This window comes from Oncorhynchus keta, chromosome 35 (genome assembly GCF_023373465.1).
Source record: "Oncorhynchus keta strain PuntledgeMale-10-30-2019 chromosome 35, Oket_V2, whole genome shotgun sequence".
Taxonomy (NCBI): domain Eukaryota; kingdom Metazoa; phylum Chordata; class Actinopteri; order Salmoniformes; family Salmonidae; genus Oncorhynchus; species Oncorhynchus keta.
Genome location: NC_068455.1, coordinates 33339169 through 33411257, shown reverse-complemented (window position 1 = coordinate 33411257; position 72089 = coordinate 33339169). Strand labels below are relative to the sequence as shown.

Genomic DNA, 72089 nt, shown 5'->3' with positions numbered 1-72089 from the left:
GAGACAAATAGAGATAAAACTCTTTCACAGCAGTAGGCCAGTGGGCGGGGACTAAAGCATGCATGAGTGGAGGGTCAGAACAAAGAGGGTAGAGCATAGAGCGCGCACACACACACACACACACATAAACCGATCCCTGAGGGTAGAAGCCAAATGATCTTAACCCTAATCAACCCTCAAAATAACTGCCCAAGTCTGTCTATTCATCCATTCTCTTTGTTCTAGCTAGTATCTAGACAGGATAATTAGTCTACACCTCTTGCTCCTCCCCAATACAGTGCGGCAGGTAGTTTAGTGGTTAGAGCCTTGGGCCAGTAACCGAAAGCTTGCTAGATTGAACAATTAACCCACTGTTCCTAGGCCGTCATTGTAAATAAGAATTTGTTATTAACTGACTTGCCTAGTTAAAATACACCCACATATATACATACGCACACCTTTTCCTTGCTTAGGCATGTTACATGTTACAACACCTCACTCAGACTCAAAAAGTATTGAAAATTCACTTTCTGAGAGAGGACATTCTAGTCGAGAGATACCACCACAGTCAGCAGAGAGAGACTACAGTCCAGACGTTCCCTATCACTTCCTGCCTCCGAGGGGCCCTATACAAAAACAGGAAGCGTGAACTGCCTCTGTGTTTCCACTTCCAAGGGCTAAAACCACAATTCTACAGCACTACACACATGCAGCCGCTGTCAGAGGTGGCACCACAGGTCCCAGAGTGGTCTGGCAACTAAAATAGTTCAGGTTTAATCTGGGCTATGATGGGACCAGAGTTTTTCTAATCAAGTCGCATGTTTGTTTTTTTTTTAAACTCCTGGCCTTTGGTATTTAGTATTTTATTAGGATCCCCAATTAGCCACTGCTAAGGCAGCGGCTACTCTTCCTAGGATCCAAACAGGAAACAAAACACAACAAATGAAACAGCATTTACATTTTTTTTTTTTTACCTTTATTTAACCAGGCAAGTCAGTTAAGAACACATTCTTATTTTCAATGACGGCCTGGGAACAGTGGGTTAACTGCCTGTTCAGGGGCAGAGCGACAGATTTGTACCTTGTCAGCTAGGGGGTTTGAACTCACAACCTTGCAGTTACTAGTCCAACGCTCTAACCACTAGGCTACACTGCCACCCCATATGCATAACACTACATAATACAATACATGATACACTACATAATACAATACATGATACACTACATAATACAATACATGATACACTACATAATACAATACATGATACACTACATAATACAATACATGATACACTACATAATACAATACATGATACACTACATAATACAATACATGATACACTACATAATACAATACATGATACACTACATAATACAATACATGATACACTACATAATACAATACAAAATATTTTTTAAATGTCTGTGCCGTAAGGTGTTCTTTTATCTGTTTTTATCTGCTTGAGTCCGAGTCCAAGTCCGAGTCACCAAAGGTCAAGTCACGAGTCACCAAAGGTCAAGTCACGAGTCCCTATGGCTGAAGTCCGAGTCCTGGTCCGAATGCTCAAGTTTGAGTCACTGGATACACATTAACTCAAAGTTATTTACCCAGTCAGATATAGCATAATGGCAAGAGGAATTTAGTCAATAAATTGTTTGCTATCCTTTTTCTGTGCCACCAAATGTTTGCGAAAAGGCTACTAGTAATATAACCATGGCCACATTCTTGAACGTTGCAGATAGAAACCCTATGAATAGAGCCCCATGAATATAATGTTATTCCTTATTCAGCATGCCAGAAAGGTATGCATATTTCTATTTTAACATTCTAAAATCATGTGTCCTGCTGAACGTACCCCACGTTGTTAGCTATAGTTAGCTAATGAGGTAACATGACTGAACAAGGTGTTGCCTAAACAAATGGTGAACGATCTGGTCCACAAGTCTGCGATATGCTTTACAAATGTAAAATACACCCTGCCAATGCACGTACGGGCCATGTCTTTGAACGGTAGCCTAATGTCTAGAATCAAGCCGTTTTCTTTGAGGAAAAGAGGGAGATTTGGCTACTTGCCTACAGATCTGCTAGACAGGTAGCCTAGTGGTTAACAGCATTTGGGTCAGTAACCGAAAGGTAGCTGGGTCCACCAGCAAGGTGGAAAAATCTATAGCTCTACCCTTGAGGAAGGCAATTAACAACAAATGCTCCATGTGGGTGCCTATAATGTCATTTAAGGCAGCCCCCCACACATCTCTGATTCTGATGTATTCAGTTGTGCAACTGACTAGGTATCATCCATTCCTTATGAAATGCAGTGGGAAACGTGGGGGGGTTGAGCAAGTCTACAAGTTCAAAGATAGCCTACGCATGGGAGAGAAAAACATAGCTAGACTGTTCTTCTATTGTTTTTAATTTTGTAAAGCAACTTGTATTTCTTTACCAGGCAAAGGGTAGCTAACTAGAAGCCTGGCGGTGAAGCAAAAGAGTCGCCTGTGCGATGTGTCGGTTATAATCAGAGGCGGAGCCAGAGCCTGCCTGCCCACTCTCCTCGTTTGCTCCCCCGCAGCTCACCAGCTGATGTAGGCTGTGTTTGCCAGGTGTGGCTGTCCTTCCCACTGCTGAACAGAACTGCGTTGTGTATCTGTGCTGCTAATATTAATTGTGCTTATCAGTGAAAAGCTCTCAATCTCTCCAAAAACTCTTGTCCAGTCCACCTATTAGTCAGATTTTAGTCACAAACATACTTTTTTCTTGTCTCATTTCAGTCAACTGAAAGAAAAAAATTATTTAAGTTTAGTTAAAATTTTTCTGGGTCTATTTATTCAGTTATCGTCTCAGCAATAGAGAGCGTGTCTTCAGCTTTTTGCGTTGTGCCCAGCCTGCACGACCTGCGTGTCACGAGTTCCACCGAAGGTGGCTCCTCTCCCTGTTCGGGCGGTCGTCGTGCACGGCCTACTAGCTGCCAACGATCCATTTTTCCTTTTCATTTGTGTCTGTCTTATTGTTTATACCTGTGTCTTATTAGTTGATTTCGGTGGGTATATTTACCTCCGCTGCCTGCTAGTCTTTGTGCGGGATTGTTTTCTGTGGTTATGTTGTTAGGGGTGTGTGTCTGCACCACAGGGTTTTCTTTTCTCACGGCAGTTGTGCCATTTGGTATGAGTTTAGGAGTAGAGGTTTCTCCTCCGTGTGTAGCGTTTATTTCTCTGTGTGTGTTTGGGCGTGTTTCAGTCCCATGTTCTAGTCGAGTTGGGACTGCTCAATAAACTATTGTGCCACTGGGACTTTCTTGCTCTCCTGCTCCTGATTCCTGATTCCTGCACCTCACTCCTTTATGACGCACGTAACACTGCGATTTCCATGAATCTGATTGGTCAAGACATGCACACAGCCTATAGCAGCACTCCAACGTGAAGAAAAGAGAAATTGTGAGACAAATCATGAGACAAATTGGTTTTAAAAAACTGCACTTTCCCTCGCTTTTAAAATTTTTGCAGCGATATATTTTTTTTATTATACCAAATCAAAAGTAGCGTGGTGCTGCCACAACTGACTGAAAAGTGCTGGGGAAAATGCCGCCCCACCACACGTTTTCCAGTAGCCCTGGCTGCTGATGGGAAAAAAGAGTTGTGACTGTTGTGCACTGAGGCAGGACAAACAGAGACTGGGAATGGTGGTCAGAGGAGAGCACAACAGTCTACAGGCTTTACTTTCATATCTGGTATCTGACATGAGCTCACTCACTTGTTATCTCTCTCTCTCTGTTCTCCCACTTCTTTATCTAGTCTGTCAGTCTATCCCTTTCTTCCCCCCCTTCTCTCTCTTTCTCTATCAGTGTGGAATTAGCTATTACAGTGTATGCTGGTGGTGGGGGGAGAGAGAGAATGATTAGTTTGGGTCTGGTTGTTGCTTCATTAGGGACAAAGAACAGGGGGGCCAAAAAGAGCCTATGTTTTTTTATTTTTTATTTCACCTTTATTTAACCAGGTAGGCTAGTTGAGAACAAGTTCTCATTTGCAACTGCGACCTGGCCAAGATAAAGCATAGCAGTGTGAACAGACAACACAGAGTTACACAACTAAGGGGTATGCAGGGGGTTAAATGGGGTGGGGGAGGGGTTCATTCCCCTCTGAGGAGCTCCGAGGGTGTAGAGGGGGGAGGAAGATCTTCAATGGGATGAAATTCAAAAGATGCATCAAGTTTCCTACTCCTGACTACAACTGAAGCAATTTTATTCTGTGAAGCGTTGCGGAGCTGAACAAAGAAACATCTGCTTACTGACAAAGCATTCAGACACATCAACGGCTCTCCGCTGAGATGCTTCAGATTGGTTTAAAAACTAGCAACAGGTTAAAGTGGCACTCCAGTCTCATTTTCACCTCATTTATCACATGCTTTACTTAAATGTTTAATCAGAACTTAATCTCAATAGATGGTCCAGGTATGACATGAAAATGACATGGCCCAAGTGGGGGGGATGTGCCTTTTCCTCTTTTGTCCTCTATTGCTCCTCTATTGTTCTTGCAAGGAAGGGGGGTGCCTAATGACATCACATCAGTCCAACTCTATGAACGGCCTAATCCTTGAAGTTTGCAGTTGTGTCTAAAAAAAATACATTTTGCTCCAAACATATTTTTGTGTACATCACTGTAGGTACAGTATAGTTGGGGTATTATTTTTCAACAAAAAAATTAAATAAAAAATAGCTGGAGTACATCTTTAACAATTAAGGAAATATATAGAATAAAACATGAGTTAGGTCAGATTTATGGTAGACATTGTAGGAGAAAAAAAACCTATTTCATCGTTGTCACTTAGCAAAAAAATAAACTCTCTTTTTTCAGGACCCTGTATTTCAAAGATAATTCGTAAAAATCCAAATAACTTCACAGATCTTCATCCCATGCTTGTTCAATGAACCATAAACAATTAATGAAGATGCACCTGTGGAACGGTCATTAAGACACTAACAGCTTATAGATGGTAGGCAATTAAGGGTACAGTTATGAAAACTTAGGACACTAAAGAGGGCTTTCTACTCACTCTGAAAAACACCAAAAGAAAGATGCCCAGGGTCCCTGCTCATCTGCGTGAACATGCCTTAGGCATGCTGCAAGGAGGCATGAGGACTGCAGATGTGGCTAGGGCAATAAATTGCAATGTCCGTAATGTGAGACGCCTAAGACAGTGCTACAGGGTGACAGGACGGACAGCTGATCGTCCTCGCAGTGGCAGACCACGTGTAACAACACCTGCACAGGATCGGTACATCCGAACATCACACCTGCGGGACAGGTACAGGATGGCAACAACAAGGAACGCACAATCCCTCCATCAGTGCTCAGACTGTCCCCAATAGGCTGAGAGAGGCTGGACTGAGGGCTTGTAGGCCTGTTTCAAGGCAGGTCCTCACCAGACATCACCAGCAACAACATTGCCTATGGGCACAAGCCCACCGTCGCTGGACCAGACAGGACTGTCAAAAAGTGCTCTTTACTGACGTGTCGCAGTTTTGTCTCACCAGGGGTGATGGTTGGATTCCCGTTTATCGTCAAAGGAATGAGCATTACACTGAGGCCTGTACTCTGGAGCGGGATCGATTTGGAGGTGGAGGGTCCGTCATGGTCTGGGACGGTGTATCACAGCATCATCAGACTGAGCTTGTTGTCATTGCAGGCAATCTCAACGCTATGCGTTACAGGGAAGACATCTTCCTCCCTCATGTGGTACTCTTCCTGCAGGCTCATCCTGACATGACCCTCCAGCATGACAATACCACCAGCCGTACTGCTCGCTCTGTGCGTGATTTTCTGCAAGACAGAAATGTCAGTGTTCTGCCATGGCCAGCGAAGAGCCCGGATCTCAATCCCATTGAGCACATCTGGGACCTGTTGGATCAGAGGGTGAGAGCTCGGGCCATTCCCCCCAGAAATGTCCGGGAACTTGCAAGTTCCTTGGTGGAAGAGTGGAGTAACATCTCACAGCAAGAACTGGCAAATCTGGTGCAGTCCATGAGGAGGAGATGCACTGCAGTACTTAATGCAGCTGGTGGCCACACCAGATATTGACAGTTACTTTTGATTTTGACCCCCCCTTTGTTCACGGACACATTTAATTTCTGTTAGTTACATGTCTGTGGAACTTGTTCAGTTTATGTCTCAGTTGTTGAATCTTGTTATGTTCATACAAATTTTACATTTACATTTAAGTCATTTACACATGTTAAGTTAGCTGAAAATAAACGCAGTTGACAGTGAGAGGACGTTTCTTTTTTTGCTGAGTTCATGTACAAAGGTGCTTGTTCAAAAATCAAGAGGTTTAAACTCTATTTTGCATGTTTTGTTCCAATAAGTGATATGGGAGTACAAGGTTTCTTTCGGTTTCAAAACAAAAACCACAGCCCTCGAGATCAATCTTAGTATTCATAGTTCCCTCACACATGCACAAGAACACACTACACACCCTCTCACACATTCTGTATGCAACGTTGCCAGGGTGAGGGTAATAGACCAGCTGTCCAAGCTGAGGCCCCGTTCCCCCTCTTGTAGCCCTGATCAACCATTCAGCTCCATGGCTAGCCTACATCACAAGTGCTAAACCTACTCTCACGTCACTGCTAGGACAACCTACAGTAGGCCTACTCCTCTGACTCCTGCATGCTTCCAACAACACTACTGACTATCATATTGTTTTTACATTCATCTACATTTTTCCCAATATCACACCTTGCCCTTTGAATATGGAACTGGGATGAAATGTGAACCCTGTGGCCCTGTCTTGACTACAACTTTCTGGTAACCCTCTGATTGGTTCAGAGTGGATCTGTGTTCTACCAGTCCCTGGCTAGGCAGTGGTACACTCGTTGTCCAGGTCTGGGAACCTTTTGACAGGATCTTTATTCTCAGCACTGTCTGGGCACAGATGGCTATGTTGTTGGGATTATCTCCAGATTAAACAAACAAGCTGAGAGGACAGACATGCCACTTCATAGTATCAACTCCTTCCTAATATTGAGTTACACCCTCTTTTGTCCTTAGAACAGCCTTAATTCGTCAGGGCATGGAATCCACAAGGTGTAGAAAGTGTTCCACAGGTATGCTGGCCCATGTTGACTCCAATGCTTCCCACAGTTATGTCAAATTGGCTGGATGTCCTTTGGGTGGTGTACCAAGCATCAGCTGTCAGAGCAGTTTACCGATCACTGTACCTCATTCCCAAATTGTAATTTTTTTCACCTATATGGCCTATTTATTGCCTTACCTCCCTAATCTTGCTACATTTGCACACACTGTACATGGATATTTCTATTGTGTTATTGACTGTACGTTTGTTTATCCCATCTGTGTTGTTGTTTTTGTCGCACTGCTTTGCTTTATCTTGGCCAGGTCGCAGTTGTAAATGAGAACTTGTTCTCAACTGGCCTACCTGGTTAAATAAAGGTGAAATAAAAATACATTAATAAAACCAACAATCAAATAAAATACAATTTTATTGGTCACATACACATGGTTAGCAGATGTTATTGCAAGTGTAGCGAAATACTTGTGCTTCTAGTTCCGTCACTGCAGCAATATCTAACAAGTAATTTAACAATTCTACAACAACTACCTAATACACACAAATCTAAGTAAAGGGATGGAATAAGAATATGTACATATAAATATATGGATGGGTCATGACCAACCGGCATAGACGAGATGCAATAAATGGTATAAAATACAGTATATACATCAAATCAAATCAAATCAAATTTTATTTGTCACATACATCTGGGATAAGTAGTGCAAGATAGTAGTGCGAGATATGTAAACATCATTATTAATGTGGCATTTTTGATACACACGGGAAACTGTTGAGTGTTGCAGTTCTTGACACACTTAAAACAAATCAAATATGACGACCAGGTCAATCCAGCTATGATCCCTTATTGATGTCACCTGTTAAATCCACAGCAGCATTGCAGTTCTTGACACACTCAAACCGGTGTCGCCTGGTACCAACTACATACCCCGTTCAAAGGCACCTCAATATTTTGTCTATTCATCCTCTGAATGGCACACATACACAATATCATGTCTCAAGGCTTAAAAATCATTATTTAAACTTTCTCCTCCCCTTCATCTAAAACTCATTGAAGTGGATTAAACAGGTGACATCAATAAGGGATCATAGCTTTCACCTGGATTCACCTGGTCTGTCTGTGTCATGGAAAGAGCAGGTGTCCTTGATGTTTTGTACACTCAATGTATATCAGAGAGGACTTGAGTAACAGAAATATGGACCAGAGGGAATAGCTGGAGATTAGGACGAACCTGTTTTTGAGAGAAAGATAGGCACTGGAGACAGGGAGATGGTGTGTGTGTGTGTGTGTGTGTGTGTGTGTGTGTGTGTGTGTGTGTGTGTGTGTGTGTGTGTGTGTGTGTGTGTGTGTGTGTGTGTGTGTGTGTGTGTGTGTGTGTGTGTGTGTGTGTGTGTGTGTGTGTGTGTGTGTGTGTGTGTGTGTGTGTCTGTGTGTGTTTCTGTGTGTGTACCACTGCAGCCCCATGGCCTCGTTAGGATCAGATGGACAGTGACTGCCAGGGGCCAGACAGAGTTCCAGTGACACAACCAGGATGGAATGTTGTTCAGTGGGCAGAGAGAGAGAGAGAAATGGAGGACTGCAATCAGGAAGTTTGTTTGTGTGTGCATGCATGCGCGAGTGAGTGCAGCCATGTAAAACAGGCACAATCTCCTCTCCTCTCTCCCTTGACTGCTATCTCAGGCACTTTAAAATAGAATAAGGGAAGGTTGTGTGCTGAAAATGTTTGATGTTGAGTAATTCAGAAATGAACATAGGTTCACCCAGCGATATTCTCTGCATCCTTCAGCTGAAATTCTGCTATTGTTGAAGCTATTTTACTGGAAAGGAAAGTCCCAAAAGACGTCCAGTCTTACACTCAAAGTAGACATAAGATAAAGTATAAGGGACAGGAAGTCAAATTGATAATTGCAGCACCATAATCTAATTAAGGGAAACAGAAACTAAAAATACCAAGACAGCAGCATGTTTTACAACATCTACAGTGCCTTCAGAAAGTATTCATTCTTGACTTATTCCATATTTTGTTGTGTTACAGCCTGAATTCAAAATAGACTATCCATCTACACAACCCATACTGACAAAGTGAAAACATGTTTTTAGACATTTTTTTTAAATGTATTGAAAATGAAAGACAGAAATATCTCATTTACATAAGTATTCACACCCCTGAGTTAGAAGCACCTTTGGCAGAGATTACAGCTGTGGATTTTTCAGGGTAAGTCTCTTAAGAGCTTTCCACACCTGGATCTGCCCATTATTCTTTTCAAAATTCTTCCAGCTCTATCAAGTTGGTTGTTTATCATTGCTAGAAAACCATTTTCAGGCCTTGTCATAGATTTTCAAGTAGATTTAAGTCCAAACTGTAACTCAGCCACTCAGGAACATCAACCTTGTCTCAGAGCATTTCGTATTATTCTCTATGTAAATTTGAGATAATCCATTTAGTATATGTATGGTATGATTTAATATGTGATTGTCCATCAACCATTTCAAATTATATGTTTCAAATGATAATTTGTATTATATTTTACGAATTTGCATTTACAAATTTGTTCCAAATTTGCAAAACATATGATATGCTACGAATTCTAGCTTGGTGGCAAACAATTAGCTAGCTAATGTTAGCAAGGCTGGGGGTTAGGGTTAAGTTTAGGAGCCAGGTTAAAGGTTTAAGGTTAGGGTTAGCTAAAAGGGTTAAGGTTAGGGTTAGGGGAAAGGTTAGCTAACATGCTAAGTGGTTGCAAAGTATCTAAAAAAGTCGTAAGTAGTTTTTTGAAAAGTATCTAATTAGCTCAAATTAAAAAGTTGTCTGTGATGAGATTCAAACTCGCAAACTTTGGGTTGCTAAACGTTTGCGTCATACACCTACCCTCTACCCTGACCAATCACCCTACTTTCATTTTTTGCCTTAAGTAACCATCTGTCTTATGTAACCATACCAAACGTAACATATCATAATAATTAGATTGTCCCGGATTTATATTTACTATGTGACATCTAGTCTATGAGACCAGGCTGGGAACATTTACTGTCTTCTTGGTAAGGAATGTCTGTGTAGATTTGGCCTTGCATTTTAAATTATTGTCCTGCTGACTGAACCAGGTTTTCCTCTAGGAGTTTGCCTGTGCTTAGCTCCAATACATTTATTTTTTATCCTGAAAAACTCCCCAGTCCTTAACGATTACAAGTATACCCATAACATGATGCAGCCACCACTATGCTTGAAAATATGGAGAGTGGTACTCAGTAATGTGTTTTGTCCCAAACATAACAGTTTGTATTCAGGACAAAAAGTTAGTTGCTTTGCCATATTTTTTGCAGTATTACTTTTTTTTGCAGTATTACTTTAGTGCCTTGTTACAAACAGGATGCATGTTTTTTCAATTAGGTTAGTATTGTGGAGTAATTACAAAGTTGTTGATCCATTCTCATGTTTTCCTTATCACAGCCATTAAACTCTGTAACCATGTGGCTCAGTGTGACTCAGTTGGTAGAGCATGCTGATTTCAATGCCAGGGTAGTGGGTTTGTTTCCCATGGGTATGGAAAATAAGTATGAAAATGTATGCACTCACTACTGTCAGTCGCTCTAGATAAGAGCGTCTGCTAAAATGTTTTATGGTCACTATTGGCCTCATGGTGAAGTCCCTGAATGGATTCCTTCCTCTCTGGCAACTGAGTTAGGAAGGACGCCTGTATCTTTGTAGCGACTGGGTGTCTTGAAACACCATCCAAAGTGTAATTATTAACTTCACCATGCTGAAATGGATATTCATTGTCTGCTTTTTTTTAAACCCATTTTCCAATAGGTGCCCTTCTTTGTGATGCATTGGAAAACCACTCTGGTCATTGTGGTTGAATCTGTGCTTGAAATTCACTGCTCGACTGAGGGACCTTACAGATAATAGTATGTGTGGGGTACAGAGATGAGGAAGTCATTAAAAAACATGTTAAACATTATTATTGCACACAGAGTGAGTCCATGCTACTTATTATGTTAAGCACATAGTTACTCCTGAACTTATTTAGGCATGCCATAACAAAGGGGTTGAATACTTGACTAAAGACATTTCAGCTTTCATTTTGTATTAATTTATTGTTTTAAATCGAAAAACATAATTCCACTTTGACATTATGGTGTATTGTGTGTCGGCCAGTGACCAAACAAATCTAAATGTAATCCGTTGTAAATTCAGGCTATAACATAACAAATGTGGGAAAAGTAATGGGGTATAAATACTTTCTGAAGGTACTGTAGGTACAGTTTCAACCAGACTTAAGTCATAAACCTGTGCTATTGTGTGTTTATGGTCGTCTTCCTTTCGGAGTCACTATGTAAACACACTTTGTATACCCTGCATAACCAGGCCAGTGAGAAGAATACTGGGGAACATAGCTGAAATAACATGGTCCAATATCTGTCTGTCTTAAAGTGCAGAGGTATGAGATTCCTCACCATGACAGCTGAAGGAGGGTATGTTATGAAACTTTCATTGACAAAAAATGGAGATGCATCAGTTGGGGTGATTAATGGGGACTGATGTAGAGCGGTGCTTGTGGGACAAGGGCGGATCCTGAAGGGGCCGTTATTTCTTTTGACAGAAACGTCTGTTGAGCTTTAAACCTATTTATGAAAAGCGGAGACTCTCACAAATACACACATGTACCGTGTTTTGTTCTATGACGCTCAAAAGCTACACAAGAGTCGTTAGAACGTAAGGGGTTCCTCTACTTAGAAGTTCCAAGGAAATCCTGGGATACAATGTCTATAAAAATGTAATAAGCCTCCATAATTGGCGAACCTTCTTTTTTTTATTGACATTTGTCAATAAAACTCACGAATGCCACTGTGTATTTATTCCTTGTGTCACTATTTCCATTTTGCATTATTTATTTTCTATCTTATCTTTAACTCTGCATTGTTGGAAAAGCACCTGTAAGTAAGCATGTCACTGTTCGTCTACCCCTGTTGTCTGCGATGCATGAAACAAATGTGATTTGATTTGTTTATGTCAAATTGTTTTGTGTTCTACTTGTAGCCCTGGTTGTCCTGAAAACAACTATCATTGACGCTAAATATAAGGACTGAACATGCGGATAAATGAATGTCAGATAATTGAAAAGCCGATTTTTGCTGTGGTCTGGGGACTGATAGGGTTAAAGCCTAATATGTTACTGAAGTGTGTTGCAATTGTCACACCGGCTTTTCCGGCTCCAGAAGTGCTTTATATTATTTGCGTTACACACAGAGGGTAGCGTGTAGAACTATATTGTATATCATATAGGATTGTCTACTTCCCCAGAAAGCTATCCTGCAGTGTAGCGTACACACACTAATCTGGCTGTTCTGAGGACGTCGGTGCTACTCTCTCTGAGCTGGGATACTTTTGACCTACTGACAAAATAGCAGACACTCAGAGAAGCTTCATACAAGGTGACTCTGTTCTCCAACTGATCTCAGCCCTGATCCTCCTATTGAGCACAATTAATCAAAATGATCCAATTAACCACAATTATCCAATTAACCACACATAGCCAATTAACCACAGCCAATCAACCATTTAGCATCGCTAAGTCAGCCCTCCACTCATAGATTCCCTATTGTATTGTATGTGTGCCGCTTTGCTGAACTCTATTCTTGATTTAAGGCAACGTCAGAACAAGGTCCATGTGTTTGTGTACACTGGAATGAATGATTAGATGGTGCTGACTAACAGTGTATTGGCAGGAGAGGTGAAGGAGAATCTATCTGTAATAGTGACATATGAGGGTCACGTATTTAAGACATAGAGAATTAGTGAATAAAAGTCTGGGGGGGGCTTGTGGTAATGGATGGAGCAGAATGAGTGGAATCTTCTCAAATACATCCCATTCCTTCCATTCTGGCCATTATTAGGAGCCTCAGCAGCTTCCTGGGGTGGAAATAGACAATAGAGAGTGTACTGAGGGGAGGACCTATAAATCAGGAAGAAGACAGTTCCCTGTCAGCTAGCCGACAAAATCATAAATTCTCCTTCTGCCCCACCCTGATCAGACATACACACGGGGGTCTGACCACCACTAGAGCTCACATACACACTGATTCAGGATACAGGGGGCCTCCATGACACACACATGATATGCCCAAACAGACATACAGTATCAATGCCTTCACACCAGACACACGCAAGTGAACTGACACACATGCAGTTGGTAATGATAAAAAGAGTTGGGTTGTAATGGGGATGACCGTAGAACACAGATGTGTGAGAATGAAACACATGTGAGTGTTAAGAAACCACACCTCCAGAACATCTGTGTGGAAGAGATCACACATCCAGACATTTCTTAACAGACAGTGTTTCACATGCATTTTCCCTCATTATCGTTACTACTGTCACTGGGAAGTGCAGTACCATTTGGAAACTGATTTCAGTGACTGTTAATAAAGACAAACACACAGTGGGCTGTGTAGTTTGCATATTAGTTGCTTGATGCATAACCGCAATTGCATAACCACTAAAGCAACACACAACTGTGTTGTCAGAAACAACAGTGTGGTTTCTGTAGTAAAATATATTGCTTTCCCATAAAGTTTTGTAAGGATGACATAAGGATGAATGAGAGTATCCAACGTGTATAGACGGCACTGTTTTCACACGCTTGCAGTGCATTTCTCTGGATGCACAGCCGACTGAACAGAAAACACACAGAGCAGGTTGCTCCTATCTGATCCAAGACCATGCTATCTGATCTCAGGATGCCTTGACTTGAGAACTATACACCCACATTACCACACACAACCTGCTGTTGATCACTATCACCGCAGTATCTCATAGTTTACTGTTAAGTAATGACCCTTTCTTATGGTAAAGCACTATAACCTGTACAATCCAAACATGTAAGCCAGTTATTAACACACCACAGGAAGAGACACAATCTACTACTGGCATGGTCACAGATCTGTGTGTGCTTTATTCTGTGTGGCATGACATTTATAGTCAGGGGAGTTGGCTAAAGACTCACAACCATATGAAATAGAGAATTGCAGCAGCTCTATGCAATGCATTTCTAACTGAAATGCTCTCAAACATTCTAACGTGTTGAGCAAGCTTTTAGAGAAAACATCCACAGCTGAATAGGGACAGAGACAGGATGCCCCTAGGGCTCGGATAGGGCTCAGTGAATGCAGGTTAACTACCAACCGTCAACAGTGGGACAAAGGGATGTGAGGTGCGACGGTTAAGGCTGACTGGTCTATCAACTGATAATCAAATCATCTTAATTCTCTAAATTCAGACATTCACCGAGCTCCTGTTCAGACAGGTTACTGATCTCACCAATGGCAGCCTGGGGTACTTCCTTCTCAACACTTTAGGGTCAATTATTGCTTCAGAATTATTTATGTGGACCATAGCTATAGGCTAAATCAAGAATCAAAGCAACCGGCACCAGTGCAGAAGACTGTTCCACCTTCTTATGCTAACGAGATCTAGGTGCCAATTGGCCTTGGATGCATAGCTAAGTGCTTCTCAAGCACACGAGAACAGTACCAGCTGTGTAGGATGGCACGCGACAGCTAGCTACACTTTATGGGTGTAAGAACAAAGGACCAACTGGGTCTTCACAAAACATACAAAAGATGATGGGCCTTAAAGGTCCAATGCAGCCATTTTCATCTCAATATCAAATCATTTCTGGGTAACCATTAAGTACCTTACTGTGATTTGTTGTCAATTAAAATAGCCAAAAATAAAAACCAAAATAGCTTCATAGCAAAGACCAATTTCTCAAGCAAGAATTATGCTAGGACTGTCTGAGAGTGGAAAACTAGATGTTATTGGCACGGAGGTTCGGAACACTCTTTATTATTGGTCAATTTTCCACCTGGTGACATCATCAGGCAGGCCAAAACTCCATCCCACCAAAACAAGCTGAAATGTCAGGCAGTCTTTTCAAACAGCTCTAACACTAAAGGGGCATTCTCATCATTTTAACAGTATTATTCCAAACTCATAGTGTAGAAATATGCAGTGTACAAAACATTAGGAACAACTTCCTAATATTGAGTTGCACCTCCTTTTGTCCCAAGAAACCTCAATTCATCAGGGCATGGATCCTACAAAGTGGCGAAAGCGTTCCACAGGGATACTGGCCCATGTTAACGCCAATGCTTCGCACATTCTTAATACACACGGGAAACTATTGCACGTGAAAACCCCAGCAGCATTGCAGTTGACATTCAAACCGGTGCACCTGGCACTTACTACCATACCTAGTTCAAAGGCACCTTTGTCTTGCCCATTCACCCTGAGTGGCACACACACAATCCATGTCTCAAGATGTAAAAATCCTTCTTTAGCGTATCTCCTCCCCTTCATCTACACTGATTGACATGAATTTAACAAGTGACATCAATAAGGGACCATAGATGTCACCTGGATTGTCTGTCATGGAAAGAGGTGTCCCTAATGATTTGTACACTCAGTGTATAGACAACGCAGGAGAGCTCCTTTCTTACACCAGCTTCTCTACTTGACCATTCACAGCACCTCTCCCCTTTGCAGTCAATGTTCAAACCACTCTCCACCATGCATGCAGGGGAAGCGAGAGCAAGGGCTCAGTCACTACATGACTGCTTATAATAGGACGACTGAACCCAGCCCAGAGTAGCAGCTCACACACAGACCCTCTCTCCATACCCCAGGGAATGTTCTAAAGATACCGTGTGTGTGTGTGTGTAACCTAGTTGAGAGCACATCAGTTGCCCTGCATGCAGCAGCAACTGCAGAGGGGAGGATCCTCTGAGGTATCACACATTTCAAGGACACATCAATGACACACTCCCTCTAAATGGAGACCAAGCGACAGCATGCTTCAATCTGGCAAGAGCATGACAGTTAAGCATGGGACAAACTAAAACAAATACTACCTTCAGAGTGAATACAACAAGCCTTTTGTAAAATCTTTATGCATTCATGATTTAGACAGTGTGTCATGCGGTCTCTTTTAAAAAAATCAGTCGGGTCCTGTTTAAAAAGTCATTTTAGCTAGGAAATAACATGCTAGTGAATTTAAGCAGTGTAACTATGCTGTTGAAATAGAATCTGAAAGACCCAAGAAAAGAAGAAAATCACAATTCTTGGAATCTGGTATCAACATTTTATGCATCTGGTCATGTGTACACAAATCAAATTCAACCCAAGAGGAAGAAGCAGTAAAAATAGCATCGCAAAGTGACATGTGTAATTATAAAGTATAGCAGTTCTATTTTGTTAAAATGACAAAAGTAGAAGCTCTAACGCCGGTTTTAGAGAATAGCAATATTCATGTCTCCTTAACAGAGCAATATGCTATTATTTACAGAACAATTTGTACATCAAAATAAATCACAGTCATGAAAACAAAAAGATTAGTCCCTCCCAGTGTACACATTACAGCATTTCATCAATAAACTTCAATCCAAGTGTGCATGGACTATTCATCACAGAAATAAACAGACAATGCTATCAAGGAACTTAACTGGCAAACAAGAGACATGACATTTGGAAGTAAGTTTCATTCTGGTGTAATTACAGCATCATCTACCAATATCACCAGGAACAAACATGTTTCTGTCTCATCTAGTCCACTACCACCTTGTCATCACTCAATGTGCAAAGAGAGACAACATAAATAAAAAACACAAAGGCCCTTAGCGCCAGCCTCTCCCACCATGGGTTTACAGACTAAGAGATCCACCTAGTTTTAAAAGAAGTCCATAGCACAACATTCAGTTTTTTTTTTAAGTTTGCTTATAGAGAATAGGCATTTGGCTTCTGAGAATGAGGCAGTTTATTTGTTAAGAGTCTGTTACATAGATATTTCTATCCTCAGGAGCGTTTAAGGTCGGCTAGCCTCCGGAGGAGTTTCTGCTGGCGGGCTTTGAGACGTTTCCTCTCCTGAGCTTGGTGCTTCTCTCTGCTGTGCAGCTGGAGAAGGTACTCTGTGGCCTGGGTCAGGATGGCCACCTTGGGGGCCTTGGCCGACTCCACCAGGCCCGGGATCACATCCCGCAGTGCCAAGAAGCGAGAGCGAAGGTCGTTCCGCCTCTTCCGCTCCAGGAAGTTGTGGTTCTTCCGGCGGTCAGTGTCCTCGGCGTCAGAGCTCTGGGGGCTGTCTGCAGAGGAAGCTGTGGGGGAGATGGTGGTGGGGGAGTCTGGCTGCTGGTGGAGGCTGGAGTCTGGACAGGACTGTTTACTCTGTGGTTCCTCATCATCCTCAGGGTCGCTATCAGGGGAAGGGGCTGCGTAGTTGTGCTGCTGCCGGTGCACAGACATGTGGAAACGCTTTGGGCAGGGGTCAGCTCGGACAGTGATGGACACAGGCTTACGGCCCAGTCGGGCTCGGCTCTGCTTGCTCTCCACAGTCACCACGTCAATCACCTCATCGTCGTCTGTTACATCAAAAGAAACAACCACACATCATTGCACAGAGGAATTTAAGCAATAGGAAATAGTTTACATAAACGGTCTGACGCCATGTACCCCATCTCCTACCCATACCACATTTCAATTGTCATGCAATTGCAGGACAGAAACCCCCCAAAGTGTGTGTGTGTGTGTGGGGTTAAAACTAGGCCTGCACCTGGGACCAAAGCATTTGCAGCAACCGTTTACAAATATTGACTGTGGAAAAGTGACATTCCTTTGAGAGTGAGAAACAGAGGTAATGGTTTGTGATCGAGATACAGGCTTAAGTACAGCTGAATACGTTGATTCAGCAAAATGCTACATCCAGCCTAGTGTGAGAGTTTCCCTGGCTGCCTCCACTTGACGCATTGAGTGGGCAACATCTAGCAGAGGTGAATTGGTTTACTGCATGGTCAGTTTCTTACCAGAGGAATCGGAGCGAGACTCAGAGCCCGATGACACCGGTTTCCTACAGCTGATGGTTGGGAAGGTGAGCACAGCCGCTGGATCAACGCATTCTGTTGCCATAGTGCTGGGCAGTGGAGAGTCAGGTGGGGTCAGCGGGGTGCACTGCGCTTTGCTGGCACTCATAGTCACATTGTTCTGGGGTGCTGGTGGGGAGAGACGAGCCTGGGCTGCAGCTGACATGCGCTCACTGACTTTCTCCAAGTGCTGACTGGCTGAGAAACTACTCCACATGCAGTCCTGGATAATAATGGAACTCATGTTCCCAAAAAGCTCCTCGGTGTCAGGTCCCTCGTACTCCTCGTCCTGGCCCAAGACCTTGGACAGCCAGCCGAGCTGGTCTCCAGGGGTAAAGTACAAGGTACCACTGCTGATTGTCCTGTTAGGAGACATGGGAGGGGTGGGCAATAGTGCAAACTTCTTCCATATGTCCTCACTTGGTGCGGTTGACTTGTAGAAATCCTCCTCTTTGTCAAGGTCATCTAAGAAATAGTGCTGATAGCAGTCGTACTCCATCTCCCAGCTGTCACAATGCAATGCTCTTGAGTTTATTCCAAGCATTGATAATCACCAACTGATCTTTGAGAAAATCTTTACACGACCTGAAGAAACAATTCAGAAGTAGTGCATTAGTCCTATTCTTTAGAAAAGTAGTTTAACCCACATCTTAATCTAGATAATCTTTGGATTCACAAGAATCTTTACACAAGGATCATCAATTTCCCTTCCAAGACTGCCTTTAAACATGGCTCTGCTTAAACATTGCAGTCTAATCCATAGGCATGTAATATTCAGAACCAATTGATTTCCCCCCTTCAAATAATTTATTTTAAAATGTTTTTAATCGTTAAATGACCTGGTATGACGGATAGGTGAAAAATCTACCGATGTGCCCTTGAGCAAGGCACTTTACCCTAATTGCTACTGTGCATAGCTCTGGATAAGAGAATCTGCTAAATGACTATAAAATGACTAATGCTAAATTAACTGTCTACTGTTTACAGATTCCTATGAAATATGACCTGTAATTATGTTAAAAGCAGCTGTTTTGGGTTGTAATGGTGTGGGCGTTTACCAACAACAGAATGGTGTGGGCGTATACAGGTCATAAAATATTCATACTAGTCCTCCTCAATGAGGAAATAGCAAGCATGTTTGAAATGGTCTTTGTATGAGGGTTTTTCTTCCCAATTCATGCTTTGGCCACGAGTATAGAATGGTCAACACTATTTGGATATGTGTTAATAGAATACGAACTGAGATTCACTGAACAGTTACTTTAAAACTGAAAAATGGTGACATGGAGGGGGGTGTTATTGTACCTTATAGTAGGCGCAATAAATAATGGCAAACGCTGGGACCCCATCTCCCTCACGATTTCACCCATGTTCTAATCTTAGCCTGATGCCGTCTACAAATGGGACTACATTAATAATTTATTTCATCTTGTGGGTGCTTTGCAATGAGACTGTCCAGGCATGGCAAGGTTATTAGCTACGTAGTTTTATGCACCAGTGTAACCTTCGACAATGCAAGCAATTGAGAAAAATATATATAATTTTGCTGAATTCCTTAAAGGTAATTTCATAATTGGCCATTGCGCATAGACGTCAAATGTTCTGTAGATGCGCTGCCGGGTGACACATTAATTGCTGAAAGCGCCATCTCGGGCAGCCGTGCATTAGGACAAGACAAAGTAGCCTAGGCTGCTTCACTAAAGTTGGCTATATTAGCCTTGTGTGGATGCTAAAAGGGAATGGGTAGCAGCCACTTATTCTTAGAGAAATAAAGTTCAATTTTCTCTTCATTAGGCTAAGTAGCTAGATTAGTTATCTAAAACACTCACCGGTTTATTTAGGATCCCAATCCACAATTTCCGGCATGGGAGTCGACTTCGTATCAGTTGGTACGCTAGCTAGTAGTTGGAACTCCTCATCAGAGAAAATAAGTAAAACCGTAAAAGAGGTTACCCCCAACGAAATGTATGAAAACAAAGTTGAAGTTCGGTATTTCTTTCAGCGGGGTAGTGTAGAAAAAGTGGTGCAATTGATTCCGCCTACAGTCTGGTAAATAGAAGCCACACAGAGCGTTTTTTTGCGCCAGTGTGAAGATGATAAAGTAGGGAGTAAATATCTGCAGCGCCTTATCCGAGTAAACCCCGAGGTTCATTAGCATACACGGGCACGCCCAGTTAAAGCTACATGCGAAGCCACTACAATTGATAGGTCTTTTAGAGATGCAAATCCGTATGAATTGCATTTTCTGTGGTTTTGAGTATATGTAACCTCTATTGACGTACCCATAGAACAATTACAGAGTGGATGAGAAGATGCCTGCTTCTCGATCATGTAAATTATATTTAGGCTATACTGTACTGCAATGGTCATTAACTTGCTTTTGAAAAACATAAACCTTTTCTTTGCATCCATAATTTAAGCTTGTGGGTTGTGGGATGTGTTGTGGGATGTGTTCTAAATCATATTGCAGAACAGCTTGGTTCAGTCCCAGATGGAGAGTTCTGAGTGAAGGGTGGCGTGTGTCTTTGCAGGGCAGATGTCCCTGTGTGCCTCTTGCTTTAGCGATGCATATAATCTCTATGATCAATAACCAATATTGGTTATCCAGAAGTGAGGATGGGCATGTGCTAACCCTGATGCAAAACGTTGGTTACTTGGTCCTGCCCTCCACATCCCATCTGCCAGTGTGACCCCAACCATCTACACCCTGCAGAGGCACAGAGAGGTTTCTGGTATAGTATAGAAGTGAAAACCCCACAGTCACTGGAAGTCTTCACTTGAATTATTGATTTAATCTGATGAACAAACTGGTTGAATTTTAAAAATAATTGTCTTTAAAAAAAGCATAACCTATCAATATATAGTATGCCAGACAAAGGGGGTGTTCTGTTGATTGCCCCAAAATGGGTAGAAAAGTGACAAGCAATATTTTAATGTTGTGTTGATCACTCATTTTGCATTCTAAAAGACAAGTACCAGAGAACATCGGGCAGATCCATCACTTCGCTGAATAGTTATGCAGTATATGCAAGGACAATCCCTCTATTTGCAAAACATTCACACCGTGGAGAATGTAAATGGGGGGAATTGCAATTGCAAATTAGTGCATCTGACATGTCATCTCTTTGTGACTTGAGACTGTTAAAAAGTGGGTCCTTGAGACTAGAGAATGCACAGGAGTTTAGGAATACAAAAGAACCAAACAGAACACAACTAAAAACAAAAGAAAGATACAACGAATGTTTAGAGTGGGGAGCTGAATTGTCTTTGAGTGTAATTAAAGTCAGTTTTCCTCTTTTCACCTTGAATGACTTGTTTTCTGTGTCGAAACACTCGGCTCATTTTATTGACACTGGTGTTGGCTCCACCAAGTCCTCACGCATTGGGCAAGTGAGACATATTGTTATGCTTTTATTGTTGATCTCTGGTAATGTGCGACCAACCCCTGGGCGGGTAGATACCAAGCAATCTCTTCCGAATTTCTATGATTTTAAAAACAGAGCAGGTTTTGGCCTCTTGCATGTTAATGTCAGAAGTCTATTTCCAAAAATAAACATGATTAGAATATGGGCCAAAACGACAAATGGAGACGTAATAGTGTTATCAGAAACTTGGCTAAAGAAAACTTTGTCGAATAACTGGATTTCTATTGATGGGTTTTTAGAACGGATCGGATGAGTAAAGGAGGAGGGGTTGCAATTTATGTGAAATCCGAGTGTAACACCTCTGAAATTCTCTCGATTACCAAAGCCAACATTTTTGAATTGCTTTCGGTTAAAGTGAACGTACAGAAGGACTCCCACATCACTGTAGTCAGCTGCTACAGACCGCCCTCGGTTTCCGGAGACGAGCGTAACTCTCTTTATGATGTCCTGCACAAGCTACATGATTCCGAATTCATTATTTTAGGAGATTTTAACTGGGACATGCTTACATCTGTATTGGACTCTTTTAAAGAACTGTGTGACTCTGAATCTCGCTCTATTAATTAATGCGCCTACAAGACCGAATCCCAGAGCACCTAACAAATCAACTCTATTGGACATTATTCTAATGAATACCCCTCACATATACACATCAACTGGGATATTATGTAATGATGTCAGTGATCACTGTGCTTGTGTTTGAAATACAAAAATGACCAAAGCCAAACCCCCATAATATTGACAGAGTAAGTCTGATTCCCGATGTTGACACTGCTTGGGACTATTTTTATATGAAGTTTGTGCCGATTTATGATAAGCCTGCCCCTGTGAAGAAATTTAGAATCAGTGGAAGGGACAATCCCTGGTTTCCAGATAACTTGGCAGAATTAATTAGAAAGAGCAATATCTCTTGGGCTCAAGCTAGACATATAAATGCTCCTGTTGACTGGGCCTCCTTCAGAGCCCTAAGAAACAAATGTACAGGATTGATCAGGACGTCCAAATCAGATTACTATTTAAATGTAGTCACAGAGAACCATAGCAACCCTACCAAGTTCTGGAAGCTAATCCAATCAGTGTCCGGTTCTAATGTATCCTCTGGCCTTCCTGACCATTTAATGATGGATTCTAATGAAGTGAAGGATAAAGCAGATATTGTAGGGGTTTTTAACAAGCACTTCATATCTGCTGGTTCAGTTTTTGATAATGGTGGGGCCCAGGCCTCTAATGTAAGCTCTGATACAGTCAACTATGATATAGGCCCTTATGTGAACCATTTTAACTTTGAGCCTGTTTCTTATGCTGAGGTCTATAAAGCACTAAAGGCTATAGACACTAAAACATCTGCAGGTCCAGACAACCTGGACCCTTACCTCTTAAATATAGCAGCTGGTATTATTACTGAACCTGTGGCTCACATTTTCAACTTGAGTCTCTTGACCAATTCCATACCCAGCTATTGGAAATCAGCTTATGTCCTCCCTTCCACTGCTAAAGGGTGGAGATCCCGCAGATGCTAATAACTATCGTCCAAACTCTAAACTCCTTATGCTGGCCAAAGTCTATGAATCCCTATTGAACTCACAGTTAAAAAACTTCTTAATTGAAAAGAACATACTGAGCGGGGTTCAGTCTGGCTTTAGATTGGGGCACAGCACCACAGCTGCAGCCACTGCAGTGGCAAACAAAATCATTAATGCACTTGATAAAAAGCAACATTGTGCTGCTCTGTTTATGGATTTATCAAAGGCCTTTGATTTAGCTAACTATGAATTGTTGCTAGCTAGACTCAGAAACATTGGTCTCAGTGAAGGGGCGGTAAATTGGTTTAGGAACTATCTTTCTGACAGAACACAATATGTATATACTGATAATCACAAGTATAGCTTTCTTGAGGTTAATGGAGGTGTGCCCCAGGGTTCCATTTTAGCTCCTGTGTTGTTCTCAATTTTTATGAATGATTTGGGAAATGTATTGTGTGCTCCTCTGGTTCAGGCTGTTGAAGAGCTCGAGACTGCTTTTCAGTCACTGCAGGCCTCCCTTTATGGTCTCAAACTGGTCTTGAATGTACAAAAAACGAAATTCATTACCTTTACCAGAGCTAGAACTCTACCAGAGAACGTTAGCATTGTCACATCTGGTGGCTTATCTATTGAAAAAGTGTCATCCTACAAATACCTAGGTATTTGGTTGGATGACAAGTTGTTCTTTAATGTTCATGTGGATAATCTTGTGACAAAGCTTGAAATTGAAATGGGGTTTTATTTTCATAATAAGGCTTGCTTACAGCTAGAAAGAAGCTTGTTCAGGCCACTATTCTCTCTGTAATTGATTATGGTGACTTGTTGTATATGCATGCAACCTCCACCATCTTACAGAGACTGGACTCTATTTATCATGCATTTATTTATTTTACCTTTATTTAACTAGGCAAGTCAGTTAAGAACAAATTATTATTTTCAATGACGGCCTAGGAACAGTGGGTTAACTGCCTGTTCAGGGGCAGAACGACAGATTTGTACCTTGTCAGCTCGGGGATTTGTACTTGCAACCTTCCGGTACTAGTCCAACGCTCTAACCACCCTGCCGCCCTGATGCATCCTTGCACATTATTACAAATGCCAAGTTCCTCACCCACCATTGCACATTGTACCAAATGGTAGGTTGGACCTCACTTTATACGCGCAGAAAAACACATGTGTATGTGTTCATCTACCAAGCCCTTTTGGGTAAACTCCCTCTTTACCTCTGTAGTCTGGTCTCCTTCACAACCAGCAGTTACCATACCGGGTCTGATACGTGGTTGCTACTTAATGTCCCCAGGACATTCACATTATTTGGCAAGACTGCCTTCTCTTCTTGTGCACCAGACGCATGGAATAATCTACAATCCATGCTTCATCTAGATATGTTAGTGCCACTGAATGATTTTAAAATATTGATGGGAGACTCTGTTACAGATGAGTGTAAATGCTTTTTTAAGTCTGGATCATGTTGTTGTATTGTATTGTTGTGTGTTTTAATTATGTAATGTATTGATTGTTGCTGCCTTCTTGGCCAGGTCTCCCTTGAAAAAGAGACTCTGGGTCTCAATGGGCTTTTCCTGGTTAAATAAAGGTAAAATAAAAAATAGAATCTGTTTGGATTTCAGATTGAAATGCTCCTTACCACAGCAAAGAGATGATGGAAAGACGCAATACGTTGCCTCAAGATAACACTTCCGCCATGAATAATTAGGGGTTTTCTCACTTAGAACTGAATGTTTAACACCTTCTGAAACATAATAATTTTTTGAAGGGATTATAAAGCCTTTTAAATCTTCTGGTAAAATAAGATGCAATGGCAGATGACTACTCTGTGAGCTTCTGTGACTTTGGTAGTAACAGACTGGCCTGGTTCATCTAGCTACAATGGCACAATTAAAACACAACATTGATGAAGTAGAAAGACAAACCAATTTAATTCCAAACTGTGAGGACGCCAGTCTGGTCTGGAGTGCAGTCAGTGAAGGGGAAATAAATGGTGAGTCGGACTCTAGCCTATCACAGAGTTTGAGGTAAAGGTCGCCAACGTCTGCTGAGGAGACAAGACAAGGTCACCATCACAGAACACTGTCCCCTTCACTCCTCTACTCCTCCACCCCTACTCATCATATTGATCAGAGCGGAGCTTGGCGTACTCCATCTTCTCCCTAATTTGATTTGATTTGAATAATTATATATCATTGTATTAGAAGGAGACCCCCACGGGCCCTGTCCGTATAGGACAAAGTAATGACATTGATTAGTGATGGACATCTGTTGTAACAGACAAGCCTTGGGTCAAACACACTTCTACCATGTGGTGTCACCACCCCAAGCCAGAGGGAACGACGTCCCAGGCAGGATCCTCAGGTCACAACACATTGTGACTTCTGTCCACTCCTGCTGTCCAAATTAAAACCATGGGACCCTGAGTTTTTTCTATCAGGTCACATGGTCCAGAAAAGTCCTGGACCTACCTATGATATATTCAGTCTTAGTCAGCTTGTGTCCCTGAATGTATCATAAGAGTTGGGTTGATGAATACGGGCTTGTGAATAAAGATGGGAGTGATATTTTTGTGTGTGGGTATTTCAATTTGAGTGATATAAAATGCATTGAAATCAGGCATGTAGTGAGGTGGCAACGGTAACCAAACAGCTCAGAAGAGACAGTTATGAAATCTACATGTAGAACTGATTGTGTGGACTAGCTCATTGTTAACAGTAACAATAGCCTCACGGGGGGAGCTCCCCAAGTCAACTCCAGCTTCACTTCAAGTGGCTCCCATTGGCCCGTATTGTCAGAGTAGCATATGTGTGTGAAGCGGAGGAAGACATGGGGAGGGAGTATTGTAGGGGGTTTGGGAGGGGACTCACTTTTGGAGAGAAGTCAAGCAGGGCACACTTGACACCTACACTCAGCCACCCATAAAAAGATGGAGGGCACAATGACAGAGACATTAGAAGGCACTTCTGGAATTCAGGGCTTCTCAGAACATCCCTGGAAGTGTCCCTTTGTCCAGTACCATTCCATTCCCCACAACCCCTTTAACACCCTAGACCCTGACCCCTGAAGTTCTCCTCCCAATCTTATATATACCATCTAAAAAAAGTGAAAGGTGTCTCTGCTTAGAGAAAGCGTTAAGCAGAGTAAAAATAATGAAACCTCATAGAAAACTACTATTGCTCCCAAGGGAAGTATTGCACCATATTCTGCCAAACCTTCTCAGTACAGTATGATCATGACTAGCATGGTGCAACCATCTCTAGCATGGTATAATAAGGGTATGAATATAATGAACACTAAAATCTTGAGAATTTCATTGGAATCATCAGTTTGGATTGAGAGATATACAACATAGACTTGTATCTTTCTTTCTAAACTGATAACTCTTATCTGATCCATGAGTTGTGTAAGTAGAGCACTACACGGATTTTTCATAGAGTACTGCGCAAAAACACAAACATCAGTTTACATTTCCACTAGCATAAAAAAAAACTGAATGCAGTGGTCATTCCAAAGTGTCTATAAAACAGTTAGAAAAGTATCTTTGGAAAATATTGAACATTAGAGAGAGATTTTTAATTGAAGTCTCCGTCAGTCATGTTCTTACGGTAACACACGTCATAGAAAAGTGTCACAAAGAAAAAGGTAGATGTCTTCAACCTGGTGTCTCCATTGACTGAGTTTGACTGACACCTGGTGTTGATTATTGGTAAACACTTACTCAAGTAGGAAGATAAAAAGACGGGCGGAGCATCCATTCACATAGATTAGTGAACGTTTTTATTTCTCCATTATTTTCTCAGACATCGGTATATTGGATCGTGTGAAGTAAAACTGAAATGACTGTATAACTAACTGTCCAAGAGATGGCGAGATTAAGCAATTTTCTTCACTGAGACTGGGTGTATTAAGAAGTTTCTCTCAGTATTGATCAGTCATACTGACACATAAAACACACACAGGCATGCTTCTTTGTGTGTTACTTCTGTTAGTGTGAGTGTTTGAAAACGTGTCAATGGCGAGACATTTAAGTAATCGATCAGGCAGCTAGAACTTCCTCCCAAAGTTATATCCATGATTCCATTGTTCCCCAGTCCAGTCAGAAAACATGATTTTCCCATGTTTTATATATATTTCCACACTATGAGGTTATGATTAATACTGTGTAATTGTGATAATGATGATAATGCCCCTTTAGTGTTAGAGCCGTTTTAAAAGACCACTTCAAATTTCTGCCTGTTTTGGTGGGATGGAGTTGTCTCCCTGGTGACATCCCCAGGCAGTAAATTAGTTAATAGACCAATAAGAAAGAGAGTTCCAAACCTCTCTGCCAACCCCTCCCAACTCAGTCCTCTCCGAGACAGTCCTGGCAAAATTCTTGCTTGAGAAATTGCTCTTTGCTAAGAAGCAATTTTTGTTTATTATTGACCTTTGAAAACTATCCCAGTAAGGTACAAAATTGTTACCCAGAAGTGATTTGATATTGAGATAGAAATGTCTACATTGACTCTGTAACTTGGTAGGGTACTGCGTAGAGGAAAACAGTCATGAGGGCTGACAGGGAGGGGTTTCCTCTCATTAATCTGTACACAATCGCCCCAGGCAATGTTTTTGTTTTAGGCCTATACTATATGTTAATTTGCATTAAAACCGACATACAGGTTAATCAGTAGTTTTGAACTCCGGATGCTACATTCATACAGTGTGTGACGTTGACCTCATTTTCACAAACTAAGTCACAATACTACTTCATACTGTATTTTTTGCCTTATGTGGACAAACATAATGTTGCTTGTCAACACAAAGCCTATGATTTTGGAGCTCAACTAACACATGCATACATGCTACTTCCTCTTCTTGTGATCATGTAATACTAGGAAACTCATGCCATATGGAAAATATGTGAGTGAGTGAGTGAGTATTTTACATTTACTGTACCTTTTGTCTCATTTGTTGATAACAAAATCTGAAAATACTCAGTAACATGATAAAACTATTCCTGCAAGATGTGGGGTATGTGCAACATAAGTCAAAACAAATACAAGGGTTTGAGTGGGAGGACAAACTGGTGTCTCCAAGTGGCCACACACCTCTCTAAAGTGTCCACACTGCACAGTTCCTAAGCAATTTCAATGCACAATTATGACTCAAGAAGAGTCTTCAACTATAAGGTACTTTAAAAAAAAATCTCTCCTAGATGTGCTGTTGAGGAACTAGAGTAAGGACACTTGTATCCCCAACCCTGCAGCTCCGATATCACAAAATTACTGTTGTTTACGCAATCCAAAAACGTTCCATCGCAATCTGGGTCATGATTTGAAAGCTTGTTCTATTGCCAACATGACTAACTAAGTAATAAAATACGATCTTACAGTGTTAGGCTTTCACAAGGCAATTCAGAGAAAAATATAGTAATTTTGGTGGGCTTAAAGAGTCATGAGCGCATTCAAGATAGGCAGACACAGTTTCTCCAATAGAAATCCCCGATCATACATGTAGGTGATGTCTTGGTGATGTTGGCAAGCTACAGATGTAGGATCTTAATCTTAGCCAGTTTGCTGAAAAATGATCCTGCAGCAACAGGAAATGTGAAAAATTATGTGGTTTATATTTCATTTACTTTTTTGTAGGGGATGCGTAGAAACATCATAAGGTCTAAGGTAATCTGAACAATGTAGTGGAGCGGGTCGAGAGTTTCAAGTTCCTTGGTGTCCACATCAACAACAAACTATCATGGTCCAAACACACCAAGACGGTCGTGAAGAGGGCACGACAACACCTTTTCCTCCTCAGGAGACTGAAAAGATTTGGCATTGATCCCCATATCCTCAAAAAGTTCTACAGTGGCACCATCAAGAGCATCCTGACCGGTTACATCACCACCTGGTATGACAAACTGCTCAGCCTCCGACCGCAAGGCGCTATAGAGGGTAGTGCGTATGGCCTAGTACATCACTGGGGCCAAGCTTCATGCCATCCAGGACCTACAGTGGGGCAAAAGAGTATTTAGTCAGCCACCAATTGTGCACGTTCTCCCACTTAAAAAGATGAGAGAGGCCTGTAATTTTCATCATAGGTACACTTCAACTATGACAGACGAAATGAGGAAGAAAATCCAGAAAATCACATTGTAGGATTTTTAATGAATTTATTTGCAAATTAATGGTGGAAAATAAGTATTTGGTCACCTACAAATAAGCAAGATTTCTGGCTCTCACAGACCTCTTCTTTAAGACCTGTATGTTCTCACTGAAGCTGGAGACTCATATTCTCCTCTAACTTTAAGCACCAGCTGTCAGAGCAGCTCACAGATCACTGCACTTGTACATAATCCATCTGTAAATAGCCCACCCAACTACCTCATCCCCATACTGTTCTTTTTTTAAATATATATTTGTTGCTCCTTTGCACCCCAGTATCTCTACTTGCGCAATCACCTTCTACACATATCACTCCAGTGTTAATTGCTAAATTGTAATTATTTCGCCACTATGGCTTTTTTCCCCTTTACCTCCCTTATCTTACCTCATTTGCACACACTGTACATATACTTTTTCAATTGTGTTATTGACTGTGTGTTTGTTTATTCCGTGTGTAACTCAGTGTTGTTGTTTGTGTCGCACTGCTTTGCTTTATCTTGGCCAGGTCGCAGTTGTAAATGAGAACTTGTTCTCAACTGGCCTACCTGGTTAAATAAAGGTGAAATAAAAATAAATAAATACATAAATGAGTATGAATGCTTTCTGAAGGCAGTGTATTCTGCCTAGTGGCACACCACTGTGTTGAGTTTTGGGCCGTGAGAATAGTTTGACTATTCAGCTAACCATCCTAAAATCTCATTAGAAATGAGGTGTTTTTGGTGTAAAGTTATAGGCCTACTATGCAATGGTATTATATTCAGTTCTGTTATATAAAATGCAAATGAATCATTATGTGATCTTGCGAGACATTGATTCAGCGTTGATCTAACTTTACTAAATGAGCACCATTGTGAGAAGTGATCATGTTCTATTTGTAATAAGTGATGAGTATGACTATTAGGCGTAGGCAACAGATCTGGATGAGATGTCATTCTTTAAGCGATTGGAGCGTCCTTCGTGGTGCTGAAAAGACAGCGCCAGGATCGTGCAATGATGTTAAAGAAGTTGAACCAACTTGTGTTGCTGATGGACAGCTCTGCCATTTGGCCAGTTCAGAAACAAACAATCATTTGCTGTAGGCCTATAGTCTAATGTAAATATAAATAGCTTAATTAAATGTAATGTAAATGTAATATCATTGTATTGTTTACGAGGAGATATTTATTGTGAGTAGGCATTTCATTATTTGGTGTATCTTACATGCTGTTTTAATAAACTTTTATTTGATTAGCTTGAACACATGGCTACAGTATATCCTATAACAGAATAAAATCAAACAGACGTGAGCTTATTTGCATAGATTAAACATGCTATCAATTCAATTGACCATGTAGTCAACATAAATCATTTCTAAGTAGAATTGCAGGAAATTTGTTTTAAAACAGCCATAAAAACATGCTTTTTGTGTGTTGTATTCATGCATCTTAATAAACTATAACCTAAATGCATTATTACCTCCAACTTGGCCCAATTCACATTTTCAAGTGCCCACCCTGACATACCAAGTGTCTCAACCAGTAGACAATGTAGGCTAAATATCCCAAGCAAGGCTACAGCAACTTCCAGAGAGGGTCAGGCTCCTTGGGCTTTGCGGTGGCCGCTGGTTTTGGTGTTCTCGGCAGAATGGTATTGCAGTTATCAAGTGGTCACATACCGTTCTGGGTTCTACTGCACAAGTGGGGTTCCATGGAGTTTTACGAACATCGATGGCAGACACACCGTAAATTTAGATTTTTTCCCCAACGTTGACCAAAGTGGTAAAGCCATCGATGGGTCTCTACAATACACACACCTATAGCTCTTCATCTTGCCACCGCCAGAGAGAAGACAGGGTAGAAACTGCCATTTAACTACATCTAGGCTGCTATACATATTTATTTGTTTTGTCATAACATTTTATGGAAATTTAAATATTAAATATAAATGTATTTCGAAGTTATCAAAATACATTTTCCAGAAATAAAAGTGTAAAAAGTGAGGGAGCACAGCTACTCTGTGCTCCGGCAGCACTACACCCCTGCTCAAAACACCATTTCAACAGCAGAATTATATCTAAGAAATACTTATCTTTCATCAAGCTGTCCTCTCAAGAAAAAGCTTCAAACTGTAACCAGTACCTGCAACCTGTTTCAGGTTATCAGTCAACCTACCAGGGTATTTACAAAGAGCACAGGAATGAAATCATCAACATGTATTGACCACATCTTTACTAATGCTGCAGAAATCTGCTCTAAAGCATTATCCAAATCCACAGGATGTAGTGATCATAATATAGTAGCAATATCTAGGAAAACCAAAGTTAAAGAATGGGCCTAATATAGTTTTTAAAGGTCCTCAATGATGTCACCATTGTCCTTGATTCTAAGCAATGTTGTGCTGCTATTTTTATTGACTTGGCCAAAGCTTTTGATACGGCAGACCATTCCATTCTTGTGGTGCCGGCTAATAAGATTGGTGTCTGAGGGGTCTTTGGCCTGGTTTGCTAACTACCTCTCTCAGAGTGCAGTGTATAAAGTCAGAACATCTGTAGTCTCAGCTACTACCTGTCACCAAGGGAGTACCCCAAGGCATGATCCTAGGCCCCACGCTCTTCTCATCAACAACATAGCTCAGGCAGGAGGAAGCTCTCTCATCCATTTATATGCAGATGATACAGTCTTATACTCAGCTGGCCCCTCCCCGGATTTTATGTTAATACGCTCTACAACAAAAAGCTTTCTTTGTGTCCAACAAGCTTTCTCTGCCCTTAACCTTGTTCTGAACACCTCCAAAACAAAGGTCATGTGGTTTGGTAAGAAGACTGCCCCTCTCCCCACAGGTGTGATTACTACATCTGGGGGTTTAGAGCTTGAAGTAGTCACCTCATACAAGTACTTGGGAGTATGGCTAGACGGTACACTGTCCTTCTCACAGCACATATAAACGCTGCAGGCTAAGGTTAAATCTAGACTTGGTTTCCTCTATCATAAATCGCTCCTCTTTCACCCCAGCTACCAAACTAACCCTGATTCAGATGACCATCCTACCCATGCTAGATTACAGTGACATACTTTATAAATCGGCAGGTAAGGGTGCTCTCGAGCGGCTTGGTGTTCTTTACCATTCAGACATCAGATTTGCCACCAATGCTCCTTATAGGACACATCACTGCACTCTATACTCCTCTATAAACTGGTCACCTCTGTATACCCGTCGTAAGACCCACTGGTTGATGCTTATTTATAAAACCCTCTTAAGCCTCACTCCCCCCTATCTGAGATATATTCTGCAGCCCTCATCCTCCACATACAAACACCCGTTCTACCAGTCACATTCTGTTAAAGGTCTCCAAAGCACAAACATCCCTGGGTCACTCCTCCTTTCAGTTCACTGCAGCTAGCAACTGGAACGAGCTGCAACAAACACTCAAACTGGACAGTTATCACCATCTCTTCATTCAAAGACTCAATAATGGACACTCTTACTAGCAGTTATGGCTGCTTCATGTGATGTATTGTTGTCGCTACCTTCTTGCCCTTTGTGCGGTTGTCTGTGCCCAATGATGTTTGTACGATGTTTTGTGCTGCTACCATGTTGGGCTGCTGCCATATGTTGCTACTGTCATGTCTCTGACTGATTAAATTATTTTACAGGCTATTTTCAAATCGATTACCTAATGTTTGATTGTGATTTAATTAAACCATTAAACAATTAACTCATTAATAACCTGGGGCACCACAGAAGAGTGTTTATGGAGGTGCTTTCTCCAAATAAACTCTTAAAGATCTTTAGATCTTTTATATCAATTGCAGGGAATTATTAATCGTCACCTTATTTAGTCTCATCTGAATGTCGAAAAATTGGATATCTTCAAGAACCCTGGCTAACAAGTTAAATCATCAATGCAAAAAATGGCTTAATTATTTATGATACCTAAATAATCACATATACAGTGGGGCAAAAAAGTATTTAGTCAGCCAGCATTTGAGCAAGTTCTCACTTAAAAAGATGAGGCCTGTAATTTATCATCATAGGTACACTTCAACTATGACAGACAAAATGAAAAAAAAAATCCAGAAAATCACATTGTAGGATTTGTAATGAATTTATTTGCAAATTATGGTGGAAAATAAGTATTTGGTCACTAAGATTTGTCTCACAGACCTGTAACAACTTCTTTAAGAGGCTCCTCTGTCCTGCACTCGTTACCTGTATTAATGGCACCTGTTTGAACTTGTTATCAGTATAAAAGACACCTGTCCACAACCTCAAAATGTCACACTCCAAACTCCACTATGGCCAAGACCAAAGAGCTGTCAAAGGACACCAGAAACAAAATTGTAGACCTGTACCAGGCTGGGAAGACTGAATCTGCAATAGGTAAGGAGCTTGGTTTGAAGAAATCAACTGTGGGAGCAATTATTAGGAAATGGAAGACATACAAGACCACTGATAATCTCCCTCGATCTGGGGCTCCACGCAAGATCTCACCCCGTGGGGTCAAAATAATCACAAGAACGGTGAGCAAAAATCTCAGAACCACGCGGGGGGACCTAGCGAATGACCTGCAGAGAGCTGGGACCAAAGTAACAAAGCCTACCATCAGTAGCACACTACGCTGCCAGGGACTCAAATCTTGCAGTGCCAGACGTGTCCCCCTGCTTAAGCCAGTACATGTCCAGGCCCGTCTGAAATTTGCATGATCCAGAAGAAGATTGGGAGAATGTCATATGGTTAGATGAAACCAAAATATAACTTCTTGGTAAAAACTCAACTCGTCGTGTTTGGAGGACAAAGAATGCTGAGTTGCATCCAAAGAACACCATACCTACTGTGAAGAATGGGGGTGGAAACATCATGCTTTGGGGCCATTTTTCTGCAAAGGGACCAGGACGACTGATCTGTGTAAAGGAAAGAATGAATGGGGCCATGTATCGTGAGATTGAGTGAAAACCTCCCATCAGCAAGGGCATTGAAGATGAAACGTAGCTGGGTCTTTCAGCATGACAATGATCCCAAACAAACCGCCCCGGCAAAGAAGGAGTGGCTTCGTAAGAAGCATTTCAAGGTCCTGGAGTGGCCTAGCCAGTATCCAGATCTCAACCACATAGAAAATCTTTGGAGGGAGTTGAAAGTTTGTGTTGCCCAGCAACAGCCCCAAAACATCACTGCTCTAGAGGAGATCTGCATAGAGGAATGGGCCAAAAAAACAGCAAGTGTGTGAAAACCTTGTGAAGACTTACAGAAAACGTTTGACCGCTGTCATTGCCAACAAAGGGTATATACCAAAGTATTGAGATAAACTTTTGTTATTGACCAAATATTTATTTTCCACAATAATTTGCAAATAAATTCATTAAAAAAATCCAACAATGTGATTTTCTGGACTTTTTTTCTGGATTTAAAAAAAAATGGTAACATTTTTAGTTTAAATTAAGTATTTAATTATTAGGGCCATAAAAAAAATGTTCACCGCAAACATGTCGGCCTACACCAAAACAGCACCATTTTAACTTGAGAGGAGAACATTGGATAAGGCCCTTAAAGTTAAGAGTCCAAAGTTCATACCATTTTGCCAATCAGTTTTCGCTGAATTCTGGCTGGTCTAACAGGCCCTTAAAGTGTACTTAATGTTACCACATTGTAGACTACTTAATAGCCAAAGAATATTCACCTGGCTACCCAAACTCCTTGCTGCGGCCGAACACCAAGCCACGCCCACGGACTTTGGCTTCTTCTCCGCAATGAGTCTGGATCCTAGTAGGCTACATCCCAGACGATTTCTAAAACTCATTCTAACCGTTCTGATTGAACCCAGAAACCGATGGGCTGGATCAGAACACACTTGGGCAAAGCGATGTTTTGAAAATTAGTAATTTTCTTTGATACTCTGATTGGATAATGTCAAACCATTCGCTAATGACTTTTGAATAACACCTTTCATTTTAACATCACCAAACGTTTTTACATTCAAAGACCAGTTGAAACATGGGGACGGGTAACGCTGACAGCGTGGCCACTGCCCTTGAAACATCTAGTGAAGTGTTTCAAGATACACCTCGCCACACCCATCAAACCGGAGCAAATGCCGAGTTCAAAACTACTGGGAACTCGGAAAAATCGAGCTCCGACTGGGAAACAGACTTCAACGATCATCCTACTCGAATTTCGGGGCTCTTTGTAGAGCTCTGACTTTCCGACAAGGAGATCGACGACGTCATTATTGACCTTGTATTTTCCGAGTTATTGCAGTTATTTTGAACGTGGCATAACCATCTCAAATCGTTTTGGGGAAACGTGTCGTTCTGTACAAACCGTACCGCAACGTAACAAACATCAAGGCGAACTGAACGCGCCTTCATCATGAAGTAAATTATGCAGCGGAATAATTTGAGGCGTCAGGAAAAAATAAAATAGACAGTTTAGGATTTGTCAAAGTTAAACATTACAGTATTTGAGACATTCGAGTAAAAACCATTTCTTAGAGTTCTGATATGTCATATAAACAGTGTTGGGGAGTAGTGCGCTTCATGCAATTCAACTGGAAATGTAAATACATTTTGCAGTAGTTTAACTTCTGATCTTGGTAGTGTTTTCAGTAGTTCATAATTTTTTTCCAACTACACACTACTTAAAGTGTGAAGTAGGCAATCATTTCAATTATTTTTCGGCATCAGACCTACCGTATTCTCACTTGAAACAGTTTGTATGTTTAATAGGCAAAATTATGTTAACATCTGACTGCAGAGTGATCTATTTCTCAGATTCATTTCCCAACACTGCAGATAAATAGAAAACTTGGCTTTGGTCTGCTCAAAGATTCATACAATAATAAATACAATCAAATGGATTGTTTGTTCCATTACACACAAACCATTCACCTTTCAAGTTAGAAGTGAGATCGTTAACTCAAACGCGTTGGAAAGCTTTCCCACTCTCCAAGGAAGGTTCTACATTTAAAAAAAAAAGTGACTTTGGGAGAAAAACTGCATATCAATGCACCATGATACCAGGTCATGTAATGCTTAAAAACAAAAATGTTATAAGATATTTGGCTACAGATATACCATTTATTACCAATCTGTCCAAAACAAAATCCTGTGAGATGTCAACACATACTGGAGATTAAGTTCAAAACAAATTGGAACTCAAATCTCAAACTTCTGACTACAGTGCATTCAAAACCGGGAAGAAAAAAAAAACAAAACAAACGCTGACTGGGAAAAAAAAAATCTATTTGAGTGGTCATCCAACTCAGAATTCAATCTCGGGCCTCTTTCTAGAGCTACGATTTACCAACCTGAAGATCACTGACGCCATGATTTGACCTTGTGTTTATCGGAGTACCCAGTCTAGCTAAAAGTGGCTAGCTTAGCTGACAAACTACACTGAACAAAAATATGAATGCAACATGCAATTTTTTTACTGAGTTATAGTTCATAAGGAAATAAGTCAGCTGTTATAAATTAAATTTGGCCCATGTGAAATCTATGGCTTTCACATGATTGGGCAGGGCTGCAGCCATGGGTGGGCCTGTGCCCACCCACTTTGGGAGCCAGACCCAGCCAATCAGAACAAAAATCCCCACTAAAGGGCTTTATTAGAGACAGAAATACTCAGTTTCATCAGCTGTCCAGGTGGCTGGTCTCAGACGATCCCGCAGGTGAAGAAGCCAGATGTTGAGATCCTGGGATGGGGTCTGCAGGTGTGAGGCCGGTTGGATGTATTGCCAAATTCTCTAATAACATTGGAGGCGGAGTATGGTAGAGAAAAAAACCATGAAATACTCTGGGAACAGCTCTGTTGGACATCCAGCAAGCCAATGGCAAAGTTGGACTGTTCATGCTCAAAGTCAACTTAAAAAGGGAGGTCTTGGCACCGTGTGAGAGAAACAACTTTGACCAAATAGAATTGAGTAAAAACTGTTACAGAAAATCTCATTGCAATTGCAAGGTTTCCAAAGTACAAGATGTGTTAAGGCAGTAATAATGTGGAATTCAGCTTGCCTAGATACAGGAAGACACCATTGGCAATGTTAATGAGTTCATTAAGGTTAGTTTATTTTTCAAGGTTCCTTTTCCCCACAAGACACCAATATAATTCCAGTGAATGGATAAGATTGTCTGAAATGGAACAGTTATGTGCTCTCCACGTCCCTAAAGGAGGGTATTACTCTCGAGATAAGTGAATATTATTTACATTAAAACAACCATATAAAACACAGTCTACATTGAACAAGTTACTGGTATGCCCTAAAAATGAGGACTGAAATCTTCCCTCTATGGGGACCACCCTTTCTGGATGGAAAATCTTTTTTTCCCTCTGCTGAGAATAATACTTGGTTCAGGTAGACAAACATCATTCAAATGTTATATTTGAAGGGTAAATGCCCCCCCCAAAAATAAATAATCGCAAACCAAGGTTTGTTATGCAAACAAACAGACACATAAACCAATACCACAAATGCATAGTACAGCAGGCAATAGACAGGGCACAGAGAGGGCGATGACTCAGAATGTCCATTAGGGGTCTCTGTAAGCCAGTTGAATCTTTTGGAGACTAGGGCCATTGCGTTCATGTAGCATCAGGTAGGAAGCAGCCAGTGTCGTCTGGTTTTCCTACTGTTAGTTCCAATGAAACCCCAAACACTCCAGCCTGCCAGTGCAAACACGCGGGACAGTTGTGGCCTTTCGGCTGGACCCCCCCCCCGTCCCCTCTCTCAGGGCTCCTACACAACGCTCCCAAGCTCTGTGGACTCTGTATCGGAATCCTGATTGCCATCCCTGTTTCAGAATAGGAACACAGCCAAGAGTTAGACACAAAGGACTTGGCTTGTTCAAGATGGTTCTTATTCATGGCAGAGAGGCTAAGGCTTAAAGCGTGTCCTTTCCATTTAGCTGAGGTATAGAGAAAGATGCCAGAAAGGAACTAAGTTTAGTGTCCCCATGCAAGATCATTTAGTTCCCCAGTGCACTTAATTTAGGAAAAAAAAATTGCTTGGGTCATTACAATGAGTGTCTGGCCTAGATGCCCCTAATCAGCCCTAATCGTGGGTGTGTTTGGCCTGACTCACCGCATCGCCTGCAGTAGTTTCCTGTTGCCTTGCCTCCTCTCCTCGTCGATGGGGTAGGTCTTGAATATCAACAGCCCTAGGAATATCAGAACTACAGGAGCAGCTGAGACCAGCACCTTCAGGGTTAAATTCACTGCATCAGGTTGCGAGCAGCCTCTTGTCACATAGCCGGCAAAGCTGAACAAAATTTACAGGGAGAGAGAAGAAAAGAAAGCGGATATAAGGTACAGTTTGGCTTGATTATGAATGTGAGGATTATGTTATGGTTCACCACACGAGTGGCCCGGTGGCCCAAAGAAAATGCAGCTATTCTACAGTAGAATTTAGCCAATTTTTTCAAAAATATAATTCACTAAGCTGTTAGGAGTCCTGCAAAATAGTGTTAGATTTCAAACTAAGCTCAGCATATCATGTACAATACAAGCAAGAGAACGAAACACACTTACTCGAGACTGAGAGTGGAGATGCCGAGGGAGATTCCTGAGGCAAACTTGGTGAAGAATACATAGAAAGAGTAGAAAATGGCCTCGTGGCCACTAGAGTCTGGATTCTTCACTTTGAAATCATCCACCACATCTGGGAGCATCGACCTGAGAAACAGAAAGACGTGAATGTATACAATAAAGGCAAGACCCACCATAGACTACGTAAAGAGACACTGGAGATATGATAGAGATCTATAGGTTGCTGTGGGTATACAGAGGTACATTCAGACAGTAGGCTACTTACCAGGGTAGGAGGAAAGCTGCAGCCACACTGACCCCTGCTGCCACAGAGACCACATAAGCCACAATCAGACTGCTCTCTATGCAGACAATCAGGATCATAAAAGGCACTGCCCACTGTGGAGAGAAAGAAATGAATAAAATTAGCCATAAGAGAGCACCCCATACACACACCAGCTTTGAGATTAAGCTCCACAACAACACACACTGCTTACCGTGATGCCAATGTACACTGCAGTCTTTTTCCCAAATCTGGTCAGGAACCATTGCCAGAATGGAATGGACAAAGTCCCAGAGAGCTAAAAATGAAACACCAAAGAATAGCATTAAGATATTTAACTTATGAACCATTTCCATAAAAATACTCATCTAAGCACTGAGGGCAATGTGGGAAGAGAAAAGGTCAGACTGACCGATAGGCTACAACATAAATGTGACAGACACAATGTGAAAGGGCTCTTTATTTAAACCTGCAGGAAGTCCATGACCCTTGACCTCTTATAGAGGTGTGGTCAACCCATCTGTAAAATGACCACACAAGGTTTAGCTAGTGGCTGAACACTCAGAAGTATTAGAAATATCTAACACTATACTGACCAAAACCAGCCTTGCATGGATGGCAGTTGGAGGAGTTGGCTAAATCACAAACAGATCTGGTGACCGGGCTACTAAGGACCTTTCTAAACTCCCACATTTCCTGCTCTAGTGGCCAGGATGGTGCAAGGCAGGTCTACATCCTACTCAGGCAGAGGGAGAAGTGACGGTGCAGAAGAGAGGGAATGGTAAATTGGAAGGAAATGCCAAAGCATGTTCCCATGGCGGTGCTGACAGATTGCCCGAGCAACAAAGGCGGTTGGCCCTGGGTTCCTCCTAATGCAAGACAATGCTAGACCTCATTTGGCTGGAGTGTGTCAGCAGTTCCTGCAAGAGCAAGGCATTGATGCTATGGACTGGCCCACCCGTTCCCCAGACCTGAATCCAATTGAGCACATCTGAGACATCATGTCTCGCTCCATCTACCAACTGTCCAGGAGTTGGCGGATGCTTTAGTCCAGGTCTGGGAGGAGATCCCTCAGGAGACCATCCACCACCTCATCAGGAGCATGCCCAGGCGTTGTAGAGAGGTAATACAGGCACATGGAGGCCACACACACTACAGAGCCTCATTTTGACTTGATTTAAGGACATTACATCAGTTGTATCAGCCTGTAGTGTGGTTTTCCACTTTAATTCTGAGTGAGACTCCAAATCCAGACCTCCATGGGTTGATAAATTTAATTTCCATTGATAATTTGTGTGATTTTTTTGTCAGCACATTCAACTATGTAAAGAAAAAAGTATTTAATAAGAATATTTCATTCAGATCTAGGATGTTTTATTTTAGTGTTCCCTTTATTTTTTTGAGCAGTGTACATTCACTGATGCCTTTGGGTTACACCTCTAGTGGGAGGCATTCCTAGACTCACCATAATGACCAGGAGAATGTTCTGGAAGTCATTTCTGAAGCCCATGGTGTAGCTGATGAACAGGGCAAAGTTCCCCTCCAGGAGCTGCAAGGAGGAGAGCAATGACATGCACATCAACCACTGAACATACAGGAAGTCATATACTGTTAAAGTCAGAAGTTTACATACACTTAGGTTGGAGTCATTGAAACTAGTTTCTCAATCACTCCACCAATTTCTTGTTAACAAACTATAGTTTTGGCAATTTGGTTAGGACATCTATTTTGTGCATGACAAGTAATTTTTCCAACAATTGTTTACAGACAGATTATTTCACACACACTAAGTTGACTGTGCCTTTAAACAGCTGGGACAATTCCAGAAAATGATGTCATTCTGATAGACTCAAATTATGTCAATTAGCCTATTGGAGGTGTACCTGTATTTCAAGGCCTACCTTCAAACTCAGTGCCTCTTTGCTTGACATCATGGGAAAATAAAATCAGCCAAGCCCTCCGAAAGAAAATGGTAGACCTCAAGAAGTATGGTTCATCCTTGGGAGCAATTTCCAAAAGCCTGAAGGTACCATGTTCATCTGTACAAACAATAGTACGCAAGTATAAACACCATGGGACCACGCAGCTGTCATACCACTCGGGAAGGAGAGATGAATGTACTTTGGTGGAAAAGTGCAAATCAATCCCAGAACAACAGCAAAGGACCTTGTAAAGATGCTGGTGGAAACAGGTACAAAAGTATCTATATCCACAGTAAAACGAGTCCTATATCGACATAAGCTGAAAGGCCGCTCAGCAAGGAAGAAGCCACGGCTCTAAAACCACCATAAAAAAGCCAGACTATGGTTTGCAACTGCACATGGGGACATGAAATCGTACATTTTGGAGAAATGTCCTCTGGTCTGATGAAACAAAAATAGAACTGTTTGGCCATAATGACCTTTGTTATGTTTGGAGGAAAACAGGGGAGGCTTGCAAGCACAAAGACCATCCCAACTGAAGCACAGGGGTGGCAGCATCATGTTGTGGGGGTGCTTTGCTGCAGGAGGGACTGGTGCACTTCACAAAATAGATGGCATCATGAGGGGGGGATATTATGTGGATATATTGAAACATCTCAAGACAGTCAGGAAGTTAAAGCTTGGTCGCAAATGGGTTTTCCAAATGGACAATGACCCCAAGCATACTTCCAAAGTTGTGGCAAAATTACTTTAGGACAACAAAGTCAAGGTATTGGAGTGGCCATCACAAAGCCCTTACCTCAATCCTATAGAAAATGTTGCGGGCAGAACTGAAAAAGCATGTGCGAGCAAGGAGGCCTTACAAACCTGGCTCAGTTACACCAGCTCTGTCAGGAATAATGGGCCAAATTCACCCAACTTATTGTGGGAAGCTTGTGGAAGGCTACCCAAAACATTTGACCCAAGTTAAACAATTTAAAAAGGTAATGCTACCAAATACTAATTGAGTGTATGTAAACTTCTGATCCATTGGGAATGTGATGAAATAAAACTATTCTCTATTATTCTGACATTTCACATTCTTTAAATAAAGTGGTGATCCTAACTGACCTAAGACTGGGAATTTTTACTAGGATTACATTTCAGGAATTGTGAAAAACTGAGTTTAAATGTATTTGGTTAAGGTGTATGTGAACTTTGACTTCAACTGTACATACGGCAAACACCAGGGTTACACAGCATATAGCTTGTCATAAATCAGTTTTGGTGCAACTGTATCCCATTCTCGGAGTATGAGTCACCATGAAGGCCAGCGACGTGAAGAGGAATCCCATGACCAGTTTGACATACGGCCCATATCCCATCACCATCCTCATGCCCTCAAAGAACGACATGGGCTCTGTCTTCAGACGCCCACACTCTAGGACCAAAACAAAGATGGTGATTAAAACAGATTAGATGCACTGTGCCAAACATCAGCTGAAGACTTCATGTCATGGATGAGAGATAAGCACTTTTACTGACTGCCAAAATGTGGCCCTCTTCTAGTTATTTGTAACAAAGAATTCTTGGAACATTTTAGGGTTGAGAGGAAAAAGAATAAGGATAACATACAAAGCTGTTGTACTCTAAATATGAGAAAAGTATATTTGATGTAATTAATGTAAATAAAATGTAAGCAATTTCCATTAATCAATTCACACCTTCCTGCTCTCTGACTCCCAGGAACAGGACTGCTGCACAGAGAACGTACAGGACACAGATGACTGCTGAGGCGATGAGGTACGCTCGTTTCTGTTAGAGGGACAGGAGGAGCAGGGTTAGGGTCAAATTACACTTCTAATATTGCCATTACAATGTTACACAACATGTCATCCCTGGGGTCCCCTTATCACCGTTTCATCCAGGGATATGTGGGAGATGTTGACGTCTGACCCCAGCAGTGTGGTGTTACCGTTGTCAAGAACTTCCAGGTCACCCGGGAGACAGGGGGTGATCGCCCCACCCACAATCTGCCCCTGGATCGCTGTGCCAACCACCGAGCCCAGCACCTCCGCCGTCATACCTGAACAAGAGAGAAGGGATGAAGAGAGTAGAATGAAGACCTCCTATTACAACCACATGAGATGCTACATAACTGCAAAGATGTACAGGATGACTTACGGTAGGCCGTGGCAGAGTCTCTCTCTTTCTGGTCCATGCTGATGAACATGGTGAGCGCTGAGTATGGCACATGGAAGCACTGCACACAAAAACAATCAATTCCTGGCACAAAATAGCTGTATGTAGTAGAAGTATTGTTGCCTGTTAGTTTACTCCAATCAGGGTAGGGATGGTAGGAAAAAGTATTAAAAAAGCCATTCGAAATGACAATTATATTGATAGAACCCAAATTAAAGCAGATCTACCACCCCCCCCCACACACAAATATATTGTGTAATTACAGCCATGGGACCATATCACAGTTCAATGGGGATTGAGGAGCAATGTATTGTAACATGTGCCCCCTCTTATTAATAACACATTTGTTCACTAACAACAGTGTGTGTGTGTGTGTGTGTGTGTATATAGGGGAGACTGACCGTCTGCAGAGACTGGAATAGGCAGTAGAAGATCAGATACCACAGGACCTTCCACTGCTCCACTGGAGGGACATACCAGATCAGGAAGTATGTGAGTACTGCAAAGGGAGTGGATATGAGGATCCTGTGAGGAAAACAGAGGAGCATTTTAATGTTTTGTTGTCTAAGTAGGTCTATTTCATCTCTGACTGGAGAAAATATGATATACTATTTAAACATTTTAAAAGTTTACAGTATTGAAGCAGTAAAAATATATTTTCACAATTATGATTTCCATGAGTCCCTGCCAGGCTAAGTGTGGCACCTGGTAGTGATGGCAGCAGTGCTACCAGATTTATTGCACTAACATGTCATCTGCATAGGGTTGAAATATACAAACACTGACCAAAAATATTAGAAACAACAAATTTACTGAATTACAGCTCATAGGGAAAATCAGTCAATTTAAATAAATTCATTAGGCCCTAATCTAGGGATTTCACATGACTGGGCAGGGGTGTAGCCATGAGTGATCCTTGGGGGCATTTTTAAAATTTGATTTAACTAGGCAAGTTGTGACAGAGCCTGGGATTGAACCAGGGTCTGTAGTGACACCTCTAGCACTGAGATGCAGTGCCTTAGACCACTTAATATGCAACACCTGTCAGGTGGATGGATTATCTTGGCAAAGGAGAAATGCAAACATTTCTGCACAAATTTGTATAGAAAGAAGATATGCAATTTTCTGTTTTTATTTCAGCTCATGGAACAATTTACATGTAGCATTTATATTTAGTATATAAAGTATCTAACTTTTAAAAATTTAACTAGGCAAGTCAGTTAAGAACAAATACTTATTTACAATGATGGCCAACACAGGCTAAATCCGGACAACTTTGGGCTAATTGTGCGCCGCCCTATGGGACTCCCAATAACAGCCAGTTGTAATACAGTCTGGATTCGAACCATGGTGTCTGTAGTGATGCCTCAAACACAGAGATGCAGTGCGTTAGACTGCTGTGCCATTCAGGAGCCCTTGAACCATGTCGTTTTCTACTTTAGTTTTACATTCACATTCCCTTTTTATTCATTCTTTCTCTGCATTGAGATCTATAACCCTAAATCCCCTGTTTGGGGCTGTGTATCGAGAAGGGGCTCAGAATGGGCTCAATGTGGCTCTGCACTATGCCTGCCGACGGGGAGACTGTGGTGGGCTGTCCTTGTGGTGGCGCCATACTACTCGCCTCACCCTACTCGACAGGCACAATACACCTGACCAGCAAACCAATCCACGCCAGCTAGAAAAGCAGAACATCCGTAGAGAAAGGATCCACTACTGCAGTGGTCTTCCAACACGTAGACCAGTAGCTCAACAATATTCTGAAAGTACATCAATTCTATCTCAAACAAAGCGCACAGCTACCTTCCAAAGCAACCCCTGGTTAGCCACCATTAGCTTAAAAAGCCAAATGTAACAATATCTGCCAATTCATTTCCAGAAATATTGCCCTTCTGTCTGTTTGGTGCGTACAGTTGTTCATCATCAGTCAATATGTAGCCAATTAGCGATGTTAATGATACCCGGCATCTTGTGGGTAGACGGCCTTTCCCCAAAAACCTTCTCAATGAAATGTAAACTGCAAAGTTGGCTTCCCTGACAGAACAATATCATGATTAATTAGGTCATTGTTTTGCAAACTCTGCCATGACATGTTCTGCAGCAGTAGGCCTTATTGCTAAACAGACACATGTCTCACTCGTTTTGATCACACGGACTGGGATATGTTCAGAGTAGCTTCAGAAAATAATATTGACACATATACTGATCCGGTGAATGAGTTTATCAGGAAGTGCATAGGAGTTGTGGCACCCACCGTGACCATTTAAACCTACCCCAAACAGAAACAGTGTCTAGATGGGAGCATTTGCGCAAAACTGAAGGCACAAACTGTATTTAACCAGGGCAAGAAGACTGGCAATATGGAATAATACAAACAGTATAGTTATTCCCGACGCAAGCAATCAGGCTAATCGTCGGTAAAAGGACAAAGTTGAGTCCCAGTTCAACGGCTCAGACATGATACTTATGTGGCAGGGTCTACAGACAATCACGGATTATAAAAGGAAAGCAGCGCCACGTCGCAGACACCGACATCTTGCTTCCGTCCAGGCTAAACAGTCGCTCGCTTTGAGGAGAATACAGTGCCACCGACGCAGCCCGCTATCAAGGACTACTTCGCTGTGGCGGCCGTGAGTAAGATATTTAAGAGTGTTAACCCTCGCAAGGCTGCTGGCCCAGATGATATCTCTAGCCGTGTCCTCACAGCATGCGCAGACCAGCTGGCTGGCGTTTACAGCTATATTCAATCTCTCCCTATCCCAGTCTGTTGTCCACACATGCTTCAAGATGGCCACCATTGTTCCTGTACCTAAGAAAGCAAAGGTAATTGAACTAAATTACTATCACCCATAGCACTCACCTCTGTCCTCATGAAGTGCTTTGAGAGACTAGTCAAGGATCATATCACCTCCACCTTTACCGGCCACCCTAAACCCACTTCAATTTGCTTACCGCCCCAATAGAGCCACAGAGATTGCAATCGCCACCACACTGCCCTGTCCCATCTGGACTAGAGGCATACCTATGTAAGAATGCTGTTCATTAACTATAGCTCAGCATTCAACACCATAGTACAAGCTCGAGGCCCTGGGTCTGAACCCCACCCTGTGCAACTGGGTCCTGGACTTACTAACAGGTCACCTTAAGGTGGTGAAGGTAGGAAACACATCTTCGCTGATCCTCAACACTGGGGCCCCACAAGGGTGCATGCTCAGCCCCCTCCTGTCCTCCCTGTTCACCCATGACTGCGTGGCCAAGCATGCCTCCAACGCAAATCATCAAGTTTACAGACAACAGTAGTAGGCTTGATTACCAACAACGATGAGACAGACTTCAGGGAGGAGGTGAGGGCTCGGAGTGTGGTGTCAGGAAAATAACCTAACGTCAACAAAACTAAGCAGATGAGCGTGGACTTCAGGATACAGCAAAGGGAGCACCCACTTATCCACATTGATGGGACCGCAGTGGAGGTGGAAAGCTTCAAGTTCCTCGGCCCACCCACACAGACAGTATGGTGAAGAATACCTCCTTAACACCTACAGCACCAGATGTCACAGGAAGGCCAAAAAAGATCAAGGACATCAACCACCGGAGCCACTGCCTGTCCACCCCGCTACCATCCAGAAGACGAGGTCAGTACAGGTGCATCAAAGCTGGGACCGAGAGACTGAAAAACAGCTTCTATTTCAAGGGCAATCAGACTGCTAAACAACCATCACTACCACAGAGGCAATTGCCTATAGACCAATTAGGAATCACTGGCCACTAATAATGTTTCTATCTAGCATTACTCATTTCATATGTATAAACTGCACTCCACACCATCTTAGTTACTTCTAAATTGTGTTTACATATTGAGTCACCCATTTCATATGTATATACTGTATTGTACGCTATACTACACCACTGACTGTTAAAACAGCCATTTTAAAGAAATGAAACACTATCTATCCACTTTAATGACTCCGTATCTTGCATTAATCATCTCGTGTAAACTGTACTCTATACTTAGTCATTAATTGTGTGTAAATATTGAATCATCCATCTCATATGTATATACACTGTACTCTAATATCTGCCATTGCATCTTAGTCCAATGCAGCTCTTACATGTAGTTGAAGTCAGAAGTTTACATACACTTAGGTTGGAGTCATTAAAACTAGTTTCTACCACTCCACAAATTTCTTGTTAACAAACTATAGTTTTGGCAAGCCGGTTAGGACATCTACTTTGTGTATGGCAAGTAATTTTTCTAACAATTGTTGAGACAGATTATTTCACTGTATCAATTCCAGCGGGTCAGAAGTTTACATACACTAAGTTGACTGTGCCTTTAAACAGCTGGGAAAATTCCAGAAAGGGATGTCATGACTTTAGAAGCTTCTGATAACTAAAATGATGTCAATTAGCCTAATTGGAGGTGTACCTGTGGATGTATTTCAAGGCCTACCTTCAAACTCAGTGCCTCTTTGCTTGACATCATGGGAAAATCAAAATAACTCATAAAAATAATTGTAGACCTCCACAAGTCTGGTTCATCATTGGGAGCAATTGCCAAATGCCTGAAGGTACCATGTTCATCTGTACAAACAATAGTACGCAAGTATAAACACCATGGGACCACGCAGTCATCATACCGCTCTGTCTCCTAGAGATGAACGTACTTGGTGCAAATCAATCCCAGAACCGCAAAGGACCTTGTTTCCTCCAGCATATTCACAGGTACAAAAGTATCTATATAGCCCTTCTTACATCAGCTGACATATCAAAGTGCTGTACAGAAACCCAGCCTAAAACCTCAAACAGCAGGCAATGCAGGTGTACAAGCACGTCCTATATCGACATAAGATGAAAGGCCGCTCAGCAAGTAAGAAGCCACTGCTCCAAAACCGCCATAAAAAAGCCAGACTACGGTTTGAGAAATGTCCTCTGGTCTGATGAAACAAAAACAGAACTGTTTGGCCATAATGACCTTTATGTTTGGAGGAAAAAGGGGGAAGCTTGCAAGCCGAAGAACACCATCCAACCGTGAAGCACGGCAGCATCATGTTGTGGTGGTGCTTTGCTGTAGGAGGGACTGGTGCACTTCACAAAATAGATGGCATCATTTTTATTTTTCCTTTATTTAACTAGGCAAGTCAGTTAAGAACAAATTCTTATTTTCAATGACGGCCTAGGAACAGTGGGTTAACTGCCTGCTCAGGGGCAGAACGGCAGATTGGTACCTTGTCAGCCCGGGGGTTTGAACTGGCAACCTTCCGATTACTAGTCCAACGCTTTAACCACTAGGCTACCCGGCCGCCCCGGGGGGGGGACGACGACGACGACAATTGACATTGACCCCAAAGTTGTGGCGAATTGGCTTAAGGACAACAAAGTCAAGGAATTGGAGTGGCCATCACAAAGCCCTGACCTCAATCCTATAGAAAATTTGTGGGCAGAACTGAAGAAGCGTGTGCGAGTAAGGAGGCCTACAAACCTGGCTCAGTTACACCAGCTCTGTCAGGTGGAATGAGCCAAAATTCACCCAACTTATTGTGGGAAGCTTGTGGAAGGCTACCTGAAACATTTCACCCAACAATTTAAAGGCAATGCTACCAGCAATCACTACTATTATTCTGACATTTAACATTCTTAAAATAAAGCGGTGTTCCTAACTGACTTAAGACAGGGATTTTTTACTAGGATTAAAATGTCAGGAATTATGAAAACCTTAGTTTGAATGTATTTGGTTAAGGTGTATGTAAACGTCCGACTTCAACTGTATATTCTTACCCTTTCCTATGATTTATTTACGTGTATACATGTTGTGAAACTGTTAGATATGACTGCACTGTCGGAGCTAGAAGCTACACCCACAGTAACTTCTGCTAAACACGTGTATGTGAACAGTAACATTTTATTTGATAGATTTACAATTATAAAGGGGAATTACACCAAAAAAAATTAAATGTGATTTTTTTCCCCAAACAATTGTCTTCTGATGCGATTTCAGCATTGACATGACTCAGAACATTCCTTTTCGCCGTTTCTCTATGAATAATTGTTATATTGAGAGTAGAAATAAATCAAACCAGGAAGAATAAAACTCCAAAAAACTCGAAAATACTTTAGATTATTTGGCATGACAGGCCTCAATTCTTTATTAACCATTAGATTACCAGGTATATTGATAGAAAACACATTATACACCAAAGACCCAGGGAAGAGTTGCAGGGAAGAGAAGAAATGTGAGTATCTGAAAGTAGCTACCATGCTAGAAAAGATTGGAGACCCCAGCACTACTGAGTTTCCAGCAGACCAGTCCACTCGAAATAATAGAAGTCAGGGGCATTGCTGGCAGGGTATTTTGGAGACAACTATGTATCAAAGACATTTCTATGCCTGCAGGGCAGTGGGCGTTCCATTTGTCTCATCCCTTCACTTGTCTCTGCAAAAGCCACATTTGAGAACAGTGGTTGCTGTAACATCGCATGCTCATCTGCCAAGTGTTTTAAATCACTACAACTGCATTAATACTTGCTAACAATCTCTTGCTAATAGGGAATGTTTTTATATCCATAATCTATGCTTGACCTGCAATTATGGTGCCTACAGTCCTCAGGGGGCCGATAAGCTAAATTAACTGAATATGCATGTTTGTCTGACATGACCCCACTCACAAAATGGCCAGTCAAAGGGAATGGCCCATCCTCTGCAGCCCACACCAACTGGACTGGATAATCCCCCTCCATCTTCTTCCTTGGCCTATGTGGGCTGACGATGGGGTTAATGAGTCTCAATAGGCTGATCTGACTGGAAATAGAGGTCAGATTTCTACTTGATTGTCTGCATTTTTTAGACAGTCACTCTGGTTTAATACACAAAGCTTACAGCATGAGCACAACGGCAGCCCAACACCAATGACCTTGAAGCAAAGACATACAACCACCTCAGGCAGTAGGGCAAGACACGAGAGAGAAAAAGGCTCAAGGTTTTATTTTGCAGACTGGATCATCTGCCTGTGAGAACCATTCATGAGCTTGTTCAAGTTGTCAACATTGTCTTATCAATATCACAATATTTAAAAAGCGAAACAATTAAAGTACTGATCAGCAGAGCCCATTAAGATAACATTGTATTCCCTCTTATAACAATTTTTTTATTTTAACTGACTTGTCTAGTTAAATAAAGGTAAGAACAAATTCTTATTTTAAATGACAGCCTAGGAACAGTGGGTTAACTGCCTGTTCAGGGGCAGAACGACAGATTTGTACCTTGTCAGCTCGGGGATTTGAACTTGCAACCTTCCGGTTACTAGTCCAACGCTCAAACCGCTAGGCTACCCTGCCGCCCCAACAATGATCCTTTTGATGTCATTTTTAAATCACAACCAATCAGATGATTATTTAATCATACAGCTATCCGTTGGTCTCGCAGGTAGATACATGGAAGAGGTTCTAGAATTCCAGTGTTTAGAACTAATCAATACAATTCTGGGAAAAACATCTACATATAATGCCAAATAAAAAGGCTGGAGCATTCAGATGGGAAAATAGTTTTAGTCAAGGTTTAGTTAAAAAATGCATTATTGATCGTGGGGAAGACATCTCCTAGTCTATGCTAAGGTGCGGATAGCATGCTGGGGGCATTGTGGTGTTTTGTACAGGTTGGAAAACCGCCACCTAACAATGACACACCTCATTGACAAGCAGCCAAGAATCTCCCCTATACTTGACCTGTGGTAACTTCTGAATTAGGCAAGCCCCCTCCCCAACTGCCATTCTGGAATCATACACACTTCAGGCCACCCATTGGCCTAAATCCAGTGGTGTGTTGAGGGTTGGACCAATCAGAGAGGGAGAAGCCAGTTCTCTCCACCTGGCATCCTACATTACTCACAGGGTCTTAAGATATCAAGCAAATCCAGCTACCTTATCATGAATCTCTGTCGACAGAATTCCTAGACAGTCAATATAATGACAAATATACATTTTAACCACAATTTCACTCCGTCCTCTTGTAGAGGAGTATGTGAAAATATACATTAGTATGTTATATAGCAGTGGTCACCATGTTCCCTCTGGTTTAAATAACTTTGGTCTGTGCATCGTCACAGTCACAGCACCCAAAGGCCAGAGAGGTGTCAGGGATCAGTGATTCTCTTGACCACATGGGGTCATAAGAGTTTCACAGGTGCATATAAAGTAGGCTGCAAAGTGCTAGGTAGCAGGGGTAGGATGCTGTTAGAGGATCTAACACCAACGAGATCATCCCTCTTTACAAACAACTGTCTCACAATGTAATATAACTCCCGTAATGGAATTCCTACAACCAAATGTCAAATAAAAATACTTTTGCCTTGATAGAGCACACCTAGCAACAAAACCGTAACGGTTAACAACGGCGTTTGACACAAGGATTACTTTAGCAGTAGCATTGCCGACTCTTATATACAATGCTCATGTGTTTAGATCAGTGTGTGACACTGGCGCTCTGGTTTCATCAACTAGTGACGGCCATTCTGGGCTGTTGTACTCACTCCTATTACTTTAGAGGGAACTCACCGCTCTCTTCCATTCCTGACACATACCACCCACCACTTGGCTTAACAGTCTCGATTAGGGCATCTGGGGCAAAATTCATTTTTACCACCCAGAGCTTTGTGGAACCTCAGTGGTATCTCAGAACAAAAAGGAAACCACCTGGGTATTCTAAAACAAACTAAAATAAGATTTAGTCTCATTCCAGTCTGTCCTGGTTTGCACCCAGAGGAGAAGTTAAAAGCTACTACAATCCAAGACAGACAGTACCCAACTGCAGATAAAGATAGAGTAAACGAGTCAGTGGATACTGAGGTTGAATAGAGAACAAATTATGCATCAGTGACAGCCTGGTCTCTATTCAATCAGTTTCATTTCAGCTTCGTTGTCACGATTACCACCCATACTTCCAATTTCAACTACTGTGCTGTTCTCCCGAGGCGTGGCGAGAGGTTATGCTTTTAATTTCTGAATGACTCTCCTCTCCCCCTTCCTCCATTCAATATCCTATTCTTATTTATGTCCCCTTTTTGTTAACATTTCCTCTTTCATTCCTGCCTGCTGTAAGGATGTCCACTGGGTGACCGAGGCGGAGACACCTACCAGGGCATCATCCGGCCACACCGGGTCCATCTGCTCCGGCTCACCAGGAAGCCCACCGTTGGGTCTGTCACTGCATCCCAGGCCCGGCCCACAAACAAAATGATAGAGGCATAGAATGTGTCCAGCTATGGAGAGAGAGAGTTGAAAGGAGAGAGAGAAATAATTAATTGTCCGTCAGACCACTACAACCACAGACGTCAGCCATCACCTCTCCTCACAGGAGTGGCCTTGACACAGAAATAAAAAGCCATCTTTTGCATCTTATGACTAACAACAAGATGACTAAGAGGATATTTGGAGAGTTGCCGCGGTTGTGTAAGAACAGTCAGGGATACATTGGCAACATTACCATTGGAACATTGTGTTTAAGACAATTCCAAGGAGCTCATTATCTCTCTGGTTGAATGAGTTGTATTCAGTGTGCACAGTTTATCACTTGCTAATTGAGAGACAAAGCAAAGCAGTGGGAGGGAGTCAGAGTTAAACTGCTTCACTAGATGAGTCATGCTGGAGGCTGGCAAAATGAAGCCAGCTCTTTGGCCTTCCCCTTAAAATCATCAGTTCCCCTTTTACTTTTTTAGTGACAGTGAGCTCAGAAATGTTACAGTATTCAGAAAATAAATGAGACAAAATATATACACTGATTTTCTATGTTGTCTTGAAATTGTCATTTAAAGCACAAGGACTGATACAGTACAAAGCTCATTAGTTGGATACTGAAATGCTGAATGTGAACTCTCATTTTCAGTTCTGCCCTAGGAACTGACTGGAACCCTGACGTACTGTGCTCTTTGTCTTGGGGATTTATTACAGTACCTATATAGAGATCAGTGGTTGAAAAAGTACCCAACTATCATACTTGAGTAAAAGTAAATATACCTTAATAGAAAATGACTCAAGTAAAAGTCTACCTGAGAAAAAGTATTTGGTTTCAAATATACTTCAGTATCAAAAGTAAAATATAATTTCAAATTCCTTATATTAAGCAAACCAGATGACACCCATTTTATTTATGGAAAGCCACAGGCACACTCCAACGTCCTTCTGTAGCTCAGTTGGTAGAGCATGGCGCTTGTAACGCCAGGGTAGTGGGTTCAATCCCCGGGACCACCCATACGTAGAATGTATGCACACATGACTGTAAGTCGCTTTGGATAAAAGCGTCTGCTAAATGGCATATATTATTATATATTATTACAAAGCATGTGGGTTTAGTGAGTCCGCCAGATCAGAAGCAGTAGGGACAACCAGGGATGTTCTCTTGATAAGTGCGTGAATTTGACTACGTTCCCATCCTGCTAAGCATTCAAAATGTCATGAGTACTTTTGGGTGTCAAGGAAAATGTATGGAGTAAAAAGTAGAATATTTTCTTAAGGAATGTAGGTAAGTAAATGTCAAAAATATAAATAGTAAAGTAAAGTACAGATGCCCCCCAAAAAACAACTTAAGTACTTCACACCACTACTAGAGCTGCCTAGCTTGGGACTTCTAACCCAAGCCTTCTATGTCCCCCACCCTGGTGTTACCCTCTGGCTCAACCCCCATCTCACTCACCTGTGCCACATCCAGCAGGTAGATCTGGAGGAAAAAGCCCAGAGCACTGCCAGTGATCTGATAGGGAGCCCCTCCAATGGCATAGCACAACTTACTGCACACTGATAGACGGCCGCTTTCATCCCGCCGCTGGAGAACAGGGAGAGAAGACTCACATAAGCAGGACGACAGGACAATGTTTTGTTATACACTAAATACAGAAATTAAGAACACTGGATTTTAGTGGGTTGCTATTGATACACAATTTAGCTGTGTTGTGATAAGGGGCTCTTTGTATGTCCATATCCAACTCCAACGTTTTATTAAGAGCTGACAAAATGTGGGAGGCATTTCATTTTTATACATTTAGTCAGGATAGTAATAGAAAATCAATTTCCATACATACAACAGCACAGCTAAAACCACAGCATACACAGTAGCACACACTTCATACTTGGTTGGAGACTCCCACCTGAACAGGTCTGACATGTATTCATGCAGTTTGTGCTGCGTCACCTTGGAAACAGTCACTAATGTGTTGTAATGGATCCTGTTTGTCAGTGGTTCGATTCCAGCATTTTGCACAAAAAAAAAAAAAAAACTATATTCCCTCCATGAATACCCAGTCATGATAAAACAAGCCCTATTGATACGTTGTAGCTGGTTAAGATCAGTCTTATTGCACTGATGTATGGTGGGAAGCCACACTGGTTTATCACTTAATAATGAACAGACTTGATCAATAAAAACTAACTGGTAGGTCTACCTTTATTTCTTTACTTTGTGAACTGTCATCATCCTCCCTTCAGGATGTGGGTTTTTGGTAATGGCACAAGGCAACATTTCTTAAACATACAGTATGCAAACAATTCCTCAAACTAAATATAAGTGTTGATATTAGTTGGTAGGAGTCTTTACTTCAACATTATGTTTGGATGCATTTCTAATACCTTAAGACTTTCTGCTAGATGTTGTCTAAGACCCATTTTCCATCTGTTTGACCAGAAATCATAGCCTTTGCTTAGTCCTAATGTTTGGGATAAAAAAAAAATGGCTTTTCAAAAATAGACTTCACTTTCATTTGACATGCTCCTATGAGCTTCACGTTGGTCCTCATGGGTCCTTTTAGATAGAAACTCCCTAAAACATTGGGAGGCCAACATTGGACAACCCTCCTCACCCCATTTTTAACATCAGATTAGCACTAAGTCCTTCTGACTATGCAGTCGGTCACAAGGAGTTTAGAAAGTGGTGTGATACTGGAAAGTCACTGCACAACTCTGCTTGGTGCTGGAGGCAGTGATTGGCTATGTGAGGAGGCATTCTGATGTTCCATCAGCAGCCTGAGTGCCCCAGCAGTCTGCAGACAGTCAGGAGTGCACACACACCCCTCCTTTCAATCACAAAAACATCCTACTGGTCAATGAGAAAATAAACCCAGTCCAATAGCCAATCAATAGTAAATCGTATCTATTGTGACACCGTCCTGTCAGTGTTGTTATAATCGCCTCTGACCTATTCATAGTACTTTCCCAGGTGAAATATGCCCACAAAGAACATGAATTACATCCCACATAGCCTTCAGGAATGCAGCCTGAAGATATCCTGTGTAGGACCACATGTATGGAATATACTTGTGTTTATGTGGACACCCCTTCAAAATAGTGGATTAGGCCATTTCAGCCACATGCCTTGCTGACAGGTGTATAATATTGGTCACACAGCCACGCAATTTCTGACCTGGTAGAGCTGCCTTGGTCAACTGTAAGTGCTGTTATTGTGAATCGGAAACGTCTAGGAGCAACAACGGCGAAGTGGTAGGTCACACAAGCTCACAGAATGGGACCGCAGAAGCGTGTAGCACAAACATCGCCTGTCCTCGGTTGAAACACTCACTACGAGTTCCAAACTGCCTCTGGAAGGAACATCAGCACAATAACTGTTCGTCTGGACCTTCATGAAATGGGTTTCCATGGCCGAGCAGCTCTACAAGCCTAAGATCACCATGCACAATGCCATGCGTCAGCTGGAGTGGTGTAAAGCTCGCCGCCATTGAAGCAGAGGAAACGCGTTCTCTAGAGTGATGAATCATGTTTCCCCAATCATGTTTCCCCATCTGTTTCCCCATCCAGAGGTACTTCCAAATGCAACAAGCCAATTTCTTACATTGTGCACAAATGTGTTTACGTCCCTGTTAGTAAGCACTTCTTTGCCAAGATGCTGTAAATCCATCCACCTGACAGGTGTGGTATATGAAGAAGCTGATTAAGCTGGGTACAATAAAAGGCCATTTTAAACATGTGCAGTTGTGTCACACAACACAATGCCACAGATGTCTCACATTATGTGGGAGTGTGCAATTGTCATGCTGACTGCAGGAATGTACACCAGAGCTTTTTCCAGAGAATTTAATGTTAATTTCTCTAGCAATGTAATTTTAGAGAATGTCAGTAGGTCCAACAGGCCTCACAACAGCAGACCACGTGTAACTATGCCAGCCCAGGAGGTCCAGATCAGGCTTCTTCACCTGCGGGATCGTCTGAGCCCAGCCACCTGGACAGATTGACGAAACTCTGGGTTTGCACAACCACAGTCTCAAAGAAGCTCATCTGCTTGCTTGTCGTCCTCACCAGGGTGTTGACCTGACTGTACTTCGGTGTCGTAACCGACTTCACTGGGCAAATGCTCACCTTTAATGGCCATTGGTACGCTGGAAAAGTGTGCCCTTCACAACTGAATCCCAATTTCAACTGTGCATGGCAGATGGAAGACAGCGTGTATGGCATTGTGTGGGCGAGCAGTTTGCTGATGTCAATGTTGTGAACAGAGTGCCCCATGGTGGCGGTGGGGTTATGGTATGGACAGGCATTAGCTACAACAAACAGAATTACATTTTATCTATGGCAAGTTCGATGCACAGAGATACCGTGACGATAGGATACCTGCCATCGGGGCAGCAGGAAGCCTAGTGGTTAGAGCGTTGGACTAGTAATCAAAAGGTTGCAAGATCGAATCCCTGAGCTGACAAGGTACAAATCTGTCGTTCTGCCCACTGAACAAGTCAGTTAACCCACTGTTCCTAGGCTGTCATTGAAAATAAGATTTGTTTGTTCTTAACTGACTTGCCTAGTTAAAGGAAAAAATAATAATATCCTGGAGGCCCATTGTCATGCCATTCATCCGCTGCCATCACTTCATGTTTCAGCATGATAATGAACAGCCCCATATCACAAAGATCTGTATACAATTCCTGGTAGCTGAAAAAGTCCCAGTTCTTCCATGGCCTGCACGCTCACTAGACATGTCACCCATTGAGCACGTTTGGGATGCTCTGGATCAATGTGTACAACTGAGTTCCAGTTCCCGCCAATATCCAGCAACTTTGCACAGCCATTGCAGAGGAGTGAGACAACATTCCACAATCAACAGCCTGATCAACTCTGTGAAGGTGATTTGTCACACTGCATGAGGTAAATGGTCACACCAGACAGTGACTGGTTTTCTGATCCATTCCCCTACTTAAACCAGCCAACTTATTTACATTGACTGATTTCCTTATATTAACTGTAACTCAGTAAAATATTTTAAATTGTTGCGCTTATACATTCTCTTAGAGAATAGAAAATTCAAAAACAAACTCAATTTTGATACACTCCCATATCTACTGGGTGAAATACCAGTGACATCATAGCAGCAAGATTTGTGACCTGTTGCCACAAGGGCAACCAGTGAAGAACAAACACCATTGTACCCTTTCGTACATTGTTAAACTGTATTTAGACATGACATTTAAAATGTCTTTATTATTTTGAACTTCTGTGAGTAATGTTCACCGTTTACTGTTCATTTTTATTGTTTATTATCTACTTCACTTGCTTTGGCAATGTTAACATATGTTTCCCATGCCAATAAAGCCCTTAAATTAAAATTGACAGACAAGAGACACCTCTAGTACAGAGTTCCCAGTTATTTTCAATGCGGCCCATCGAGACAATTACTGACGTCATATCAGTGAAGGTCAGTAAAACATTTGTTGTCGGTTCTTATTGTAGACAAATTTAGTGCATTCAGGACAACTGGGAACTCGGGAAAATGTTTTCGTTCTGATTGGAAAAATGTGTTTTGAATGGTCATTCAAGTCCGAATTCCAAGTCGGAAACTCTGGCCTAGTTCTAGAGCTCTGACTTTCCAACCTGAAGATCACTGATGTTATGAGTCAACCACATTTTATCCCCAGAGTTCCCATTTGTCTTGAAAGCACCAATAAGTCTACGTATGATGTTCTTTTGAGTACGTCAGCTGGTCAACATTATCCTTCAGACAAAATTAATCATAGCTAAAAATACAGGTTTAATGAATGAATTAATGTCCCTTTAAACCCGGTAAAGTGTTTATTTCTCTGAAGACCGACACTCGGATTGCGCCAACGTGGTGAAATTCAAGACCTATCAACGAAACTGGAGGGCATTAGTGTGCTATGTCAGCTATGGTTTAGTCACAATTATACCAGTAACCAAAGCCACTCATTGTAAATGCTTATCATTTGAAGGCTATTTGACGGCTGAAACGTGACTGCAGTAAGTAACTAGCCCAATTACAATAGCACATAATGGAATCACATGCCCTCACTGCCAATTACAGCTAGCCTCATCAAACCGGCCTCAATGTTATCTTGATATCACGGTGAAAATATTTCAATTAATTTGTGTGGGTTGAACCCATTATAAAAAAAATGCCTATTTAAGATACAATACAGCCCATATTTATCCATGTGGACATGGTAGTAAAATAATACCATGCAGATTTCCGTATAGCCCACATAACAGTATTGTGAAGATAATTTTAGGCCATCAATTAATAGAATTCCTCGCACTTACCTTGGCAATTTTGATTCCATCTTGACTTCTTGTTTTTTTTGGTAATAGACTTGACGCGGAATACTGCTCTGCGCCCTCTCCTTTTACCATATTGTTATAAATCGATAATTTCTTTCAAAAGCCTTTAAAAAAATGCTCCTCGCTCAGTATTGGAACCGCACGACTAAGCCAAGCTCTGTGTGTTGCACACTCAATTTGGGAAGCTGGTCTCCTTGGTTTGATATGGATGTTTGGAGCGCGTTTTTGCCCTCCCCCACTCATTCATCCACGCTTTCAAATACTACGCCTCCGACGTCATGTTAACCCTTTAATTGACTAATATGCTGACGCGAATAATGGAATTCAATGCAAGGTAGCCTACAGTAAATGAAACATAGTATACCAACAATATAGGCAGAAATATTTGCCTGCATCAATTTTATATTATGACATAGTGCACTTTGGGTTTTAAAAGTGTGGGGGGGACATGACCTGGCGATTTGGAGGGTCCTCCACCAGAATATTTGGGCCATCCAGACCAAATTTCATGACATTTTTACACAATCAAATATATCGTCTCTATTTGCAACTAAAAGTCAGCAAAAATGCCCACAGTCATCAAGCTAGGTTTTTTTTAAATGAGCTCTGACTGGGAAAATTAGTTTTGAAGGGTCATCCAACTTCGAATTCCAAGTTGGGAACACAGGCCTCTTTCTAGAGCTTTGACTTTCCAACCTGAAGTTCACTGATGTTATGATTCAACCAAATTTTGGGGGGCATCTAAAGCTAACTTCCTGTATTTTTACACAATTAAATATACCATCTCTATTTAGAACAAAAAATCAGCAAAAATGGCCACAGTCATCAAGCTAGGTAAGAGATCAATTCTAAAGATGCTTAAGTGATTAATAAAACTGAACTAAATCAAAGGTAATTCAATAATAAATATTGTGTTACACCTTTAACCAATAGCCTAACATATGAACAACGCTTGAAAAAATACAAATACTTTTTATTGTCTTTGTTACGACATCCTCTACATCAACTTTCAGCCAGACCGACCAGCCAGCCCGAGCCGCCTGCACCCCGACCCCCACCAGCCTAGTCAATAACTAAACTCTCTCTCAACACAATTTCCATCCAAGTTCACACCTTACATTTGTTTAATTCCCAAGGGAAAGGATTGGAAAACAAAAAACAAAAAACCCACATACACCTCTAATATGCATTTACACACAGAAACACAGAAACAGCTAATCCTCCATATAACTAATATCATAGGACTAATAGTACTGTAGAGCTCTTTTTACTTGCACACAAATAGCTTGGTCGTCCAGTCCTGTCCCTAGGGGTCCACCACTCTGCAGGGCCCCAACCAAACACACCCCACTCAGCGTTAGGATCTTAATGAAGCATTCCTTATTGGTTTTAGGTGTGTTAGGCCAAGGCGAGAGTGACAACCCACGGGATGGCAGAGCCCCGGGGCCAGGACTGTGCAGCCCAGCAGCTAGCGATTGCCTAAATAGGTACGGTGCATTCAATAAGTATTCAGACCCCTTGACCTTTTCCACATTTTGTCAGGTTACAGCCTTATTCTAAAATTGATTCAATTGTTTTTCCCCTCTCATCAATCTACACACAATACCTGATAATGGCAAAGCAAAACAGGTTTTTAGAAATGTTGCAAATATATTATAAATAAAAAACGTAAATATCACATTTACATAAGTATTCAGACCCTTTACTCTGTATTTTGTTGAAGCACCTTTGGCAGAGATTACAGCCTCGAGTCTTCTTGGGTATGACACTTTTTACATTTTATTTAACCTTTATTTAACCAGGTAGGCAAGTTGAGAACAAGTTCTCATTTACAACTGCGACCTGGTCCTTCTGTAGCTCAGTTGGTAGAGCATGGCGCTTGTAACGCCAGGGTAGTGGGTTCGATCCCCGGGACCACCCATACGTAGAATGTATGCACACATGACTGTAAGTCGCTTTGGATAAAAGCGTCTGCTAAATGGCATATATTATTATTATTATTATTATAAAGCAAAGCAGTTCGACACATACAACAACACAGAGTTACACATGAAGTAAAACAAACATACAGTCAATAATACAGTAGAAAAACAAGTCTATATACAATGTGAGCATGTGAGGTGAGATAAGGGATGTAAAGGCAAAAAAAGGCCATGGTGGCAAAGTAAATACAATATAGCAAGTAAAACACTGGAATGGTTGATTTGCAGTGGAAGAGTGTGCAAAGTAGAGATAGAAATAATGGGGTGCAAAGGAACAAAATAAATAAATAAATACAGTAGGGAAAAAGGTAGTTATTTGGGCTCAATTATAGATGGGCTATGTACAGGTGCAGTAATATGTGAGCTGCTCTGACAGCTGGTGCTTAAAGCTAGTGAGGGAGATAAGTGGTTCCAGTTTCAGAGATTTTTGTAGTTTGTTCCAGACATTGGCAGCAGAGAACTGTAAGGACAGGCGGCCAAATGAAGAATTGGTTTTGGGGGTGACCAGTGAGATATACCTGCTGGAGCGCGTGCTACAGGTGGGTGCTACTATGGTGACCAGTGAGCTGAGATAAGGGGGGACTTTACCTAGCAGGGTCTTGTAGATGACCTGGAGCCAGTGGGTTTGGCGACGAGTATGAAGCGAGGGCCAGCCAACGAGAGCGTACAGGTCGCAGTGGTGGGTAGTATATGGGGCTTTGGTGACAAAACGGATGGCACTGTGATAGACTGCATACAATTTGTTGAGTAGAGTGTTTGAGGCTATTTTATAAATTACATCGCCGAAGTTTAGGATTGGTAGGATAGTCAGTTTTACGAGGGTATGTTTGGCAGCATGAGTGAAGGATGCTTTGTTGCGAAATAGGAAGCTGATTCTAGATTTAATTTTGGATTGTAGATGCTTAATGTGAGTCTTGAAGGAGAGTTTAACAGTTTAACCAGACACCAGGTATTTGTAGTTGTCCACGTATTCTAAGTCAGAACCATCCAGAGTAGTGATGCTGGACGGGCGGGCAGTTGTGGGCAGTGATCGGTTGAAGAGCATGCATTTAGTTTTACTTGCATTTAAGAGCAGTTGGAGGCCACGGAATGAGAGTTGTATGGCATTGTAACTCATCTGGAGGTTAGTTAACACAGTGTCCAAAGAATTGCCAGAAGTATACAGAATGGTGTCGTCTGCGTAGAGGTAGATCAGAGTATCACCAGCAGCAAGAGCGACATCATTGATGTATACAGAGAAGAGAGTCGGCCCGAGAATTGAACACTGTGGCACCCCCATAGAGACTGCCAGAGGTCCGGACAACAGGCCCTCCGATTGACACACTGAACTCTATCAGAGAAGTAATTGGTGAACCAGGCGAGGCAATCATTTGAGAAACCAAGGCTGTTGAGTCTGTCAATGAGAATGTGGTGATTGACAGAGTCGAAAGCCTTGGCCAGGTCGATGAATACGGCTGCACAGTAATGACTCTTATCGATGGTGGTTATGATATCGTTTAGGACCTTGAGCGTGGCTGAGGTGCACCCATGACCAGCTCTGAAACCAGATTGCATAGCGGAGAAGGTACGGTGGGATTCTAAATGGTCGGTAATCTGTTTGTTAACTTGGCTTTCGAAGACCTTAGAAAGGCAGGGTAGGGTAGATATAGGTCTGTAGCAGTTTGGGTCTAGAGTGTCTCTCCCTTTGAAGAGGGGGATGACTGCGGCAGCTTTCCAATCTTTGGGAATCTCAGATGATATGAAAAAGAGGTTGAACAGGCTAGTGATAGGGGTTGCAACAATTTCGGCAGATAATTTTAGAATGAGAGGGTCCAGATTGTCTAGCCCGGGCTGATATGTAGGGGTCCAGATTTTGCAGTTCTTTCATAACATCAGCTATCTGGATTTGGGTGAAGGAGAAATGGGGAGGCTTGGGTGAGTTGCTGTGGGGAGTGCAGGGCTGTTGACCGGGGTAGGGGTAGCCAGGTGGAAAGCATGGCCAGCCGTGGAAAAATGCCTTACAAAAATGGACAGGACCCATGGCTAGGGTCCCCAGTCGGAGGTCGGCGGCATGGGTCGCCGCTCATAAGAGGCCACGGGGGCGGTTGAAGAGGCGGACAAAAACTGTGGTGAATTGGGGTCCACGTCCCGCGCCAGAGCCACCACCACGGGCAGACGCCCACCCAGACCATCCCCTATAGGTTCAGGTTGTGCGGCCGGAGTCCGCACCTTTGGGGGGGGGGTACTGTCACGTTCTGACCTTAATTTCCTTTGTTTTGTCTTTATTTAGTATGGTCAGGGCGTGAGTTGGGGTGGGCAGTCTATGTTTGTTTTTCTATGTTTGGTTTCTGTTTCGGCCTAGTATGGTTCTCAATCAGAGGCAGGTGTTGTTAGTTGTCTCTGATTGAGAATCATACTTAGGTAGCCTGGGTTTCACTTTTGGTTTGTGGGTGTTTGTTTCCGTTTGAGAGTTTGTCGCCATACGGTACTGTTTCGGTTTCTGTTATTCACATCATCGTTTATTGTTTTTTTAGAGTGTTCATTTTGTCTTTATTAAAATATCGTCATGAACACTTACCACGCTGCGTCTTGGTCCGATCCTTACTCCTCTTCAGACGACGAGGAGATCTGCCGTTACACAAGTTAGGGGTAGTATACAGAAGATAGCCCTATTTGGTAAAAGATCAAGTCCATATTATGGCAAGAACAGCTCAAATAAGCAAAGAGAAATGACAGTCCATCAGTAGATTAAGGCATGAAGGTCAGTCAATCTGGAAAAGTTCAAGAACTTTGAAAGTTTGTTCTAGCGCAGTCGCAAAAACCATCAAGCGCTATGATTAAACTGGCTCTCATGAGGACAGCAGGAAAGGCCCAGAGTTACCTCTGCAGCAAAGGATACATTTAACTGCACCTCAGATTGCAGCCCAAATAAATGCTTCACAGGGTTCAAGTAACAGACACATCTCAACATCAACTGTTCAGCGGAGACTGTGTGAATCAGGCCTTCATGGTGGAATTGCTGCAAAAAAAACACTACTAAAGGACACCAATAATAAGAAGAGACTCGCTTGGGCCAAGAAACATGAGCAATGGACATACATTACGATGGGTGGAAATCTGTCCTTTGGTCTGATGAGTCCAAATGTGAGATTTTTGGTTTCAACCGCCGTGTCTTCGTGAGATGCAGAGTAGGTGAACCGATGATACCTACATGTGTGGTTCCCACCGTGAAGCATGGAGGAGGATCTCCATGCTTCACGGATCTGAGGATCTGGTGACCAATGCCAAATCTTTTCAGTCTCCTGATGGGGAAAAGGTTTTGTCATGCCCTCTTCACGACTTGGTCTTGGTTTGTTTGAATCATGATAGTTTGTTGGTGATGTGGACTCCAAGGAACTTGATTGCTTATAAGCATCCGGATTAATGTCCCGCTCCTTGAAAACGGCAGCCCTAGTTGTTAGCTTGGTGCGGATGTAGCCTGTAATCCATGGTTTCTGGTTGGAATTTGTAAATTACCATTCAAAAGTTTGGGGTCACTTGGAAATGTCCTAGTCTTCGAAAGAAAAGCAACTTTGTTGTCCTTTAAAATAACATCAAATTGATCAGAAATACAGTGTAGACATTGTTAATGTTGTAAATGACTATTGTAGCTGGAAACGGTTGATTTTTAATGGAATATCTACATAGGTGTACAGAGGCCCATTATCAGCAACCATCACTCCTGTGTTCCAATGACACGTTGTGTAAGCTAATCCAAGTTTATAATTTTAAAAGGCTAATTGATCATTAGAAAACCCTTTTGCAATTATGTTAGCACAGCTGAAAACTGTTGTTCTGATTTGAAGAAGCAATAAAACTGGTCTTTAGACTAGTTGAGAACCTGGAGCATCAGCATTTGTGGGTTCGATTACAGGTTCAAAATGGCCAGAAACAAAGAGGTTTCTTCTGAAACTCGTCAGTATATCCTTGTTCTGAGAAATGAAGGCTATTCCCTGCGAGAAATTGCCAAGAAACTGAAGATCTCATGTGCCATGCTGGTAGAAATTGGGTAAAATGGATTTAAGTTCATTCAGGCCTATTCTAGGTAATGTAGTAAACTATAGCCTAATCATAGGCCTAAGTTTCCTTCTCAAGATAACTACCCCGTGCTTCTCCTCCCATGCACAGGCTATAGCCGACTCTATTTAACCTCTACGGGATCAGTGTCCCCCCCACGGACAGCTGAGCTAACGTGCACTAATGTTATTAGCATGAGGTTGTAAGTAACAACAACATTTCCCAGGACATAGACATATCCGATATGGGCAGAAAGCTTAAATTCTTGTTAATCTAACTGCACTGTCCAATTTACAGTAGCTATTACAGTGAAATAATACCATGCTATTGTTTGAGGAGAGTGCACAGTTATGAACTTAAGTGTATTAATAAACCAATTAGCCACATTTGGGCAGACTTGATACAACATTTTGAACAGAAATACAATGGTACATTGGAGCAGTCTAAAACTTTGCACATTCACTGCTACCATTTAGTGGGCAAAATCTAAATTGCACCTAAACTGGAATAATACATTGTGGGCTTTCTATTGCATTTCAAAGATGATGGAACAAAAATAAATTTAAAAACCTTGTTTGTTTCTTTGTCTTATCTATTACCCGATCTAATGTGTTATTCTCCTACATTAACTTCACATTTTCACAGACTTCAAAGTGTTTCCTTTCAAATGGTATCACGAAGTGGTATCACTTTGCTTCAGGTCCTGAGCTACAGGCAGTTAGATTTATGTATGTCATTTTAGGCAAAAATGGAAAAAAGGGTCCAATCCTTTTAAGGTTGCAGTGACACATCCATAACCTGAGCAGAAACCAGATTGCATACCAGAGAGAATACTATAGACATCAAGAAAGCCAAGTCAGTTGATTATTGACATGTTTTTCCAACACTTTTGATAAACAGGGCAAAATAGAAATTGGCCTATAACAGTTAGGATCTTCCCTTTTAAATATACAACGCGTGTGGCTGCCTTCCAAGCAATAGGAACCTACTCAGAGAGGAGAAACAGGTTAAAAAGTTCAGAGACAGGCTTGGCGATGATAGGGGGAGCAACCTTAAAGAAGAAAGGGTCTAAACCATCTGACCCAGATGTTTTTTTTATGGTCAAGTTTAAGGAGCTCTTTTAGCACCTCAGACTCAGTGACCGCCTGCAGGTAGAAACTTTGTAGCGGAGCAGGGGAAAAAGAGGGAGGAGCATCAGGGCTAGTCGCAATAGAAGGGGGATGGGCGATGAGGAAATGTTGGGCGTAACTATGCCTGTGTAAAATGTAATTATGTTTCACTGTGTAAATAGTTCTCATGGGCACACAAATCATGTATCGAATACTTCTAACAAAAGGTCAACTATAGGCCTGCTGTCATTAAGGTATTGTTGTTGGATGGATTGGAAGTGCGTTGCTGTCTAGCTGTAGGCTAGTTGTCTAGTTATGTTGTCGACCATCATCAGGCGATCTAGGAAAGAAAACAAATATATATGGAAAATATTAAGCTAAATAAATGGTCTACTTCTTTTGACCATGGATGGCATGGAGAACACCAATACCTGCAAGCACCTGAAACAAAAAGCATTTAGGGGAGCTAGCGTATCATTCAGGGGAGCTGAGCCCCTCCCCTGACTCCCGTAATTCGCAACATGGTCCCTAACCCCTAGCCTAGCGTTAGCCACCTAGCTTGGAATTTGTAACATATCACATGCTTTGCAAATTCCTAACATATTGTACATTTAGCAAATTCTGAACATATTGTACGTTTTGCAAATTTGTAACTTCTTACGAATTGTAATTTGAAACATATATGAATTGGATCATGGACATCCACAAATTAATACATACCATACAAAACATAACATATCATACTAAATGGAGTATCTCTGATATACGTACAGAGTAATATGAAATGCTCTGAGACCAGGTTGGTATAAGACAAGTCAACATTTCAGACACATCTATCTTCTCAGCTTAAATTTTCACTCCAGTCTCCTTTTCCCCTCCTGTATCACCTGATTTACTTAAAAAAAGATACATCTCAATAGGTGGTCCAGGTATCCTCATGACTTGGGGGGTGGGCCTTTCCCCCTTTGTTCTCTATTGCTCCTCTATAGTTCCTGCAAGCAAGGGGGGTTCAACTGCTTGAATGGCCTTCTCCATGAACTTTGCACTTGTTAACATACAGTGCATTCGGAAAGTATTCAGACCCCATGACTTTTTCCACATTTTGTTAAGTTACAGCCTTATTCTAAAATTGATTCAATTGTCCACAATCACAAAGTTAAAAAAAATCAAAACGTTTGCTTCTTTAGAAATGTAGAAAAAAAACATATAATATAATATCACATTTACATGAGTATTCAGACCCTTTACTCAGTACTTAGTTGATGCGCCTTTGGCCGCGACTACAGCCTCAAGTCTTGACAAGCTATCAAGATGCCTTGATAAGCTCCTTTCCTGAGGACGGCTCACCTCTCACAGTTCTGGGCGACTTTAACCTCCCCACGTCTACCTTTGACTCATTCCTCTCTGCCTCCTTCTTTCCACTCCTCTCCTCTTTTGACCTCACCCTCTCACCTTCCCCCCCTACTCACAAGGCAGGCAATACGCTCAACCTCATCTTTACTAGATGCTGTTCTTCCACTAACCTCATTGCAACTCCTCCAAGTCTCCGACCACTACCTTGTATCCTTTTCCCTCTCGCTCTCATCCAACACTTCCCACACTGCCCCTACTGGATGGTATCGCGCCGTCCCAACCTTCGCTCTCTCTCCCCCGCTACTCTCTCCTCTTCCATCCTATCATCTCTTCCCTCTGCTCAAACCTTCTCCAACCTATCTCCTGATTCTGCCTCCTCAACCCTCCTCTCCTCCCTTTCTGCATCCTTTGACTCTCTATGTCCCCTATCTTCCAGGCCGGCTCGGTCCTCCCTCCCGCTCCGTGGCTCGACGACTCATTGCGAGCTCACAGAACAGGGCTCCGGGCAGCCGAGCGGAAATGGAGGAAAACTCGCCTCCCTGCGGACCTGGCATCCTTTCACTCCCTCCTCTCTACATTTTCCTCCTCTGTCTCTGCTGCTAAAGCCACTTTCTACCACTCTAAATTCCAAGCATCTGCCTCTAACCCTAGGAAGCTCTTTGCCACCTTCTCCTCCCTCCTGAATCCTCCTCCCCTCCCCCTCCTCCCTCTCTGCAGATGACTTCGTCAACCATTTTGAAAAGAAGGTCGACGACATCCGATCCTCGTTTGCTAAGTCAAACGACACCGCTGGTTCTGCTCACACTGCCCTACCCTGTGCTCTGACCTCTTTCTCCCCTCTCTCCCAGATGAAATCTCGTTGTGACGGCCGGCCGCCCAACAACCTGCCCGCTCGACCCTATCCCCTCCTCTCTTCTCCAGACCATTTCCGGAGACCTTCTCCCTTACCTCACCTCGCTCATCAACTCATCCCTGACCGCTGGCTACGTCCCTTCCGTCTTCAAGAGAGCGAGAGTTGCACCCCTTCTGAAAAAAACCTACACTGATCCCTCCAATGTCAACAACTACAGACCAGTATCCCTTCTTTCTTTTCTCTCTAAAACTCTTGAACGTGCCGTCCTTGGCCAGCTCTCCCGCTATCTCTCTCAGAATGACCTTCTTGATCCAAATCAGTCAGGTTTCAAGACTAGTCATTCAACTGAGACTGCTCTTCTCTGTATCACGGAGGCGCTCCGCACTGCTAAAGCTAACTCTCTCTCTCTGCTCTCATCCTTCTAGACCTATCGGCTGCCTTCGATACTGTGAACCATCAGATCCTCCTCTCCACCCTCTCCGAGTTGGGCATCTCCGGCGCGGCCCACGCTTGGATTGCGTCCTACCTGACAGGTCGCTCCTACCAGGTGGCGTGGCGAGAATCTGTCTCCTCACCACGCGCTCTCACCACTGGTGTCCCCCAGGGCTCTGTTCTAGGCCCTCTCCTATTCTCGCTATACACCAAGTCACTTGGCTCTGTCATAACCTCACATGGTCTCTCCTATCATTGCTATGCAGACGACACACAATTAATCTTCTCCTTTCCCCTTCTGATGACCAGGTGGCGAATCGCATCTCTGCATGTCTGGCAGACATATCAGTGTGGATGACGGATCACCACCTCAAGCTGAACCTCGGCAAGACGGAGCTGCTCTTCCTTCCGGGGAAGGACTGCCCGTTCCATGATCTCGCCATCACGGTTGACAACGCCATTGTGTCCTCCTCCCAGAGCGCTAAGAACCTTGGCGTGATCCTGGACAACACCCTGTCGTTCTCAACTAACATCAAGGCGGTGGCCCGTTCCTGTAGGTTCATGCTCTACAACATCCTCAGAGTACGACCCTGCCTCACACAGGAAGCGGCGCAGGTCCTAATCCAGGCACTTGTCATCTCCCGTCTGGATTACTGCAACTCGCTGTTGGCTGGGCTCCCTGCCTGTGCCATTAAACCCCTACAACTCATCCAGAACGCCGCAGCCCGTCTGGTGTTCAACCTTCCCAAGTTCTCTCACGTCACCCCGCTCCTCCGCTCTCTCCACTGGCTTCCAGTTGAAGCTCGCATCCGCTACAAGACCATGGTGCTTGCCTACGGAGCTGTGAGGGGAACGGCACCTCAGTACCTCCAGGCTCTGATCAGGCCCTACACCCAAACAAGGGCACTGCGTTCATCCACCTCTGGCCTGCTCGCCTCCCTACCACTGAGGAAGTACAGTTCCCGCTCAGCCCAGTCAAAACTGTTCGCTGCTCTGGCTCCCCAATGGTGGAACAAACTCCCTCACGACGCCAGGACAGCAGAATCAATCACCACCTTCCGGAGACACCTGAAACCCCACCTCTTTAAGGAATACCTAGGATAGGTAAAGTGGCTGTTCCACTGATGTCATAAGGTGAATGCACCAATTTGTAAGTCGCTCTGGATAAGAGCGTCTGCTAAATGACTTAAATGTAATGTAAATGTTGACACACCTGTATTTGGGAAATTCTTCCATTCTTCTCTGCAGATCCTCTCGTGCTCTGTCAGGTTGGATGTGGAGCATTGCTGCACAGCTATTTTCAGGTCTCTCCAGAGATGTTCGATCGGGTTCAAGTCTGGGCTCTGGCTGGGCCACTCAAGGACATTCAGAGACCTGTCCTGAAGCCACTCCTGCGTTTCTTTGGCTGTGTGCTATGGGTCGTTGTCCTGTTAGAAGGTGAACCTTCGCCCAGTCTGAGGTCCTGAGCGCTCTGGAGCAGGTTTTCATCAAGGATCTCTCTGTACTTTGCTCTGTTCATCTTTCCTCAGTCCTGACTAGTCCCCCACTCCCTGCCACTGAAAAACATCCCCACAGCATGATGCTGCCACCGCCATGCTTCACCGTAGGGATGGTGACAGGTTTCCTCCAGATGTGACGCTTGGCATTCAAGCCAAAGATTTCAATCTTGGTTTCATCAGACCAGATAATCTTGTTTCTCATGGTCTGAGAGTCCTTTAGGTACCTTTTTGGCAAACTCCAAGCAGGCTGTCATGTGCCTTTTACTGAGGAGTGGCTCCTGTCTGGCCACTCTACCATAAAGGCCTGATTGGTGGAGTGCTGCAGAGATGGTTGTCCTTCTGGAAGGTTCTCCCATCGCCACAGAGGAACTCTGGAACTCTGTCAGAGTGACCATTGGTTTCTTGGTCATCTCCTGACCAAGGCCCTTCTCCCCCGATTGCTCAGTTTGGCCGGGTGGACAGCTCTAGGAAGAGTCTTGGTGGTTCCAAACTTCTTCCATTTAAGAATGATGGAGGCCACTGTGTTCTTGGGGACCTTTAATGCTGCACACATTTTTTGGTACCCTTCCCCAGATCTGTGCCTTGACACAATGCTGTCTTGGAGCTCTACGGATAATGCCTTCGACCTCATGGCTTGGTTTTGCTCTGACATGCACTGTCAACTTTGGGATCTTATATAGACAGGTGTGTGCCTTTCCAAATCATGTCCAATCAATTGAATTTACCACAGGTGGACTCCAATTAAGTTGTAGATACATCTTAAGTATGATGAATGGAAACAGGATGCATAGCAAAGGGTCTGAATACTTACGTAAATAAGCAATTTCTTTTTTTTTCTTTTTAATAATATAAATTTGCCAAAATCATTAAAAACCTGTTTTGGGTTTTTCATGATGGCTTATTGTGTGTAGATTTAATCAACGTTTGAATAAGGCTGTAACAACAACAATTTGGAAAAAGTGAAGGGGTCTGAATACTTTCTGAATGCACTGTATATCTGATATAGCTAGCTAGTTTTTGTTCTAGTGCAATGTCCATTAAATGTTACAGCCACAACATCAACATGATCATTCATCTGCAGACCAGCAAGGAGGAGAAATGCCTGCTTTGGGTGAGATAGCTAGAACAACATCAACTAGTATGAGGATTCTGTGTTATGCACTATAGCCGGTTAGCATATATGTGATTGAATATTATCTGCTGTTGGCTTGTGTGGATGTATGTATGTGTTTTGCAACATAGCTGACTTGAAACATTGATAACAGTTTCAGGGCCATGGGCCTTTCTCATGATGGAAAAATACAGAGTAGCATGAAGACAGGAACTGTGCAATGAGTTGGGGGCACATTCAGAGTGTGGTGTTGCGAGAACAGGCGGCCTTTTGTTAGATAACAGGAGCCAGGTGCGAGATAACGGTATCGAGCATGAGCGAAATGAAGGGCGTGGCTGGGGTGGAGGAGTCTGGCTGGATGTCTTGGGTGGGGGTGTGGCTTGGTGAGTATGCATCACTGGTGGTTACTGGATTTCTGACCCTAAATCTTGTATTTTTGTTATTGATGTGTTTTGCTGCTTGCATCATACCTTGTTTGAAGAGGTCTGTTACAGATGTGGTGCAGGCTTCAGGTATGATGCCCTTGCTTGATGCTCCTGAAGGAGATGCAGATACGGAATCTAACTTCCGGAGAAAGATGGGGCTGACTGAGGATGACCCCTGGTTTGCTGTGGGTGAGGTCGTGGAATGATAACTTCTTAAATACATAACGTGTACGATATAACTTGTCCTCTCTTATGTGAAGGGTTCGAGTCCCTGGGTGGCAAGGAGCCCACATGGTACAGGATAGGAGTAGCTGAGAGGACCAGGTGGTTTATAATAATGCTTTGCTCTGCTTTACTCTGTTTTCCATGACCAAAGTTTTATCCTATATCTTACATGTCAATAAACAATCAACTCCACTTAATTATTGTTTTGTGTCACATTCATTTATTTTCTTTTGTGTGTTCCATATTTCTTTAGCCAGCCACAGAGTCGGGGGCGAAATGTACTGTTCATTTGTTGAGGACCAACAGCTTATGTTGAATAGTTTATGAAAGGGGTTGAACTGACTGAATAAAGTGAATCTCCTACACCCTTTTTGCTATTCATAAACCAATCAAACAACGTAGTTATATGTCCATGGTATTGCATCAGGACACGTAAACTAAAGGTCTTCTTTGTATTTTCCTAGGATTCAAAGCCCATGTCGAGACTTGCAAGTGACCGCTAAAGTGACTCGTCAGTGTAGCCTATTGATTGGTTGTTCGCAAACCAACAGCTCTTTTTGAACGG

The 72089-nt window shown here is 42.4% G+C and overlaps 2 protein-coding genes across 2 annotated transcripts; both read right to left on the bottom strand.

Moving 5' to 3' along the window:
• Nucleotides 1-16186: 16186 nt before the first annotated feature.
• LOC118368395 (protein L-Myc-1b-like) lies at nt 16187-20124 on the bottom strand. The gene is made up of 3 exons (XM_035752456.1): nt 19801-20124; nt 17915-18556; nt 16187-17473 (listed from the first exon to the last, which is right to left on the bottom strand). Exons 2-3 carry the CDS (start codon nt 18513-18515, stop codon nt 16911-16913), a joined length of 1164 nt encoding a protein of 387 aa, XP_035608349.1. The 5' UTR covers nt 18516-18556; nt 19801-20124; the 3' UTR covers nt 16187-16910.
• A 16959-nt stretch (nt 20125-37083) lies between these two features.
• Nucleotides 37084-58742, bottom strand: LOC118368394 (sodium-dependent lysophosphatidylcholine symporter 1-B-like). Its single transcript, XM_035752455.2, has 14 exons — nt 58483-58742; nt 53627-53755; nt 52072-52196; nt 43348-43471; nt 42929-43007; nt 42661-42830; nt 42469-42559; nt 42067-42185; nt 40309-40392; nt 39058-39141; nt 38847-38959; nt 38564-38707; nt 38118-38294; nt 37084-37827 (listed from the first exon to the last, which is right to left on the bottom strand). Exons 1-14 carry the CDS (start codon nt 58570-58572, stop codon nt 37773-37775), a joined length of 1584 nt encoding a protein of 527 aa, XP_035608348.1. The 5' UTR covers nt 58573-58742; the 3' UTR covers nt 37084-37772.
• Nucleotides 58743-72089: the final 13347 nt, after the last annotated feature.

Excerpts from the sequence above, each read along its gene's own strand:
- LOC118368395 (XM_035752456.1), bottom strand. The coding sequence starts at position 18,515 with ATGCTTGGAATAAACTCAAGAGCATTGCATTGTGACAGCTGGGAGATG. Across the intron at positions 17,474-17,914 it reads GTCTCGCTCCGATTCCTCTG|ACGACGATGAGGTGATTGAC; the intron begins GTAAGAAACTGA and ends TTGATGTAACAG.
- LOC118368394 (XM_035752455.2), bottom strand. The coding sequence starts at position 58,572 with ATGGTAAAAGGAGAGGGCGCAGAGCAGTATTCCGCGTCAAGTCTATTA. Across the intron at positions 42,186-42,468 it reads GGGAGTCAGAGAGCAGGAAG|AGTGTGGGCGTCTGAAGACA; the intron begins GTGTGAATTGAT and ends TTTTGGTCCTAG. Across the intron at positions 40,393-42,066 it reads TCACGTCGCTGGCCTTCATG|CTCCTGGAGGGGAACTTTGC; the intron begins GTGACTCATACT and ends TCCTCCTTGCAG.